Source organism: Phodopus roborovskii, unplaced genomic scaffold (genome assembly GCF_943737965.1).
Source record: "Phodopus roborovskii unplaced genomic scaffold, PHOROB, whole genome shotgun sequence".
Taxonomy (NCBI): Eukaryota; Metazoa; Chordata; class Mammalia; order Rodentia; family Cricetidae; genus Phodopus; species Phodopus roborovskii.
In genome coordinates this window covers 45,003-117,091 of record NW_026126144.1, presented here as the reverse complement: position 1 = coordinate 117,091, position 72,089 = coordinate 45,003, and the positions used below count along the sequence as shown (strand labels likewise).

The 72,089-nt window shown below is 38.5% G+C and overlaps 1 protein-coding gene across 2 annotated transcripts; it reads right to left on the bottom strand.

Annotated features, from left to right (window-relative positions):
- Positions 1-30,758: 30,758 nt before the first annotated feature.
- On the bottom strand, positions 30,759-71,453 carry Bclaf3 (BCLAF1 and THRAP3 family member 3). Of its 2 annotated transcripts, none has more exons than XM_051179543.1 (11): positions 71,377-71,453; positions 67,751-68,320; positions 66,144-66,785; positions 64,642-64,817; positions 62,818-62,932; positions 61,788-61,851; positions 60,430-60,545; positions 54,043-54,157; positions 52,672-52,767; positions 45,486-45,638; positions 30,759-30,931 (listed from the first exon to the last, which is right to left on the bottom strand). In XM_051179543.1, exons 1-11 carry the CDS (start codon positions 71,415-71,417, stop codon positions 30,791-30,793), a joined length of 2,229 nt encoding a protein of 742 aa, XP_051035500.1. In that variant the 5' UTR covers positions 71,418-71,453; the 3' UTR covers positions 30,759-30,790. The 2 variants fall into 2 exon arrangements, with proteins under 2 accessions (XP_051035500.1, XP_051035499.1); XM_051179542.1 differs by lacking the exon at positions 45,486-45,638 and adding an exon at positions 31,535-31,560.
- Positions 71,454-72,089: the final 636 nt, after the last annotated feature.

Genomic DNA, 72,089 nt, shown 5'->3' with positions numbered 1-72,089 from the left:
ACACAAATGGGGGCTGCAGGAAGAGCTCAGGACCTTGGGACAGCCAGCCCAACAGGCCCGGTACTGGGGCGTTTCCTAACCTCCCATCACAGCAGCCGGCAATCAGGGCAATCTAACCCTCCCCCAAAGACCCCGAGATTCTAGGTTCTTCTCAGCCTGGGCCAGACAGGCACCAAGAACCCCAAGAGCCCTGCACAGGGCCAGAACCCACCAAATCCAGGTACCCGCGTCCGCAGAGCAGAGGAGGGTACGCTTAGGTAAGAAAAATGGCAAAGACAAAACTCTCCCCGCCCACCCGAAAAAGCCAACCACACCCCCTACATCCCTCAACCCAAGCCGCCCCAAAGCCAGCCCCCGCTATTCTCTGCTCAGGCCCCCTCGAGTTCCTATCCGTGCGCGCGGGATCCGCAGGGACACTAAAGCAAGTGAGAGTGAATCGGGGTGAGCAAGGCAAAGGAAGGTGCCCAGCGCGATGTCACTCTGCCGGCCCTGCTCCCAGGCGCCCTCCCCGGGTCCGCGGTCCCGGGATGGGCGCGCCGACCCTACACAGGGGTGAGCGGCCCCTACACTCACCCATTGGCGCCAAGCCGGGCGGAGCCGCCGAAGCAGCGTGAAAGTTGGCGGAACCGGGCGTGGGGTTCGGAGCGCCGAGGTCGCGGCGCGGGGATCGAGGGCGCGGGCGTTGGGACGCGGCTGCAGCTGGGCCGGCTTCTTCCTCAGTAGCGGTGGTGGCAGCTCAGCGCTGCCCGCTGCTGCCTCTGCTGCCGCTGCCGCTGCTGCCCTGGGGCGACTCCTGCTGCTGCTGCTGCTGCATCGCGGCCCCGCTGCGCCCGGCTGCTCCGGGTTTCCTGCTCTCAGAGAGTGGAAATTGCGAAAAAGAAAGAAAAAAAAAAAAAAAAAAAAGCACCGCCCAGCCCAGCGCAAGGCAGCCGCCTTGGAGCCTGCTCTCCCCTCCTCCTCGCCGCTGCGAGGCTCTGCAGCTCCGCCTTCTAGAGAGGCGCGGCCGCCAGGCGGGGGCGGGGCCGAGGGGCGGGGCCCGAGCAGCTTGGGCCTGACTCCGGGGCGCGTCCTCGGAGGCGGGACTCGGCCGCCCCCCTCACTGGCCGCTCTGCCCCAGCCCGAGCTCCACCACTGTTTCCCCCACCTTCCAATGCTAGACTCACACCCCGGGAAATGCCGCGAGACTCCTCGAGGCCCGAGGAGATTTAGGGGGTCTTTGAGGGTGGGGGCGTCGGAGTTGAGGGGCACGTGGAAAAAGGTGGATCTGAAGGCGGAACCCAGGGAAGAGGGCTGGGGGAGGGGAAGAAGAGCCAGACACCTGCTTGGTTATTAACAACAGGTAACAGCATTGGGAACAAGGCTTCTAGCAAGGGGCCTTTCCCTGCAGCTCGGGGACGCTGGCAGGCCAGGTGCGAGTTTGGAGAGAGGCAGGTGGTGGGCTTGAGAAGCCCAAAGAGGGACGCAGCAAGACTGCTGGGCAGGTGTGCTGCTGGGCACCGCCTCTCACAGGATTGGACCCTCCTTACACCTGACCCAGTGTTGCCTGGACCAGGTGTGGGCTTCTACTGCCTAGGAATTTTTCGAGGTCCAGAGACAAAGCTTGGTTCGTTTTCCATCAGACATTTTGTGCCATTTTGACCTCAAACCTAGATAGCCAACTATTTATTGGACGCTAAAATGAAATAGGAAATTCACAGGAATTCCTGGGCAATCTCAAGCTCCTTTTGGGGAGGGGGAACATTCCCCCCCCACACCTTTCAGCCATAGAGACTTGCCTGCAACCACACTCATTTACTAACCTGTTATTTCCTTTCCACGTTCCACCATCTGGTGGTAGGAAGAGATAGTGAGCTAGACTAGAGACAAAATAGACGACAGAAAAATTAGATCATTGGCCCCTGCAAGTGGAGGCTGGGATCTAGTAAATCCCAAAGTGACAAATAAAAGTGGGACATCATTTGTACATTGGCTGTAGCCTAGCATTTCAGTGGAAACGTGTTCTGGGAGGAAAAAAAAAAAAAAACATCCATAAGGCTGAGGCTAAGATCATGAGTTTGACGAATTCTGACTTAAGGACTAGCCTGGGACACATAGCATGATCCTAGAGACGAAGAAGAAGGGATGATAACAGCACAATCCCTCTCTAGTTACTGTCCATGTGTGTCACAGCAACCTAGACTACTCAAGAGACAGAGGCTCATCCACACAGCTGTCCTGCTCATTAGATGCCTTGGTGTAATCAAGACAATGAAACCTTATGATCTTGTAGTTGACACTGAGTGAGACTGAGAGCCTGACTTAACTCACTGTTACTAAAACCATTCTCCCCTAAGCTCAACAAGAACTTGTAGGAGATCTGCCCAATTCCAAAAGTGGCTCTCTTGGCCATGCCCCAAATCATTAGGCCATCCTAATTCTCTCTCAAAGACATTCAGACTCCGGAAAATGGCTGGGCATGTGTTCAATATGGAAATAGCTGAGCTAGATTTGTGGTGGCTTGGCACCTGGGGTGCTGAAGATTTGTGGTTGCTGACCCATGCATTTTCAGAGTGATGAGCCAAAAATCATTAACAGCTCTCTTTGCTCTTCCAGAGAACCAGGGTTCAATGCCCAGTATACCCATGGTGGATCACAACCATTTGTAACTCCAGTTCCAGGGGATGTGATGTCTGTCTTCTTTTGGCCTCTATGGGCACTGCACACATGTGGTATGTAAAGAAGCAAAACACCCATACAAATAAAAATGTTAAAAGAAATATTGTCATTGAACAGTATTGATGAAACCTACCAGATTTACCTGAACATCACAGAGTCCGGTGCTCCTAAAGCAGCAACCAGCACAGGACTTCCGGGAGAAAGGGATTCTTTTAATCACTACTTAGTCTTAATCTTAGCCTTCTAATTGAAATGCTTTGCCAACCTCATAAGGATAAAGATAGGACCCTTGAAGTTTTGAGTCTTGGTCTGTGTTTTGTTTAGCCCGGAGAATGATCTGTGATAGCCATACCTTCAGTTTATAGAATGAGTTTAAGTATATAACAAGCCAAAATAAAAGAATTAATAGCAAGAGATAGCAAAACTATCATCAAATAAGTGCACACAACATTTACAGAAACTGACTGGAAAAGTGGAGAAAGTCACTGGAGTTTCTGGCTTCTCTTTCCCACAGTGGACACTTTTATATCATGGGATAAACAACAGTGACATCTGTAGGAAATGGTTCACCTTCTAGCTATTCTCAAGGACACAGTGGTTTTACTCTTGAGCTGTTTTTCTATAGTCTCCTTCCTAACAAAAACTTAGGAGAACCAGCCCATCTCCAGAAAAGGAGCCTTGGAGGACACTGAAACAAACATGTTTGAGTCTCAAATGGGGGTGGGGAAACCCCAGTTTCTGAGCTAGCTTCTCGGTAAGTTCAAACAGCCCAGGCCCATTTTGCCAATATAACGTACATTGCTGCAGTCTGTCTCAAGGATGCTTTATTTTTCTGGTGCTGAGACTTGAACCCAGCAAGTAGGCAAGTGCTGGACAACTGAGGTTCAACCCAGCCTGCCTACCTACCTTTCTTTCTTTCAGTTCTTTCTTTCTTTCTTCCTACTTTTCTTTCTTGATCTGAAGACCTGCATCCTTATTCCTCTGTCTGAGAGTACTTCCTGCAATGACAAACTTGGCATTTTATCACAAAAGAAAGACTGTTGGCATTTTATCACAAAAGAAAGACTGTTAGCAAGACTTAATTTTAAAAAAAGTTCTTGAGGTGTGCCCTGACTTTAATGTCTTAATTAAACCAACTGTGGAGTCTATTCAAAACTCAAGAACTTTTCAACTTCAGTTTCTCTAAATTACGAATGAACATTCCTTTTTCCCACTTATTGTTCTATCCTTCTGAATCATTTCTATTGTCCTTTCATTTTCCCTTGAGAAGCTTTTGCTGACCAGCACAAGAGAAGTGAACGTCAAGATTCCAGTCCAGCTGCTGACATGAATACAAGTATGATTCCACACCCTTCCTCCTTCCCACAAGTGGATCCTTTAAACAGAATAGCTAATACAAGATTTCAAATGTATTCCAAATTATGTTAATTCGTTTCTTGAGTATTTCTAAAGAAATACAATTGTATTTAATACCACTTCTTTGTGCCACTGAACTCCCATTTCTACCAGAATTGATAATAAGTTTGAAAATGCAAAGTATCTGACTTGTCACATTAAAATGGCATCACATGATTAAAAAGGCACCACTGTGTTGCTCAGTGGTAGCAACATTTGGGATAAAAATTGAAGGTACTTGAGCCTTTGCTTCTCCAGCACTTACAACCTGTCATATTTGCTCTTTCCCTGTGCTTGGGCTTGACATCTGTAATTTACAAGTAATGAATGATACTTTGCTTAGATAACCTTTAATATCATCTTTACATTATTATAAATTGCATGCTGAGTGCTTTTACAAAAGACAATCATTATATAGTACTCTTGGTGAGCTTTATAGAGTACAAATCTCCCAGTGCTGGAAAGTAAAGACATGCTTAAGGAAAAATAAAGAAAAAGAAAGGAAGGAAGGAAGGAAGGAAGGAAGGAAAAGAAAGAAAGAAAGAAAGAAAGAAAGAAAGAAAGAAAGAAAGAAAGAAAGATGCCCTAAAGGCCAAAGCTGGAACAGCTCAAACTACACAGAAAATATATTTAGGCACTGGAGAGATGGCTTGCCACTCTTCCAGAGGACCTGAGTTCAGTTCCTAGCACCCATACCATGTGAGTCTCAATCACTTGGAACTCTGGTTCCAGGGGATCTGATGTCCTCTGGCCTCCATGGGCACCTGCATGCACATGGTACACATACATACACTCAACTACACACACATATACATAATAAAATAACTAAATAATTAAATAAATCAACAAGAAGGGAATAAGCCATCCTTCCAAAGAGATTCCAATTAATAAATGAAAAAGAAATGAAGATGGGGGAGGAAAGCATTAGAATACCAGGACAGGACAGATGTGATAGTTCATATCTGTAATCCCAGCACTCTAGAGAGACTTAAGCAGAAGGCTTGCCATATGTTTGAGGCCAGTATAGACTACATAGTGAGTTCCAGACCATCCTGAGCCATAGTATGAGATACTGCCTCAAAAACAAAACAGGGGACTAGAGAGGTGATTCAGCAGTTAAGAGCTTTTGCTCCTTTCTCAAAGGACCCAGGTTCAGTTTACAGCACCCAGATAGTGACTCCCAATCATCTGTAAACAATTCTAGCTCCAGAGGCTCCAATGCCATCTTCTGCCTAACTCTGGCTCCTACAAGCAAGTGGTGTACAGGTTCACATATATGTACATAAATAAAAGAGAAAACCAAAGACTGCCGTAATAGTTGGAGTAAGCACAATCTGACTAAAATCCCCAAATTACTGGGTTTAAGTGGAAGGGCATTTGTATATCCTCAAATTATTTGCCCCTTCATGTATGTCTTCATACCCACAACATGGGAAACCAGAAACTTCACAATGGTGAATGCCAGTAAATAGCCACTTTATCAAGTGAGCAAGGTCTAGTGGCCATGAATTTGAGTCTTTTCTATTTTTCCTTCACATCATGTGTACACTGGGTTAAAGGTAATGCGTGTCACGGTCAAAAGCCATAGAATGAACATTTTCTCCATTGTGTTGAGCAGGCTTGAGACCCATCTTGGAAGGAGCCACTTTTGCTTTCTCATTGCCTGTGAATCCTTTCCAACGAATCCCAGAGAACAGAGTTTACCTGATCTGCAGAGAGGTAGAAACTATCAAATGAGAGCAGATTTTTGAAGGCATTGCTAAATCACAATTTCCTTCAGAAGTTTCCCTAGACCCCCCCCCACCTAAGGAAGCAGTGAAAAGATACCATATGCCCTTTTATACACCTATAAAACCACAACAGGCATTCTTGTTTTAAAATCTAAAGAATGGAGGCCAGTAAGATTAGTTTAATAGATAAGGGCCTATAAGCCTGATGGACTGTGTTTGATCCCCAGGACCCACATGATGGAAGGAGAAACCCCAACTCCCAAAATTTATCCTCTGATCTATATATGTATTGTCACACATGTGCACATGCATATTTCACACATGCACACACACAAATAAAAAAATTAATAAAAGTTCTAAAGATAGCTGAGTAATCAATTTCAAAAACTATTAGTTATAGCAATTTTTCTCTAGGGAGGACAAAAGAAGGAGCTGGGAAGATAGTCAGTAAAGCACTTGTTATGCATGCATGAAGACCTGTGTTCAATTCTTAGAACCGGCATAAAAAGCTGCGCATAGTGATACATACTCAAGCTACTGCCCATGCTAAGAAATGCTAACAAAGAATATTTTTGCAATGAAGATGCAAATCAAAGCATAACTAGAAGAAATTCTGGAAGCACCACACATTATGGTCTTTGGTGAAAAATGTTGATATTCAGCATGGGAACATGGGATTTTTTTTCTAGCGCGGTCTCACTATGTAGCCCTAGCTGATTTAGAACTCATTATATAGATCAAGCTGGCCTTTATCTTACAGAGATCCACTTGCCTCTGCCTCCGTGTGGGATGCAGTGGTTCTCAACCTTCCTACTGCTGTGACCCTTTAACATAGTTCCTCATGTTTGGTGACCCCTCCAGCCATAAAATTATTTCTCTGCTACTTCATAACTGTACTGCTACTATTATTTATCATAATGTAAATACCTGTGTTTTCCAATGGTGCTAGGAAACCCCTGTGAAAGTGTTGTGACCCACAGGTTGTAAACCACTTGATTAAAGGCTTGTGCAGGCAGCAGGCCAATTATTTTAGGTGGGCACTGCTAAACTGAAGGATTGTTTGATCTTAATGATCAGTATTGAAGATTGAAAGATAGAAATTGGCCTGCACAAATGGGTTATTTTCCCCTCTTGGACCTTAGTAGTTAAGTTTCGGAGCCCCATCACAGGCCAGGTTACATTGGAGCTATGTCTCTAGGCTGTGCAGTGTTCCACCATTCTAGGGAAGAAAGGGAAGAAAGAACACGGAAGAATGGCTGCTGTTAGGCGAGCAGATTGCCTTGTACAGAAGGGAGAGGAAGGCAGTCAGATGTCAGGTGTAAGCATTCTCTGTGCAAGCTGAGTGTGAACAAGACTCTGCAGGCAATGGACAGCAACAGAGGTCTCCAAGCACCTATTTGGCACCTGTGAACTCTGTGCTCTGTGGGGCACAGGACCAGAGGAGGGGAGTCTCCGGGAAAGTGAAAAGGTGGCAAGAGGACACAGAAATTAAAGGCCAGCATTGAGGTGGCATTCCACTGAGCAAACGGAGTGACCATTTGAAGGCCTTTTTATTATTCTTTTGAGACAGGATCTCACTATCACATGGGACCCAGGCTGGCTTGGAATTCATTATGCAAACCAGGCTGGCCTCCAACTCACAGGGATCTTCCTGCCTTTACCTCCCAAGTTCTGGAATCAAAGGTTGTGTGCCACCACTCCCAGTCCTTGAGGGCCATTTTTTAGGTACATCTGACACAGGTCATGTATATTCTGTCAATGCAAGAAGCCAAAATGGAGGATATTTTTTTATTTTTTAATAATTTATTTTTTACATTCCAATCCAGTTCCCCCTGCCTCCTCTCCTCCCACTCCCCTCCCATCTGTTCCTGGGGGAGGATTCTTTTTTCAGACTTATTTGTTTTTATGTGTAAGCATATTTTTCATATGTGTATGTATGTGCACTGTGTGCATGATGCTTATTATCTGTGGAGGCCAGAAGAGGGCTCTGAACCACTGGAACTGGAGTTAGAGGCTATTTTAAGCCACCACCATACCGAGGCTGGGAATGGAACCTGAGTCTTCTGGAACAGTAGCAAGTGCTCTTAACCACTAAGCCATCTCTCCAACTCCAAGATAGAGGATTCTAAAGAAATATCTTGTTCACTGGCTTGGAACCTGGGTGGATGGGTTGCTCAATCAAGTGGACATGGAAGTTTCTATTGGATGGGGATGTGGGGAAGATAATTCATATTTGAATCCTGCTAAAAGGGAATCAAATGTTGGTTCATACTATAATGCAGATGATCCTGGAAAATAGGATGGTAACCAACAGAAGCCAGTCACAAAAGGACATTTATTATATGACCTCCATCTCTGAAAAGTCCACAACAGGAAAATGCATAGAGACAGAAAGTAGGTTAGTAATCCCTATTGGCTGGTGGAGTTAGAGAGAGTGGACTAATGGGCACAGGATTTTGTTTTGGAGTGATAAAATGTTCTAAAGTTAACTGTGTGGATGGTTGCACAACTGTGAGAATACTAAAATGGGTGAATTGTACACTTTAAATAGACAATTTGTGCAACATGTGAATTACATCTCAGAAGCAGAAATATATGTAATAGTCATTATAAAATGTCAGTATGGGAATCATGGAAAAGTTTTAGACCTGGATTGTAGTGATTACAGTACTCTTAAGTGTTCTTAATGCCACTGAACTGTTAAGTACACTTAAAATGGTTAAGGGGATAGTCAGATGGCTCATAAGTTAACAGCCTGTAACTCCAGTTCCAGGGGATCTAGAGCCCCTTCTGGCTTCTGTAGGCACTACACACATGCATGCAAAACATTCATACACATAAAATAAACGCTTTACAAAATTTAATTGAATGTTCTATAATCTCACTATTACCAATATTTGCAGAGATAATTAACACATTACATAAAATAGTCCTTAAGAAATTAAATATGTGGTGCATATACATACATTCAGACAAAATACCTATACACTTAAAATAAAACCAGTACAGCTTTTAAAAATGGTTAAAAGGGCTGGGAGATGGTGGCACACACTTTAGTTCTAGTACCCAGGAGGAAGAAGCAGGTGGATCTCTATGAGTTCAAGGCCACTCTTGTCTACAGAGAGTGTTCCAGGACTGTCAGGGCTACACAGAGAAATCCTGTATTGAACATAAACTAACAAACAACAACAAAATAAAAAACAAACAACAATTGTTAAAAGGATACATGTTATGTGTCTTTTATCACCAGAAAAAAAAATGTGATTGATGGATTATGAGGCCAGGCAGGACGGTTTTCCCTAAGAGACTCTTCTACTAACACCCTCATGCCACTTCCCAGCAAGAAGTCACAACTACCCTCAATGCCATCACCTTAGGGTGTGCTGAGAATCCAAGTCTAGTGGTCACAGCCATCTCCCGAATTATGAAGCTCCCAGTGCAGAGAGCCTATCCAAGATTTGTCCTCCAGCTCCAGAGGACATGGGAGTTAATTGAAAACTCTCAGAACCAGGGACATACCTAATAAGATGTGGCACAACCCATATGTAGCACAAGTTCTTATTAAATAGAGTCAGTTAAATCAAGTTCACCACCTCAAAAATAACTACAGACTAGCCACAGGCAAAGTGGAACCAGTGAAGTCTGTCCTCCTCTTTTGATTGGCAGCCCTGAGCTTGGATTTCTATTCCCCTGCTAATAGTTTTGTTGTTGGAGTTTGGCTGGCTTGTGTTTTTTCTTTTCTTTTCTTTGTGCCACAGGGGAGCTCCAGGTATGGTGTCCAGTAGCAATATGTGGGAATTGACCAGCAGTGTGCATGGTAGATCCTATCCCAGACCTGCCCAATTAGAAACACACTGGTCCATGTTTTAACCAACTGTCTGGTGGATTCTGATGCAGCTAACATATGAAAACTACTGTTATGCTTATGCTCCTCGTAACCAAGAGGAACAACTGGGTCATCTGATAATTTGGTTGGTGCTGAACAATAAAAGTGGGTACAAGGGGTTATCAGGAAGGTTCAGTGGTTAAAGCTACTTACCACAAAGGCTGATGGCTTGAGTTCAATCCTGGGGCCCACACGGTGGAAGGAGAGAACTGACTCAAGTTATAATCTGACCTCTACATATGTGCTGTGGAGCACACACACATGCAAACATACACTCACATATATAGATAGACAAGAGAAAGATGATAGATAGGTAATTGAACTTGAAAAAAATAAAAGTAACAAACTCTGACCCACCAAAACTGATTTGATATTTTATGAAAGATACTTATATTATTATCATAAAAAATACCCAGTAAGCTTTAAAAACAAAGTATTAGGGACGTGTAGTATAAAATCAGAAATCTGAGACTGAATATATAGTTCAGTGGTTAAGAGCACTTGCAGACTGGGGTTTAGTTCCCAGGGCCTACAAGGTGGCTTACAAAATCCTATGCAACTCTAGTTCCATGGGATCCAGTGGCACCTTTTGGTCTCTCTAGGCATACTGGATTCAGAGCCAGAGACACAGGATACAGACCGAGAGAGAGGAGACAGAAGAGAGAGGGGGGAAGAAGAAAGAAAGGAGAGAGGGGAGAGAGGGGACAATGGAGACAGAGAGGAAGAGAGAGAAGACAGAGGAGAGAAGAAAGAGGAGAGCAAATGAGATGAGAGAGGGAGGAGACAGAGGAGAGAGAGGGGATAGAGATGAGATCTATAGGAGAGGAGGGAGAGAGAGAGAGAAGTGAAAGCAGAAATAGAAAGGAGAGGGAGGAGAGAGGAGAGAGTGAGAAAGAAAGAAGAGAGAGAAGAGAGGAGACACGGGAGATAGACTGAGAGGAGAGAGATGAGAGAGGAGTCAGGAGAGGAAAAGAGAGGAGAAAGAGGAGAGAAGGCCGAGTGAGAAGAGACAGAAGAGAGACATAGAAGGAAGAGAGTAAAGAGAGAGAAAACAGGAGGGGAGATGAGAGAGTGAGAGATGATGACAGAGGGAGAGAGAGAAAGCAAGAGGAAAGAAAGGAGAGAAAGAGAAGCTTGTGCTCAGGAGTTTTGCTTTTAATTCAGTATGGAATCCCATCCCATGGGGTGGGAGCACCTACATTCATGGAGGTTCTTCACCCCTTGGTGTCATCTGTGAAACACACTCACAGACTTGCCCAGACCTGTCTAAATCTAGTCAAACTAACAACAAAGATTAACCTTTTTCTTTCACATAAATTTGATTGGGAAAAATATTAACCCTGTGAGGAATAGATTTTTTGAAAATGTATTTCATAACCTTACTCTAAGAAGTAATTCAAATGTCTGACTTTAAGGCACTTACACAATTATCTGATCCTCTTAAATGAGGTGTTACATCGTTTTTTAAGGAGTCTGTTCTCAGCCCATGTACACTATGAGCTGACCTAAGTAGGACAGTTTTTTGCAACAAGACCTTACTAAGGAGCTGGTACTGGCCTGAAACTCACAAGTCTCCTGCCTCAGCCACCCAAATCCTGAGATCACAACACCCTTAGATAATGATGCTTAAACAGAGATTCCTTTTCCTTGTGTCCAGCTTGACTATGATCATCTAGCCATTTGCTCCCTGGAAAATATCCTGCGCAAGAAGAAATCTTTGTTGTTTGTTTTTGAGACAGAGTCTCTTGTAAACCAGGCTAACCCTCCAACTTTCTATAAGCTGAGTATGTCCTTGAACTCCTGATATTCCTGCCTCAGCTTCCCCACTGCTAGTATTACAGACATTCATCACTCTGAACTACAAGAGAAAATCTTGAAATCAAAATTTGTCTTATAAAGATTTAACTGTCGGGGCTGGAAGGATGGAAGGATGAAAGAATGAAAACCTGAGCAGCAATGAATGTTTGTACCCCCACTCATGGTGGGTAGGGTGGGGAGACAGATGAATACAGTCTTGGAGTTCTCTGTTCAGCCAGTCTAACCAAATGAGTGAACTTTAGGTTTAGTGAGACATGCTGTCTCAAAAAATTGTTTTAAAATATTTTTTAAAAATAATATTGACAAAGGATAGCAATTAAGGAAGACACCTATGTGGATAGCCTTCACACACATATTCCTCACATACATGCACATACATGAACACATATACACAAAAATAAGTAGTTGTTTTGGTTTGGTTTTCAAGACAGGGGTTCTCTGTGTAGTTCTAGCTGTCCTGCACTTGCTCTGTACACCAGGCTGGCCCTGAACTCAGAGATCTACCTGCCTGTCTCCCAAGTTCTGTAATTAAAGACATACACCACTATACCTGGCTCAATAGTTTCTTTTCAAAATAATTTTAAAATTTAGCAGTTTTGTATGTACCTCAGTCTTCCATAGCTGTAAGCAACACAGTTAAATTGTCATATAAGTCCTATACCTCCCCCTGGCCCCAAATTAAGAACTGCAAAGGTTCTACATGACAAAAATGGCAATGTTATATCTTTGGAACAGAGGCATGGCGTAAGTGGTACTATTCCTGTGTCTCTGAGCAGCAAGGATAATGATTTTGATGATCATCATCACTGCTAGACAAAAAGGGTCTGTGATACTCTCTCATCCTCTTCTGCTAACCTCTAACGTCAGTGTAAGTCAAGTGTTATTATTCCCATTTTAGCGACTGAGGGGACTGGAGTTCAAAGAAGCTAAATGTCATGCTCCATCAGTGTCCTTTCCCAGAAGACAGCACTCCAGGGGACAGAAAGCCAATTGTGTCTGATTGGATTAGAAATGATGGAATTGTCTGAAATCTGATTAAACAGCCTATTTGTTTTGTCATGGCTGAGAGTTCCTACTTAATGGTCTTAACACAGAATATCAGTGCTTGGCATGAGATCTGAATGCATTTGTGATCTGGATGCACATCAAATGTTCATGAGCCTAACACCTGGTGATAAGACACAGCATGCACACTTACCTATCACAGGCACTCACATAGCCTTTTAACTTAAAGGACAACCACTCCCAAAGGTTACCAGGCCAAGTTGTCCCAGAAACAATGTTTTCCTCCCGTCTGTCTCTCTATCTCTGGTGTATGAGGATGTGTGTGTGCCTGCTCATGTGAGTGCAAGCACAACATGCATGTAGAACTCAGAGGGTCAGCCCTTGCCTTGCTACCTTGCTTGAGACAGGGTGTCTCCCTGTCTCCCTGTAAGGCAGTGTTAGGATTGCAGATGTTTGTGCTGCTACATCTGTCTTTTAAAAGATGAATTAAAGTTTTAAGAGTTGTGTATGTGCCTTAGTTTTTCATATCCATAAACTATAGCCCTTTTCTGGCCACCCAAATAAATAAATGAAAAGGCTTACATGGCTACCAGGGATCTGATCTCAGGTCATGAGACTTTGGGAATGAGTGCATTTATTCACTGAGCTACTTCCATGGCCCTCCTTTTTATTTCTTGAGCCAGAGAGCATAACAGTGAAGCCAAAGCCCTGAGCATGTAATCTTGGGAGATTTCTTTCTATGGTTCAAGTTCATCATGTGTGAAATGGAAATACCATTACCTATCTCATAGGGCTCTAGTGAACTCTAATGAAGTCTAAAGCTAATAAAGTGCTTGGGATAGTGTCCGACATTGTTTTAGATTTTCCTCAATGAGCATAATTTTAATAAAGGAAAAGACTGATTTTTAAAGATTATCATCTCTTGGGACTATCGTCTCTAGAAATCTAGCTCAATTGGTAGAGTGCTTGCCTAGAATGAATGAAGACCTAGGTTCCATGGGTTCAATCACCAGTACAACATAATACCAGCTGTGGTGGCACATGCCTGTAATGACTTGGGAGCTTGAAGTAGGAGGATAAGAAGGGTCATCCTGGGCTACATAGAGAATTTGGGGCTATCTTGGACTACATGAGACCCTGTCTTAAAGAAACACACAAAAAGGGTATCATATGTTTATTATCTTATGTTTCCTTATTTTAATAGTTTAGAATAAATAATGGCTATGCAATTAAAGAAATAAATATCTAAGGTGATTATAGGGTTTAAAGTGAGCATCCAACTTAACAACTGTAACAAATGTCCAAAAAATACATGTTGTTAATCTTAGCACACTGGACTACTTGTGTTTGTCACTTTTACTCCCCAAATCTACTAAGATATAGTAAAGGAATAAGTGGGACTTCCCTGCCAATGACAGAAACAAGAATGGAACCATTAAGAGACTTGACGTGAACCCTGGAGAGGTGGCAACTTAGCAGAAAGCCATAAAACTGGAGTTTACGGTAGGTTCTGATAGGGACCCCTCAACCAACCAAACTTCTACAAAGTTCAAGGCTCAGATCAAGGATACAGTTTCATCTTTAGTATACTGAGTGGCTATACTGAGTGGCTGGACCCTCAGGCCCTTCCCTGACACTGCTCAACAAGTTGAGAAATGCAGGAAGAAGAGATCTTGTTACCAAGACATTTAACCCAGGACCATCAAGTTCCCAGCGTGCTAAAGACCAACACTTACTCATTCATTTTCCATGTCCTCTTGGGCATAATGAGATGAGGCACCTTCTTCAGAAACACCCAAGGGGGCCTAGAGAAAAGATCCCCAGATGTGGGCATGGGACAAACTCCACAGGTTCCTTGGCATACCAGAATCCAACATGTGGACATGTGAGATGAGTAGTGGCGTCCTTTAAAAACTGGAATCACTGGTGGGAATTTTCTGGCTAGCCTGTAGAATTGCTGCAGCTCCTGAGCAGGCACAGTCAACTTCTCTGACCTTTTGATAGTATCGCTGACATTTACTACACCTGGCTTTGTTGACCTCTGATGTAAGAGTCTAATTCTATTTATAACCTATAGACCCAAAACATCTAGCATGGATTCTGTTTTCTGGACTCAATATTGCCAGGTACAGCCTGGATTAGAGGCCTCTGTTCCCATTCTCAGTTCCCATACAATTCTCTGTTCCCATACAATTTTCCCTGGGTGCTATGAGTGTCAAACTCCTGCAGAGATGAATAGTGTAGTGTCAAGTCAGAAAATTTGAGCCCCGTATTCCCTCCCTGATGAATCACAGACCCATTATATCTGTTTTCTGAACACCATGGCTCCTGTCACCTGCCTCTTTTTGAATGGAGACCCAAACAGAGCTTCAAAGAAAATTCCCCACACCCTGCCCTTCAACCTTCAGGTGGTGAGTATCCCATTGGGATACTGACCTAGTTTTTTTGTCTCTCCTAAACACTGCCTATGCCTTCAAAAATGTCCTTTATTGAACCTTTCTCAATTGAACCCAATTCAATGGAACTGTGACAGCTATTTCTTATCAGATCTTGGCTGATATCTGGATCCATTACTCTTCGTGTAAGAGTCTCTGCCCAGGCTTACAGGATCTACCCAAAGGGTTTTAGATGCTTTTGTATTCAATATCAACAAAAGTGACTAGGTGGTTGAAGAATACTTCCAGTGTCAAGTGAAAAGACAAACAAACAGAATAAAAGAAACAAGGAAAAGAAACCAGTGAAAAGACAAACAAACAGAATAAAAGAAACCAGTGAAAAGACAAACAAACAGAATAAAAGAAACAAGGAAAAGAAACCAGTGAAAAGACAAACAGAATAAAAGAAACAAGGAAAAGAAACCAGTGAAAAGACAAACAGAATAAAAGAAACAAGGAAAAGAAACCAGTGAAAAGACAAACAGAATAAAAGAAACAAGGAAAAGAAACCAGTGAAAAGACAAACAAACAGAATAAAAGAAACAAGGAAAAGAAACCCATGGGAGATTAATGAAGACTTCAACATCAATAACCAAAAAAAAAAAAAAAAATGATGCTCACAATGTTAAGAGAAGTAACTGCATCTATCAAATAAAGACAGACTCTAAACAACGCTGAAAGGATGGGAGGAATTGAAAAGAGGGGATAGGATGTGGTAAGAATCAGATCAAAAAAAAAAGAATCAGATCATAAAAATTTGAATACAACAGATAAAATTTTTTAATAAAATTATGGTCATATTGTATTGTGTATATGAAATTCTCAAAGAATCAATAAAATATTATATATAAATATGCTCATGTCAAGGCAAAAAAATTCCCATGGAGACAATAAAAAGATGAAGAAATGGAAATTAAAATGGAAAGGACAGGACATATAGAAGACCATTTCAGATGATCCAATGTCCAAATCATAGGCAGCCCTTCAAAAAGTAAACAACTAGAGATAAATTTAACTCAAGAAAATATCCATAAATGGAAGGGCAAGTATCTCCACATGAGAAGAGGCAGCCAAGAGTCCAGGACAATGTGTGAACAATATGGGCAGTACTCAGTGAAGTTTACGATAAATGTTCAAATATATAATAGTCAAAATATAGTATAATAACATTAAAAACATCAGTGACAGATACTGGAAAACTTCAAGACAAAAAAGAAAGCTTCATAACAAAGAACTGGAAATCAGAATGACATTGGTTTTCTCAATGCCTCTTGAAATTAGACATTGGAAATTCTAAAAGTAAATGATCTTCAACTTAGAACCATATATTCAGCCAAATTCTCGGTGACATTTTCAGAATACACAGTGTTCCATGAACTTTTAATAAAACATCAGAAGGACATTCCAACAAAAGAAAAGAGATACCAAGAAAGCAAAAGATTGACATCCTAAAATTCACAGGCAAATGGACAGAACTAGAAAAAAAATCCTGAAGGACAAATATAGTTATGTACTCACTCATAAATGGTTTCCAGATATAAAGCAAAAGATACCCAGCCTACAATCTACATTTCCAGAGAAGCTTGAACCCTCCTCCAGATACAGATGGAAGCAGATGCAGAAATCCACAACTAACCATTGGGCCAAGCTCCTGGAGTACAATCAAAGTGAGGGAAGAGAATAAAATGAACAAAGGAGTCAAGACTATGATGGGGAAACCCAAAGAATCAGCTGACCTGAGCTAGTGAGAGATCACTGACTCAGGTCTGACAAATGGGGAATCTGCATAGGACCAAACTAGCCTCACTTAATATAAGTGACAATGATATGACTGGGACAGTGTATGCGGCCACTGGTCCGAGATCTAACACAACACACAAACTGACTTAGTGGAGCCCATTGTGTACGGAGAGATACCTTGCTCAGCCTAGACACAGGGGTGTGGAAGTAGAGAGGTGCCTTGGTCCTGCCTCAACTAGATGATGGGACAGACTTAGTAGACTTCCTATATGAGGCCTACCCTTCTCCAAGGAGCAGATGGGAGGTGGGGAGGAAAGTGGGGGGGAGCAGGAGGAGAGAAGAGAGGGAGAACTACTAGGATTAGAATGTAAAAATAAATGAATAAAAAAGCAAAACAAAAGAAAGCAAAATATATCAGACCTAGGAAACAATGGATCTCACATGAGGCAGTAGTGAGAGGAAAAAAAGAATCCCTGGCTAACACTGAGGACAATAATCCAGAGGACAATTAGTTTGAACAAAATAGACAGCTCTTGGAGTGAGGACTGATTTACCTGTGTATTTGCAACCTGGTATTAACAAGGTATAGCAAATTTGAAAAAGAAAGTATGCACCAAAGGTGCCCACCTAATCCATGAAACTTTCTGATCTTAGTGCAAACCTAAAGGGCAAGTTGAGGCAAGCTGAGTTAGAGAACAGTTTACTGAAGAGAAAATAAAGCTCCTGGAGATGGCTTAGTGGGTAAATAAATGTACTTGCTGCACCTGACCTGAATCTCACCCCAGGAACCCATATAAAATGCTGGATGTGGTGATTCACATATGGAATCCTAGCACTTCTAGGGTGCTATGGGAAGCAGAGACAGAATTGCCCAGAGCTCACACAGCACAGCAGCAGAGAAAGCCTGCCTTGACAAGGTAGAAGGGAAGAACCATGTTCCACCAGTTGCCCTATGACCTTCACATGCATGATGTGGTATGTGCACATTTGCACCTGCACTCCTACCCCCACCACACACAAAGAGCTAATTTTAAATTTAGTTTCGTGTATGAGGGTGGGTGGTTGTGCCAGAGTGCAGGTGAGGTGCCTGTGGAGGGTAGAAGAGGATGTCAGATCCCCTGGTGCTGGAGTTGCAGGAGGTTGTGAGCCACCCAACAGCTCTCTAGTACTACAAAATTAATTTTAAAGATGATTGACATATGAGAGAAACCAATAACAGAGGAGAAAGACTGCAAACTCCTAAGCCAAGACTACATGTAAAGAACAGAACATATGCAGGAAAAGCCAGAATCCACAAATGCAGAAGGCTGGTAGTATGTAATGACCCAAAAGGGGTCAGGACTCTCACAGCCCCAAGCCTTTGTGCTTCCAACCTTTCCCAGATCTCTGGCCCACTTCTACCTTCATAAAGTACTCTTAATAAATGCTATTTCTACTACTATGCATGCATCCCTACTCGGATTCTTTGTTCTGAGACACAAGAACCTGTACATTTCAGCAGTGCCTTCTGGACTCTGATCTATGCTTAGAACCTCCTCCAAATGGTGTCTGAGGTTACTTGCTTTTACATATAAGGAAGGGATTATAATTTCTCACTGCATTCTACATATTTATTTTTATGTCTACAGATAAGTGTATCTCTCACCCCTCATCAAAGAAGCTTTTTACAACAGAGAGAGACCATCACAGAAAGCCACAACTACTCAAATGCAGACAACAACTGACTATGAGGTGTCCTGACCCAGTTGATAACACCTACAACACACTCCCTACAGCTAAGACTCAGGGAATACTGTGGAAGAGGAAGCAGATAAAAATGCAAGAGTCAGAGGACCAGGAAGTCTGCTGTGAGACTGTGTCCTTGATATATGACAGAGAAGCTATACTGACAGCATCTCAAAATAGGGTTCTGGTGTCTGGGAGTCCAAGGTGGCTCCAGAAGACAGGCTAAAGGCAATGAGTTCAGTCTTAGCCTTCAGTCAAAGCAAAGGAGTCAAATGGACACAAAACGAAGCGGGGTGCCAGCTTTGGTCCTGTTGTAGTTATCTTACAGGTACAGGTGTGGAGTCAATGCTTTTTAGCAAAAACAGCTTCGACGTGCCTGTTTCATTCTGACCTCTAGGACTGCACAGAAGGAAATTGGTGCTATTTTAGCCACTGTTCATGCTAATTCACTCTAGCAGCAATAGGAGACTGATACACATGGCATTTAAGTGGTTCCTTTTTCTTTTGTGATAGGATTTCATGCCACCTAGCAATTCAAGTGTCATTCAGGAAAGTGGGCTGTTTTACTTTGTTTTCTGTTGTGATATACACCATGACCAGGAGCTGGTGAGATGGTTCAGTGTTGAGATGGCTTAAGTGCACTTGCTGCTCTTACAGAGAACTCAGGTTTGATTCCTAGAACCCACATACCAGCTAACAACCAGCTGTAACTCCAGTTCCAGGGGATCCAATGCTGTCTTCTGACCTCTGTGGGTAATAGGCATGCTTGTGGTGCACAGGCAAAACACCTCTACAAATCAAAATAAAGATAAATAAATCTTTAAAATGACCAAAAGCAATTTGGGGGAAAGTGTACCCCCCACATCATATACATACAATAGTAACAAAACTCAACTAAAAATAATATGCATAAGCTGAAGACAACCAACTTAGATGTATGCATGTACATTCCCACATATAAACACATACAAACACACAAAGTACTCTATACACACACAAAATCACAAATGCAATCAATCCTACTCATAATAGTCACAAAAAAGAAAATACATAGGCATAAGTTTAAGCAAGGAAGTAAAAGGCATCTACAAAAAACAAAACAAAAAACACCAGAACCAGACAAGGTGGTATATGCCTATTACCCTAGCACTTTGGAAGGAAGGGACAGGTGGATCTCTACCTTGATGTGTGATGTCTGTCCTCTAGTTGCTAAGAGGCATTTTAAAAAAGGCAGTCAGTTCACTTTTTGCCCATTAGGTGGAGCAAGAAAGCTCTAGATGACTCTACCAGCCAAAACAAGAGCAGGAGAGCAAATTGTTGATGAAGTTGGAAGACCCAGAAGTTATCCCAGTCCACTTGGTAAGATTCATGCTAACATTTATTTTTCTAGGCTAAGACAAAATCTGTTTCTATACAGAAACCCTGTTTGAAAAAACAAACCAAAAAGAACCTTCAAAAACCTGTTTTCAGAGAGCTGTATAGTGACAACTAAAATTGAAACACCTAAAACCAAGACATTATTCTAATTTTTTTTTAATTAAAGGTTCTCCGGTTGAGAGCTGGGGAGACGGTTTAACTGGTACGGTCCTTGCTCTGCAAACATCATGATTTCAGTTCAGACCACCAGAACCCATGGGAAAAGCTAGGTGCTATAGCAGTATTCATTCCTTAGCCTACCTCAGAATCCCCGATTCCTCCATTTTTTTTTTTTTTTTTTTTGAGACAGGGTTTCTCTGTGTAGCTTTGTAAACCAGGCTGATCTACAACTCAGAGATTTGCCTGCCTCTGCCTCCTGAGTGCTGGGATTAAAGGTGTGTGCCTCCGCCCAGCTGGAGTTTGCATTTTAATGCACCCAAAGGTTCATGTGTATGGTCTCAGGGAGATGCTCTTGGGAAGGTGTGGAAGCTTTAACTGGGATCTAAAGAGAGGCCTTTAAGATGTTTTGAAGTGTGACAAAGAAGGGGCTAGTAGGATACTAGTTCCTTCCTTTTCTCTCTACACCCGCCCCCAACCAATGTCCTATCAGTTTGTCGAGACAGTGTTTCTCTGTGTAGCCCTGTTTGACCTAGAAATTGCTTGTAGACCAGGCTGGCCTCAATCAACCTGGTTCTTCCTCACACGTGCTAGGATTAAAGGCTTGGGCCACCACAGCCAGGCCATGCTCCTTGGTGTAACCATTTTAAGAGACCATATGGCCCCAACACAACAAACCTGAACCAAATTAGACAGGGATATATTAGGATGGACTATACTGGAACCTCTAAAACCAAAGCGGTGGGAAAAATGATGAGCCATCCATCCTGTAAAACATTTTCTGTTTTTTTTTTTTCCTTTAAAAATAGATCACCTATCCACAGCTAAGCATTGGACAAACTCCTGGAGTCCAGTTGTAGAGAGGAAGAAGTAATGAGTAAAGGGGCTAAGACCATTCAGGGAAACCCACAGAAGCAGCTCACCTTCGAAAGTGGTAGCTCACAGACACCAGACTGCCAGGTACAAAACCATTATAAGAACCAGTACCCCTGAACACTGGTGTCAGTTGGGGGGCTTAGGCAGCTATGGGGTCTCTGGCAGTGGAATCAGTATTTATCTCTAGTGCATGAGTGGGCTTTGGGAGCCCATTCCCTATAGAGGGATACTCTCTCAGCCTAGATATATGGGGGAGGTCATCGGTGCTGGCCCAAATGCTGTGACAGACTTTGATGATCCCCCATGGATGGCCTCACTCTCCCTGAGCAGTGGATGAGGAATGGTATGGGGGAATGGTAGGGGGAATGGGAAGACAGGAGGGACAGGGAACTGAGAATTGTATCTAAAATATGATAGTTTTAGAAATAAAAAAGTAAAATAAAAAGTAGATCACCTAAGACTGTTGTTCTCAACCTTCCTAATACTTGAGCCCTTTAATACAGTTCCTCAGGTTGTGGTGATTCCCAACCATAAAACCATTTTAAATACTAGTTCATAACTGTAATTTTGGTACTGTTATGAATTGTGTCAAAGACAGAAGTAGGAGAATGATGAAATAAACTGACTGTGGTTCCTAGTTAGTGAGTGAGATCTTCAACAGAGGTATATTTAGGTGTACCTGGACAACTGGTCCAGTGAGCCATAGGGTCAGGAATTAGGCACTCAACAAGACAAATGGCAAAGGGTATTTGAGATGAAACTGGGCAAACGTGTACATGGATATGAAAGCATGAGTATGGGAGTGATGGCTCAGTGGTTAAAATGTTTGTTTTACAAGTCTAAGACCCAAGTTCAGATCCTCAGAAATCCATACAAATGCTGATTAGTCTTGCTGTCAGCCTAAATTCTGACCCCAGGGGGTAGAAATGGGGGAACCCCCAAAGCAAGCTGGTTAATAAGAATAGCCAAATTAGCAAACTCTGGGTTTAATCGAAAAACCTTGCCTTGAGATCTGGAGAGTACTGCTCTTGCTAAGGACCTGAGTTTGATTCCCAGCACCCACAAGGAGGCACAACCATCTGTAACTCCAATTCCAAGGGATCTGATGCCTTCTTCTGTCCTGTGTGGGCACTAGTCAGCCATGGGGTGCACATGCATTCAATTTCAGGCAAAACACTCAAACATATAAAAGAAATCTAAGAAAAAAAAAAGACAGAAAAAAATTTTAATTGCTACATGAATAGAGTGGGTGATCGAGGGTGGTTCCCAACATCAACTCAGGACTCCACAAATATGCACACATGTGCAGCCACACATATACAAAAACATCTATACTCACATGCACAACATGAAAGGCTAACAGGTCCAAAGATTACAAACATGGCACCAGTAGGTCTTGCTCTCTGCCCTTCCCTCTCCAGTACTAAACCATTAGATTACATTTCTAATGCTAGCCCCCCAAGGTCTATTCCTTTATTTGGCCACTTTCTTATACCTAACTAAAACACCAGGTCCAGCTATCAAAATTCATTATTTGGCTACATTAACATGTCCAATCAGGACTTGCCAAGTCATTCTATCATAGACATCCCCTTTTCTCCTCAAAGACCACTCCTGCTAACCAGACAGTGGTGGTACTTGCCCTTAATCCCAGCACTCAGGAGACAGAGGCAGGCAGATTTCTGTGAGTTCAAGGCCAGCCTGGTCTACAGATAAGTACCAGGACAGCTAGGACTGTTACACAGAGAAACCCTGTCTCAAAAAACAAAACAACAAAAACAAACAAAACAAAACAAAAAACCCACTCCTGAAGAGACACCAGCTGCTGTCTTTGCCCAAACTATCCCTACTTGTCCCTCCAGGGTATTAAAACTCGATTGTGCTGAGAACATAGTGTCTGGGTGTGTTCTTTGCCAACTCCAAGGCCCCCATTACAACAACAACAACAACAACAACAACAACACACACACACACACACACACACACACACACACACACGATAAATAAGCTGGAGTATGGCATGCTTGAATAGGTGTCAAGTCGCTTGATCCATTCTGCTGGGAGGGTGGTTGAACAGGGAAATGAGCACACAGAATATGTGCAAGATCATTCCTTTAAGAAAGTACTCCTGTTGGATTGCTTACAAGATACTGAAGCTACTCAGGAAAATAGCTTGACATTTTATTACAGAGTTGTCAATATGATCACATGATTTGACAATCCTACCCCTGAAAATTTATTTGCATGAAATAAATTTAGACTTAAGTGAAGATTTAGTTTGTTTGTGATTGCCAAAACATGGAAGCAACATGCTTATCAAGTATTGAGGAGACAATGAATCCAGAAAATAAAATACTACTTAGCACTAACAAAGAATGAATTTGGAGCAGTGCAGGGAGGGACTCTTTAATGATGCAAAGCTGTGAGATTCATGTAAGTTTTTTTTTTTTTTTTTTTTTTTTTTTTTTTTTTCTTTTCACTTTTTTCTTTTCCTGAGAAAGGGTTTCTCTGTAGACCTGTCTGTCCTGTAACTCACTCTGTAGACCAGGCTGGCATCCAACTAACAAAGATATGCCTGTCTCTGCCTCCCAAGTGCTAGCATATGCCACCATCAATTGGCATGCTTTTATTGTGTATATTAAGCATTCACAAGAATAAACAAGTACTTTCATAACCAAAGAATGAAATTTAAAGTACATGGATGAATCTTAAAAGCCAATCTTAAGATGTCAGATAACACCGACCATGTGCTGTATAAGTCTATGTATATGACATTCCAGAAAAGGCAGAACTATGGGTATAGAAAACACATTTGTTACCCAGGTGTGCTCACATCTTTCACCTTAGCACTTGGGAGGCAGAGGCAGGTAAATTTCTATGAGTTTCAGGACAGCCAGGGATATATAGTGAGACCCTTGCTGACTTCATTTCCTTTGCATGTATTTTTTTTTCTTTTTCTGTTAAAACTAAAAAAGTAGCTGGGTGGTGGTAGTGCATGCCTTTAATCCCAACACTTGGGAATCAGAGGCAGGTAGATCTCTGTGAGTTCGAGATTAGTCTGGTTTAAAGTGCTGATGATGACTGGATAGGCACTGATCTGTGAGTATAGCAGAATATCATTAGAAATCACTTCATTGACATTTTTTTTGCCAGTCACATTAGGTTCTCCCCTGAGTCTCTGAACCGTCCAGCTTCTGGTTCCTGGCCATCCAGGCAGTGTCATGAGTTTCAAGTTAGACCAGTCACTGGCTGGCCACTCCCAAAAGTTCTGTGCCAATTTTACCCCAGCACATCTTGCAGGCAGGACAAATTGTAGGTCAAAGGTTTTCTGACTGGGTTGTTGTCCCAGTCCCACTTCTGGAAGCCTTGTCTGGTTATAGAAGTCAGACAGTTTAGGCTCTGTATCCTCCATTACTAGTAGTCTTCACTGGAGTCACCCTTGTAGATTGCAGCGAGTTTCCACTGCCCTAGGGTTTCCACATTGCTCCCCAACCCCCACGATGCCCTCCAATACCACCGTCTCTCTCTGTACTCTCTTCCCCCTCCTAACATGATTACTCCTTTTCCCATCCACACCAACACCAATTCACCTGCAAAATTTATTCTCCTTCCTAGGGAGATCCATATGTCCCCCAACTAGAGCCCTCCTTGTTAGTTAGCCTCTCTGGGTCTGTGGATTACAGCATGATTACCTGGAAAACATCTTGGCAACTATTCTTTCCTCCACAATTGTTAAGAACCCATTACATGAAACACACTGTGTTTCTTGCAGTATCTTACACAAATCATCACCAGCAATCACCTCTCAACATTGAAGTCGCTTTCTTCTTTACAAAATATAAAGTATTATTACAAGGGATTAGAAACCAAGGTAAGAATTTCTACTACAAATTTATCAGCAGGACCAGTCATGGTAGCTCATGCCTGTAATTCCAGCATTTAAGGCACAGAAGCAAAAAATTACCTGCAAGGTTTAACTTGTTCTTTTTAAGTATTTTAAACAATATGTACAGCAAAAATAACTTCCAAAATTTTAACATTATAACTCAGGTTTTTGAAAGACATGTTTAGCTTTCTGGGAATAGGATTCTATGTCTTGTCCAATATAATATATGTAAGTGAATATCATACTAACTTAACATGTTTTATTCATGTTTATGACAATCTGCAAAAGCAAATAAACATTAAGTATAATCTCAACTACCAAGAAAAGCTCAGAGACTAATGAGAAACACAAAAATATTATACAAGTACTTAAGCAGTAGGTTTATAACTTTTCTTCCATTATCATACCATTTCAAGAAATGGAATAATAAAGATATAATTAACACTGTAATTAGCAATTATGAACCCAGGCATGCCTATAATCCCAGCACCTGGGAAGTGGCAACAGAAGCATCAAAGTTCAAGATCATTCTTGGCTATACAGCAAGTTGCATGTTGGCGTGGAACCTGTGAAGTCCTGTCTCAAAAACTAAAGAGAGACAGGGAAGGAAAGAGAATGAAGAGGGAGAGAGAAGGAGAGGGAGACACTGACTCCATAAACATCAAGAGCCAAAACCATAAATGTGCTCCAATGAACAAAATGAGGAGGTAGAAGCAAACAAGCCAGGCTCGAATTCCTTTAAGAATCTAAGTGAAACTGTGTTGGCTTAATGGGATTTGGCTATTGTCTCTCCTGATTTCTTTGAAGGTTATTACAAATAGATAGCACAGGTTTGGGTGTAATGACATGTAAAACTTCAACTCAATTTTGGGTCTACAGTCCTTAATGATTATTTTATTAATAGGGAAAGATGAAGGTTTCTGTCTTTAAAAGAAAATGTAGTCCAGGCTGTCCTTGACCTTGAACATGACCTTGTGAGGTCACCACAACTAGCTTGTCTTTCCTTTAAAAATAAAAACAGTGACATCAAGGTAACTTTTATATTACTGTTACACTTTGTATGTCAATAATTTATACTAAAATGTCAATATCAAACTTAAAACATTCACCACACCTTATAAGGTAGAAGAGGGAAGAGCAGGGAGTGAAACCACACTGGGCTATAATGAAGCAGACATCCTAATGAAGGTAATACTTGTTCACATGTTTCTAGTGACTGACATTCAGTGAAGGGTAGGATGAAATGTTCTTAATACTTTTAAGAAAATAACTTTCAAAATAGCACTAGGCATTTTGTTATGTGACAGAGGAAAAAAAACACAGACCCTCCAAATCCCACCAGTTACATAACTGAGTGTTAAGAATGATTAAGTGTGCTTCCAGCCTCTATGCAGTTATATGTATGCCCAGGAATAATAGCAACAGTTACTCACTATATTTATTATGATTTTAATTAAACCCAATAGAAAAAGAATCAGAAGTGAAATTGTAGAAGCTGCTGATGTAGGATGCTGTCAGGCATTAGGATCACACTAAGAACCACTGTGTGAAAGTCAAGAAGCTGTGAAAAACTTAACATTGGTTATTAGGGCCTATCTTAGTCACTGTTCTATTGCAGGGAGAAACCATGACTAAGGGAACTTGTAAAAGGAAACATTTAATTAGGACTTGCTTACAGTTTCAGAGGTTTAATCTACTCTCATCATGGCAGGGAACACGACAGCAGGCATGGTGTTGGAACAGTGGCTGAGAGCACAGTTTTGAAACCTCAAAAACCATCCCCATTAACATACTTTCTTTAACAAGTCCACACCTCCTACTCCTTCTCAAGTAATGCCCATAACTGATGACTAAGCCTAGGGTAGCCATTCTTATTCAACCAGTGTTACCCAATTGTTTCACCACTGGGCTGTATATTCATGCCTTCTGGACTACAACTTTAGAATATTATGACTTAACATGACAGGAGAGCATACAGGATGATTTTAATACTAATGTCATTTCCCTCCACATGCTTCCATTTGTCAAAATTTCTAACATTTACCTTCTATTCTACAACTATGATTCAATTTCAGTGTCTTGGTTCTATCTTCATGGGTTCCGAACTTGCAATCATCTGTTTGCTGGAACTCTGTAGGAGAATCTCCTATTCATTCCTTTTCCTCCTAAATATCTACATTCAGGATTGCTGGACCTGCCAAATATGTCCCTTCTGTGGCTTTGACTTCCCCAGACTGCTCTAGCACCTCAGGAATGCCTAGTCACTCTATGCTGGAGTCCCAAAGGCAGTACAGGGAGTTTACCTCTACATGGTTTGGTAATTGTGCCAGCCCTTTTATCATTTTGGAAGCCCTCTATTACCAAGACTTGCCACCTGTTTCTTTACTAGGTGATACTTGGGTGAAAGGGTTAGAATTGAAGCGATGCTCGTGTAAGATCAGAATGAAGGGAAATCTATAGGGAATTCTCTTAATTAGTGGTTGATGGGGGAGGACCCAACCCATGGTGGGTGGTGCCATCTGTTCCTATAGGAAAGCAAACTGAGGAGCAAGCCAGTAAGCAGCACTCCTCCATGGCCTCTGCATCAGTTCCTGCCTCCAGTATGAGTTCCTACCCTCACTGTTTTTGATGATAAACTGTTATATGGAACTCTGGATGAAATAAGCCCTTTCCTTGCCAGGCTACTTTGGGTCATGGTATTTCATCACAGCAATAGTAGCCTTAAGACATTAACTAAAACATGGTTGTTATTCAAAATGTTTTAATGAGATGGGCACTGGTGGCACACACCTTTAATCCCAGCACTCTGGAGGCAGAGGCAGGCAGATCTCTGAGAGTTCAAGGCCAGCCCGGTCTACAGAACTAGTTCCAGGACAGCCAGTGCTGTTACACAGAGAAACCCTGCCTTGTAAAAATAATAGTTTGAGAGTCTTTATAGCAGGAGTGATCTTACTACTGTCACCCTACTACCAATGACAAGTCTAGCACATGGGAAGAAATGGGAGGAGACAATGGTATAGGACTCAGCAAAAACCTTTCTGGGGTAGGGCAATGGCTCCATGAGTAAAAGCACCTGACACCCAAGCATGAGGATCTGAGTTGAGACACCCAGCACCCACATAGTCATGTAAAGCAGCACATGCTTGTAACCTGAACATTCCTACAGCAAGATGGGAGGCAGAGACAGGAGGTTCCTGGAAGCTTGCAGGCCAGCTAGCCTGGCATATGAAGCAACAAACAAGAAAACCTGTTCACACAAGGTGGAAGGCAAGTACCAACACCTGAGATTCATGTGTAATGACATATAAACCACTGCATTCACACATACAAAAGTAAACGGGAAATTCTCAGGTCTTAAGCAATTAAGCATTTAAGAATTCAGACTTTTTTCCAGGACATTGTTCAATTTCCATATAAAATTATATATGTAAATTCGACTCACTACTTACTGATTCCTCATTCAGTTAATATTTAATGAGTTTCTACTGTTAACTAGGATGTTGGGTGCTGAAGATTATGGTGAACAAGATAGACATGGTCCCTGTTCCTACTGTATGGTTTATATTATTTTAGTTTTTAATGTGTCCTGGATTATGTGTATATTTTATGAATTTTTGACATAGCTTCTCACAGTACTCAGGCTGGCCTGAATTCACTATGTAACTCAGGCAGATTTCAAACTCCTGTCTCAGACTCCCAAGTGCTGGGATTACAGGTATGAAGCACCATACCTAGTATGTACTTTATTTATAAAGCAAGTATTTCTTTTTAGACTATCATTCTTTCTTTTTCTTTAAATTTTATTTATTCATTTTACATACCAACCACAGTTCCCCTTCCCTCCCCTCCCATGGGGAGTCAATGAAGTCTGGCACATCAAGTTGATACAGAACCAAGCCTCTTACACCTGCAGCAAGGCATCCACTATAGGGAATAGGCTCCAAAAATAGGCTATCAATCTTTTATCAATAATGTTTTCTGAATACTATTTTGCCAGATAAAAAGCTTTGGATTTTTATACAATGCCAAAAGTTTATCCAAATATGCTAAATTGGGAATAGGTTGTAAAATGAAATACTAAAATAACAATCCTATCATTCGGTGCTACAATAAATAAATAAAAACATCTAGAGTCAAGCTGTTTATCAGGCTTCGTTTCTATATACATGACCATTTTCCTTCTGAGACTACAGAAACCACAACAGTAGACAGGGCCTATGTGTCTCATCCTTTTTCTTGTTCATTGTTATGTGAAACACACACGCACAAATGCATACATGCATGCACTCATGCACACAGATGAGCCAATCACATGAATAATTACTACAATTTTATAACCGTCTACTAGAATATGGGAACAAATGAAATCAATTCATTAGAAACTAGGGACTGGACAGATGGCTCAGCAGTTAAGAGTACCAGCTGCTCTATGAGGGGACCTTGGTTCAATTCACAGCATTCAGCGGCATCACATAACCAACCACCTGTAACTCTAGTTCCAGGAGCTACAACATTCTATTCTGGCCTCTGTGGACAATGTATGATACACATGCAGTCAAAACCACCTTTACACATAAAATAATAAAATAAAAAATTAAGTTCAATGGATTAAGGATGTAGTTCAGCTGGCAGTCTTGTCTAACATGCATGAAACACTTTATAAAAACCATGAATGGTGGCAACATGCCTGTAGTCCCCAGCACTCTAGAAGTCATCAATGTCATCCTCAGCTATATACTGAGTTCCATAGTAGCCTGGGCTACATTAGACCCTGCTTCAAAAAAATTAAGGTAGGTTTATTTTAAGCACCCAGACAATGTAAACTTGCCATACTACCGCACACATAATTTTCTTCCTTACGCTCTGTTTCATTTATAGGAGGGTTAGAAAATCTGACTTCTAGAAGGGCACATATTTAAAAAAAAAAAGGATCAGGCCATCCATGCATCATCCAGTTCTCACTAAATCAAGACTCCAACTTCCCCTATCACTGACCCATTTAAGGAAGAATGGCCCTTGTATTAAAAAGAAAAATTAAATAAAAATTTAAAAAGGAAAATATGGAAAAACATACATCATTATGTGTTTTTCCAGTACTCAATATCAACGGGTATTGTCCAGGGTTATCAGTCTGATGAAAAAATTAAAAGAATGTTCTCACCAACTGCCAGGTAACAGCTTCAAGCAGAAAAAGCAACAATATTTTATTTTCTTACAAATAAACATTTCACAAAAATTTGACTAGGAATGTGTATGTACTTTTAAGCAGAAGGAAAGAAAAAAAAGAAGTTTCTGGACCTACAGATTGCATTTAATATCCCATCAATCCTACTTTACATGTAGCAAGTATGCAACACCTAGCAACTGAACCAAAGATAAGCCCTCTGTAAGATGTGTCTGTAAAATGTGTAATACCATAGTAGTAAAGTACAATGTTCAAATATGTAATTTTGTCTGTCAGATTTTAAAAGCCTTTAAAAATATAATATGCACAAGCTTGCCCTGAGGGGGAAAAAGATGGAATAGTGATTATAAAATCCTTACATATTTTCCACAATAGCATTTGAAACTAGAAAAGAGCAAATAGTCATGGGAATACCCAAGACACACATTACTAATAATTCAGTGCACCTGCCATGACCCGATAGAGAAGACCTCTTCTCTTCTCTAGGCTTCTTATATTTGATTATGAAATGGATGATGTACATAGGCCTTGATCTTCAGAAACTTCAGAAAACTTCAAGTTAGGAGCCAAAATGTCATCAGAAAAAGAAAAACCAGTATAAAATCTGCTACTGTAAGGCCACTGTTTAAAGTTATTTCATGTACAGACACTATATAATTCTGATACTTGTTCTTATAACATAAAGCTTTCAACATATAAATGTTTAGATAAACTTGATTAAATTCTCTCAGTGAAGCCATACTCAGAAAAAGATGCATCAACAAATAATGCCCCTCAAATAATCCTGCTGAGTGTTTTTTGCAAAAGAGCTTGTAGTTAAATACAACTTTGAAACTGAATATCATGATTAACAGTGATTGTTAAGTGTAAAAAAGTTGCAGCATTCCACTACTGAAAAATAAAGATATTTTATCAAGAAAGTTACAGTATTAGTGTCTTAGTGTCAATTCCAATTCCTGACCAAATGAGATGCTCAGTTACATCCTTAGTTAAGTCCTCATGTAGGGTCAGTTCCATGTGCAACAATTCCAGGTTGGTTTTCTGTGGCAATATTGGGCATTCCTATCAAGAGAAAACAAGAGAAATGTGGGCTTCAATAGAAGAGTCAGTTACAACATGTGAGCTAGAATTTGGCCCACAGTGCAGTTCTCAAAATGCTTTAATCTGTATAGTGCTAACTTGAACCTCACAATTCACACAAAGGAATGTAGAACCTCAAAGTTAACTTCAGAGTTTTTCAGGGAAAGCACTCTGGCCTTACTCAAGACTCAAACTTTTCCTCTCTAGTCCCCAGCCTGACACAACGGAGGCACACATGTGCAAACTAGCATGTTATCCTTTCCACTACTTCTTATTCCAAAACCACATGGACTTTTGTAATGAGTGATAATTGCAAAGAAAGCTTTTTGAAAACTTTCAGATAGTCAATGTAAAGACATGAGGTTTCAACAAATATGAGGAAAAAAAAAAAACCAAAAACAACTCACAAGAACAGGAAGATTATGATAAAAGTAACAAGTGTGGATTTTATATTGTGGTATGATGCAAAAACACTAAATAACCACAAACTTGATATAAAACTATGCAAATAATAAAACTAAAAATGGTAAAATAATATGTATTCAAAGACATTGAAAATAAAAATTATTTCAAATATATACTTACCTTTTAACTAGGCTCATACATTAAAACTGAAAAAAATGCAAAGGTATGTTTATTTTTAACATTCATATTAGAATGGAAATGTTTAATTCCAAATAAAAACAACACTGGTAGAAAAATCTTATTATTCCTTCTATCTTAGTTAAGGAAATGTTCAAAACATATGTATATACATTCTTCAACATTACTCATCTAAAAGTTGTAGATGGCATTGAACTTTATGCTTTATTAATTACATAATATAAAACCATATAATTCCATATTGAAATAAAATGTCACCAACAGGTTTGAAAAGAAATCTTAAGTACAATAATTTTAAAGAAAATTTCAACTGAAAAATCTTATTTTTAAAAGCATGCAATTCTTTGAATTACTTTCATCTTGATATAGTTTCTTAACTCTCAAACTGATCTCCCACTCCTCCAATGATTTGAAAGTTATTTTTAAGGCTAATACTGAACTAGGTTTTCCTTTCTTCTTCTCTCTCTCTCTCTCTTTTTTTTTTTTTTTTTTTTTTTTTTTTGGTTTGGTTTTTCAAGACAGGATTTCTCTGTATAACAGTTCTGGCTGTCAGGGAACTTACTATGTAGATAGGCTGAACTTGAACTCAAAAGAGATTCACCTGTCTCTACCTCCTGAGTGCTGGTATTAAATTCTTGCACCACCACCACCCAGCTAGGTTTTCTTGACAGCAGAGGATCACTGCAAATGCTGTCTTGCTGGTTTTACTGTCACTCATCCTAATTCCCTGGAACCCTGCTCCCCACTACTATCCAAAAGGCTATCCTAAAGCACTACCTTCCCTTTTTACCACACACAAAGGTATCCTGATGATGCCATTTCAAGAAATAAATCATGAGTAATTTGAAGCCCTGGGTATATTGTGTACTTCTTTCTCCTTAATCCCAGATGCTACTGACAAACATGGACCAGAGGTGCTCTTTCTGTACCTAGGTCTTCCCCAAGCCTCAGCTTATAACCTACCTCCTCTGGGAAGACAAGTGCCAGTGAAAGTACTTAGTGCACATCTCACCATTCCTGTCATGGACATCTTTCCCTTTAGAGAAGTTAAGCTCTTCAAAAATATGACAGCTCAAAGAGTTGACATAACAGGAGTTACTGCTATCCTTGGAAATGCCTGCTTTCAGGGCTGGCCTGTAGCTGACATTTCAGGGGGAGTCTGACTATTAACTGGTGAAAGCTCAAAGTGTAAATAACATGGTTTATGCTATTTCCTTCTGAGAACCCAAAATATGGATGTGTGTCCACTAAGGGGTGCCCAGATGATAAGCTCGTTGTAACACTGGGCACTGAGTCTCCAGTGAGCTCAGGCTTGCAACACTGCATACACATTATTATAACCAACTGCTGAAGGAATTATTCATACCCAGAGTGGCTCCATCTGGGAAAGACTCTCACAAATTTGCATGGAGTTTCCCCTCAATTTTTCCCTGTGTGCTGAGTTTTGCTGTGTATCCTTCCACTGTAACAAACCAATCACATATCAGTACAGTTAGATACTGAGTTGCCTTTGCAGACTATCAAACCCAGAAAAACTTGTATCCTGTAGTTTCTGCTCACTAACCTTTTGGAGCATATGTATGGTCTACATTCAATTCCATTAAAAAACACATTTTCTAAAGCCTGAGAATGACAAAAGGTAAAACAGGAGGATAGACTGATGAGACATGTTCTAGCCTTAGAAGAGGATCATTCGTTTCACAAATGAATAAAATAGAAATAATTTAGAGATCAAATGAAAGAGAAGTTAAAGGGATAGGGGGAGGCTTGGAAAAGTTTTCTAGTAGCTCTCAAGAAGGGGGAGCGTTTTATATTAAAGAATGGAAGCCAAGTTTGGTGGCATATGTCTGAAACTCTAGCATTTGAGAGGTAAAGCAGGATTAAAGTATAAGGGCATCCTGAACTACATAGCAAGGCCCTACCTCCAAAAGGGTGGGTGGCAACACTAGGGCTATTTCTACCTAAGAAAACAGTAGGCACAATGGAAACACACTTAAAAATGCAGACAGCTGTGGTGAAATGTGCCTGGAAAGGTAGCTTAGGCCTAGACCTGGCTAACAAGTTTGGTTTCTTTGTGTGAATAACAAGACACTTGTAAAGTATTTGTATATATGTGATATGGTAGAGTATGTTCAAGGACACTAACTATGTTAGTAGCCAAGAGACATGGAAAGCTCCTAAATGAAGATCAGTGATATCTAAGAATCTATCTTAAAATAAAGGAGGCATTTTCTTCCTTTTCTTCTTTTCTTCCTTCTTTCCTTCTTTTGTTTTGTTTTTGAGAAAAGGTTTCTCTGTGTAACAGTCCTGGCTGTCCTGGAACTCACTCTGTAGATCAGGCTGGTCTCAAACTCAGAGATCCACCTACCTCTGCCTCCTGAATGCTGGGATTAAAGATGTGCACTACTATGCCTGGCTTGATGAGGGAATTTTCAATGGGCAAGGAAAGGACAAGGTATTCAATAAATGATGTTATAAAACCACTAGTAGGAAATCAGATCTTAGTTTCATATTTTATCATAAAAATGTAATGGACTAAGTATGTTAATTATAAAACCACTCAGAGGATACAATAAAGAATTTTCCTACACATAATTCTGATACAAAAACTAAAAGCCATACTGGACAACTATGACAGATTCATGTCAGTCTCCAAAAAATTATATGATACATGAGGTAAGCATACACAGGTATCAAACATAAAGTGAATATTAGCAAAATATTTGATAGGGTAAAACTTCAGTGAATCAAGAACACGAAGAAAAGCCAGGCCTGATGGCACACAACTTTAATCCCAGCACAAGGGGACAGAAGCAGAGGTGTGTGGATCTCTGGGAATTCCCAGCCTGATCTATAAAGCAATTTCAGGACAGTCAAGGGTATTAAAAAAAAAGAAAGAAAAGAAAAAAAGGAAACAGATACATAAATAAGCTAAAAGCAAGTCATAAAAATCACTTGCTGATATTAGGCTGAAAGCTGTTGACATTTCACACTAACTAGGGTATAGACTCTATACTATATACACTTTCATGTATTCTGGGTACTAGTACAAATGAATAAAAGGAGAATTACTGGCAAGATACCAAAATGTCCATGTGCCTAAATGTTGATTCTGAAAAAAAAATGAGTACCTCTATGCTACCCTCAAGTCATCAAAGGCTTGCAAACACAAGTTAGAATCTTAAAACTACACTACACATACCTTCAACAGTATACAATGACTTTCCAAGTAGCAGTGTGGTCTCCAGACACTTTGAGCAGATTCATTTGTAGATCTTTAAGTTTCTGATGTTCTCTTTCTAAAATTCTTCACTTTGGTAAGGCTGGTTCCATTCCTTCTACATTTAAAGGGTTAAACTCTCGCACTTTTACAACTGAATTTAAGTTTCAGTTCTCCAAAGACAACAGGTGTCTTTTCCAACAAAGGGCCATTTATCTACAAGGCCTCTAAAGAGGGCCTACGTTGGCCTCACAGTCTCTTAAGGATAATCCAAGCAGCCCCCTTCTGGGACACATCCAAGCTTGTGCAGATGTGTCCAAAAATGAGAAGACTAAAACTCAGCCAATTAAAAATATACTAATGTCACTACTGCTTGCTTAACCAATTAAGTTTATGATGACTAATTATACCTAAAATTCCTCTTAGCTATACTTAAAAGGAGCCTATACATTCCTCTCAGGGCTTGTCACCATTTTTTTCAGGTGAGCAAACCCACATACATATGGTATAATACATGCTCTTTGCTGCTATATACTATTTGAGTCAAGGGTTTTCATTCAGTGTTTCCTCAGACCCTATACATTCTCATTTTGAATCTATTTCTTGTCTTGAATCATGTATTATTCTTCCCCTCTCTTTCCTGCTTCCAAGCCCTCACATTTACTTTTGCCACACTCTTTCAAATTTATGTTTTTTTAAAAAGTTTTTGTTATTGGGGCTGGAGAGATGGCTCAGTGGTTAAGAGCACTGTCTGCACTTCCAATGGTTCTGAGTTCAATTCCCAGTGACCACATGGTGGCTCACAACCATCTATAATGAGATCTGGTACCCTCTTCTAGCCTGCAGGCATACATGCAGACAGAACACTTTATACATAATACATCTTTAAAAATATGTTTTAAAAATTATTGTTACAGATATATTTTTGTGTGTATATATACAAATTCTAAATATAAATATAATCTATTATATATATGTGAATACAGGTACCTATATAACATGGCACACATATGAAGGTCAAAGGACACATTCAGGTATTGGTTCTTCTTTTTCACCTTCTTTGAAGGTACTAGAAAAGCCAGTACCATACAGTGAGACCCTATCTCAAGATAAACAAAAAATTGGTTTTGCTAGGTGGTGATGGTACTCTCCTTTAATACCAACACTTAGGAAGCAGAGGCAGGCATATCTCTTGTGAATTTCAGGCTAGCCTGGTTTATATAGTGAGATTTTGTATCAAATAAACAAACAAATAAATACATAAATAAACAAACACAACTTTAACAACTAATAATAAAGTTTAATTTTTTTACTTTATATCAGGTATCTTTCCATTCTTTTTGCCTAGTAAAATTTAAAACGACAACAAAACCAAGCTTTCAGTGAGACAATACTCAAAATACTTTTGGTTATAGATCAGTGATATTTTTGGCCTATAATTTAGAGTGAGTCCAATGAACCAAATAACACTATTATTACTGATGTCCTTTTATTCCAACCTATAGAATTATAAAAGGTACCTCCATATTTATAAGAATAAATACAATTACATAGATACTTGAACACTTGTTCTATTACAAGTAATATGTATCTTCGGTTTCTTTGGGTTTTTGTTTTATTTTTGTTTTTTTGAGACAGGGTTTCTCTATATATTCCTGGATGTCCTGGAACTCACTTTGTAGAGCAGGCTGGCCTTGAACTCACAGAGATACAGCCACTGGCCTCTGCCTCCTAAGTGCTTAGATTAAAGGCATGCACCATCATTGCATGGCTTGTATCTGAATATATGAACTAGTTGAAAACATAAACACATCTGTAGCAAAACTTAATCAGCACTTCACAAAACTTGTAGTACATTTAGTACTTTATATATTTAGTTCAGAAAAAAACTTAATACCTAATAGTAACAGAAATGTAATATATTAAAAATTGTTTTAAAAATTAAGCTGTATGACAGAAGCATAAATAACCCAAATTTAAGGCAAAAGGGAAAGATATGAAATTGCTTAGTAGTAGAGGAGCTAACTTGATGAGAAATGTCATTCTGTAAATATGTTTCTCATATTGGTTAATGAATAAAGCACTGTTGGTCAATAGGAAAGCAAGATAGGCGGGACTAGGAGACAAGGAGGGGAGAAGAAGAAGTAGGAGGAAGATTCAACATGGAGGATGGAGAGAGCAGAACTCCAGACCCTTTCTCTGGTAAGCCAAGCCTACGTGGAAACATTTAGATTCATGGAAATGGGTTAAGACAGAGCTAGCCAATAAGAAATGCTAGTAACAGGCCAACAGCATAATATCTAATAGAGTGTCTATGTGTTATTTGTGGCTGGCACAGCTGTGGGACCAGGCAGACCTGAAAAATTACTCAAAACATTAACTTGTATATATTTAAAAAGATTTACTTCTATTTCATGTGCATGATTGTTTTGTCTATATGTATGTCTGTGTACCATGTGCATAAAGTACCCACAGAGGCCAGACGACAGAGCTGGATCCTCTAGAACTCGAGTTACAGTTAATTGATAGACACCATCTGGATACTGGAACCAAACCCAGATCCCCTGTAAGAACAAAACATGCGCTTAACCACTGAGCAATCTCTTCAGCCACACTTGGGTATTTTCTAACTGAAGATTAGTTATTGAGTATGTAAGTAAAAAGGCTTGGAAAACTGAAGTGATTAATATACTCATATAGTAGAATAATATGTATTTGTTAAAATGAATGAACTGGGGCTGGAGACATGGCTCAGCCTTTAAAGGCTAGGCTCACAACCAAAATATTAAAATGAATGAACTGAATGAAGTTGTAAGTGATCGAAATAAGACTTGAAATAGTAAAAGTTGTAAGGAGAATTAGGAGGATTGCCTATTAGGACAAGTTTTTAGGTTGGCTTGGCTGGCTGTAATAGCTATGGATGATGATGGAAGAGAGGAAAGTAGTCTGTGGAGGAGCGCATGTTTGGAACTATATTGACTTGGTTTTTGTTGTCAACTTGACACAAGCTAGACTCATCAGGGAAGAGGGAAGCTCAACTGAGAAAATGCCTCCACAAGACTGGCCCATAGACAAGACATTTTCTTCACTGACTGATGTGGGAGATCGCAGACCACTATGGACAGGGCCACCTCTGGTCAGGTGGTCCTGGATGGTATAAGAAAACAAACTGAACAAACCATGGGAAGAAAGCCAGTAAGCAGTGTTCTTCGGTTGCCTCTGCTTCAGTTCTTGACTCTATGTGCCTGCTTTGGCTTCCTTCAATGATGGACTGTGATAAGTACATGTAAGTCAAATAAACTCCTTCCTCAAGTTGCTGGTTTTTTGTCACTCCAACAGAAAAAAGGGGCATTTTTAACAACTTTACTAAGAAATAATTCCAATTCTATACAGTTTTCCTATTTAAAGTACATATTTCAATGACAGTGGGTAAAAACACTGGCTGTACTTCCAGAATTCCATTCTCACCACCAACATGGCTGCTCACAACTGTAACTCCAGGTCCAGGGGATCAGGCAACAGAAACACATGTAGTGTAAAGACATGCATATAGTCAAAAGAGCTATACATGCTATAAGGTTACACACACACACACACACACACACACACACACACACACACACACACTTAAATGTCTGTTAAGTATATTCACAGCACTGTGTAACCAATCATGATTATCAGTTTTAGAATAGTTTTCTCACTTTAAAAAGACACTACATACTCATTACCAATAATCTCAGGACCTCTCTCCTATATTCACCTGAACCTCTAGCTCCTAAATTCTACCTTCTGTCTCTGTGGCTGTTTTTGTCCAAAAGAAACCCTATTTTTTCAGGTTTATTTTCATTGATTGGCTTTTGCTTTTCCTCTGCAGGAATTTCTAAAGATCCCACCCTATCTCATCCAGTTAGGTCCCTGCTGTAATTTAAAGTGACACAGCCAACAGAAGAAAGTGCACCTTGCTCAGTCCAATTCAAGAAGAAAGCAGAGAACTTAGCCTTGTTATACATTGTGTGTGTGTGTTATTATATATAAAACCTAGACTCCCAAGAGGGCAGATGGTGCTCCAAGGTGCTCCAACTTTGCACCCTTCTCCTCGCAGAATGCTCTCTCTCTCTCTCTCTCTCTCTCTCTCTCTCTCTCTCTCTCTCTCTCTGTATGTGTGTGTGCGTGCGTACATGCGTGCATGCATTCATGCATGTATGTATGTATGTATGTACACTTGAAAGACTGCAAGCAGCCAATGGTTGTAAAGTGTCTGGAGTGCTAGAATGGAATTAGCACAAGCCTGTTACGAATATATGAGATTTTTGTGTTCTCTACTTTGCTATTTCTGCTTGGAAATTTTACCATTTTGTAGGCAGCTGAAGATCAAATGCAGTTTTAGGAAATCATTATTATGATGCTAGGCAACTGAAGAGGATGTATTAAGAGCATGTCTAGAATCAACCCTTACTACTTTTCAAGACTGTTTTGTAGTGGAAACAGAACAGGAAGTATGTATCTGAAGGCACAGAAACAAAACTGCACTGAAGATGGGAAACACAAAATTCCCCTGTCACATTTAACAGGCTTAGAAAAACAATTACAGAAAGTCATATGGAACCACAAAAGACTGCAGATAGCAAAGCAATCTTAAGAAGTAAGGACAATGCTGGAGGAAGTACAATACCAATCTGAAATTATACTACAGAGCTATAATAATACATATAGCTTGGTACTTGTATAAAAATAAGACAGAAAGACCAATGAAATAGAGAATCAAGAAATAAAATGGCAAAGCTATTTCTACTTAATTTTTTTGAATAGGAGGCAAAAATATACTAAGGAAAAAAAGAACCCATTCAACAATAGTGGCAGTGAATTTCTAGCCAGAGGAGAATGAAATTAGATTTATCTCTCACCTTGTACAAAAATCAATTAAAAATGAATCCAAGATCTATATTTAAAGCCTGAACACTGAAAGTTTTAGAAGAAAACAAAGGGGCTATTCTTCAAGACATTGGGATAGATAAGAACACAATAGAACATCAACAGCAAAGAACTAACCCTAAAAATCAACAAATGTGACTACATGAAAATAAAGTTTCTGTACAAGAAGGGAAACAACAAGCAAAGCAAAAAGAGCCCACAGAATGGGAGACAAGGGGCTAATATCCAGAATTCACAAGTTACAGTAATCCTACTTTAGCTTCCTTTTTCTTTAGAGATAAGTAGTATTTCATTTTTATATATACCAAACTTTCATTATCCATTCATCTGTTAACTGACAGCTAAGGTGACACCAATCATTTGCTACAGTGAATTATAACACAAATAATATAAACCCAGAGACAGATATTGGGGTTCAAGCTGAAGATCAGAAAAGCAAAGCAGCCAAATCATCAGAGTTCTTACCTCTACCAAGGTTAAGGTGAACCTATCTTCAACATGGCTAGAGACTAGTAGCACAGCTCTGAGACCCTGCTCCTACCTTATTTATATACCTCTGTAGTGCTGAGATTAAAGGTGTGAGCTTTGTCTCTCTTTTACACTGATTAACTTTAAAGTAGCCCTGAGTGGCCTTGAACTCACAGAGATCCATCTGCCTCTGTCTCATGAGTGCTAGGATTAAAGGTGTGTGCCACCAATGTCTGGCCTCTATGGCTGTGGCCAGCTTTGAATTCTGATCTCCAAACAAGCTTTATTAGATCATAAACAATATCCCACCATAGTGAATAAGGCAGCAATAAACATGGGAATGTGTATAAATATCTTAATGGTGAGTATTGGCCCAGGAGTGAGAAAGCTGGGGTACATGGTAATCTATTTTTAATTTTTTGAGAAATCTCCAAACTGAATTCCACAATGGCTCTATTAACCCACACTCCTACCAACAGTAAATATGGCTTTCCCTCTTTCTATATCCTCTCCAATTTCTGTTGTCAGATTTGTTGATGACAACCATCCCAATTAGGGTGAGGCAATTATCTTAAAGTAGTTTTAGTTTACAATTTCCCTGATGGCTAGACACATCGAACACTTTTTAAAAAAAAGTTGCTGATCATTTGCGTCTCTTTGTTTGCGTCTCTTCAGTTCTTTACCCACTTGTTGACTGGCAGTTCTATCCCCTTGGTATTTTATTTCTGAAATTCTTTGTGAATTCTAGATACCAGTCCCTTGTCTGAAGTACAAAGTTATACAATCTCAGAAATAAATAAAATCACATGCAGAATCTATCATATGCAGAATCTAGCCAATAATATGTGTATATAAGTATACACATGGACATGTAGGTGCAGTACAAACACAAAGAAAGAGGATAAGAAAGGCTAGGTATAAGGGAATGAGGATGGAGTAAATGCAGGTAATAAACACGGGTCATAAAAGAGAATATAAAACTAATTGTTTTCCTAGTTCTAACCCTGTCATGGATTTTTTTTTATTGGTTTTGGTGGTGGACTAATGCACAAAATACATTCAATACTAAAAGTGTAAAATTTAATGTGAAGTTTCAGAGCTTCCATTTTGAATGCCAATTCTAACTTTATGTAAGTTCATTAAGTTGTATAGACTTTGGGTATGATTAATACTGGTGTGGGTATTTCTACTTATTTGCAAGTTTTTCAAAAAAATAAAACGTTTTAAAATACTTCTGATAGATCAGGTATATGGGAATAAGTAGGTTCGGATCTAATTTCATAGTATCTAGACTACTTAATTAATGATGCATCAATTAATTAATCCAGGTGGTAGTTCAACTGCTAAAAGAATGGCTTCTCAAACACCACAGAAAGGTAAAATGTAAAACAATGCATCTTAGCTACTGTTCTATTGCTATGAACAGACACCATGACTGAAGCAACTCTTACAAAAGAATTGCCTTGAGGGCTTTTTAATTGGGAGATTGTTTTCAATTTTATTGTTTTTTGTTTGTTTGTTTGTTTGTTTGTTTGTTTGAGACAGGGTTTCTCAATTTAACAGTTCTAGCTATCCTGGAACTAGATCAGTTCATGCTGGACTTGAACTCACAGAAATTTGCCTACCTCTTCATCTCAAGTGCTGGAATTAAATGCCTAGCTGCTTTCAATTTTGAAGGGTTAGTCCCTGATCATCATGGTGGGAAACAGACAGTATTAGAGCAGTAACTGAGAGCTTTACATCCTGCTTAACAGGCAGGCAGCAGGCAGAAAGACGTTAGGCCCGGTATGGGCTTTCAAAACCTCAAAGCCCACCCACAGTGACTCATTTCCTTCAACAAAGCCATACATCCTAATCCTTCCCAAATAGTTCTACTAACTGGCGATCAAGCATTCAAGCATATAAGCCTATGGGGCTATTCTCTTTCAAATCACCACAAGATACTACACAGATTAAGGTATCTTTCTAGGGCAGAATTTTTAAATGTTCCCTCTGATGCCAAAACGTGGTAATTAAATGATTTAACTGTAGGCTGTAGACTGCTTAGCGTATGTAAGTCCCACAGCTTTACCTTCAATATCACATACACTCATACTTACACACCCATACAAAATGATGTAAATGGTACTTCACACGTGTAGTGAGATATCCACCCCACCTGCATCTGTTGCACTGACCACTCCCATTGGGGTGTGGGCATGATCTGGGGGAACTAGGTCTGGGGTTCCGGACCCCAGCACTCTCTCTTCCTTCCTGGTAGGACACAGAGAACATCTAGAGGCATCCTTGGGATGGGAACTTGCTGGCAGTCATCTATTTCTGGTAAATGATTTCTCCCTGAATAAACATCCATCAACTTATTTGTTCTCCCATATTCTTATTTATCTATGATATACACTCAGCAAACCCATTTGTGCAAAAGTGTCCTTAATTTAAAGAAAATGGGAGTCAGCATAAGCAAAAACCAGTAATTCTAGACTTCATTCTTTTTAGGGCATAAAGACTGAGGTAAAACAGACTGATGAGGCTGGTCATCAATTTCTCCACATAGGATATAGTTTTATAGTAGCACATGCTAGAGGGATATCAAAGGTCTAGTTAGCTGTTAATACCTTAGTTTGGATGGACCTGGCAGATACAATAGCTGCCATGTCTCATTCCTTTCCCCAAAGGTTAGGAAAATGGAGATCACCTGTTATGCAGCATGCTAATAGTAGGGTACCTAATTTCATTCTATACTCAAAGTTGGGCTTTGTTTACATAAAACTCTATATAAACCTATCTGAAGACTGCCTGCAGGCAGACATTGGTTAGATTGGAATAGGCCAAATCAACGCACATATAATACTAAGATATAAGAAATAGAGCCTAGCTTATGAAAAATAACATGGAAATCTATTATTTTGTAAGCCAATTAAAATGTTTTAAAAGCCGAGTGTTAGTGGCACAAACCTTTAATTCCACCACTCTGGAGGCAAAGGCAGGCAGAACTCTGTGAGTCTAGGACAGCCTGGTCTACAAAGCTAGTTCAGGACAGGCTCCAAAGCAATACAGAGAAACCCTGTCTCAAAAAAAAAAAAAAAAAAAAAAAAATAATTAAATGATTTAAAAAAGGAGATATTTTGCAAAGTTGTATAATACTCCTCCTAGAAGCCAATGCATATAAAACAAAAATCCCAGTGCCAGGTATGGGATACTTCCTTACTAATTGTTGGCCAGAGAGGCCCCAAAGTCTCCCACAACAATACAAGCTATTACCATTCCTCTTGGTTGCCTACCAGAATTAGATGATAGTCTTATTGCTAAAGACTATACACACCTTGGTTATAAGATATAGAGAAAGCAAGCTGTAACAGAGATGGATGCTTCCTCCCTGCTGGCTAGATTTCATAGTACAGGATGTTGCTATGAAGGTTGCTAGGAGAGTAAAAGCATCAATAGTCTTAGCAGCTGTGGATTCTTTATGCTATAATGCCAAACAGCCAGGTTAAGTTGTGCCCACTAACACAATAGTGGCACAACTATTATAGGATATAGTAAGCACTCTTGGACTGGATTTAAAACCCACTTCATAGGAGGGAATACAAAGGTAGGATAGTACTGTAAACCCTATCAAATACCTATGGCTGGGGAAGGTCAAGGGTGTAGAGGAAGGGTTTACTTCTGTTTAGCTAAATTTAACATGGCACCAAACTGAAGTCTAAATATTTATGTTTAAACTTATAGACAAATGATACTCGCAGCTTTAATAAGAGAAGCTTTTCTTTGTAGTGAATAATAGTAACGATGCTTCAAATAAATGATGGTTGAGTACTCAGAAACAGGATATTCATGTATGCCAACCCCTCTAAGGCACAGGAAACACTGCAAAAGAGAGTGTGGCTTAATGTAAGAAGATGATAATAGGGAGGATGACTGCAAATGCTATCTTTAGGACATGATAAAGCCATGTCAAAAATAATCTCAGCACAGCTTGATCACACTGAGCTTACACAAAACCAGGAGTGCAAATAGCCAATCATGGATCAGAGAAGGACTTATGGGACCCTACCCTCAGTTGTGGTTTGAATGAGAATGGCCCCCAAAAGCTCATACAAGTTATCTCTGAGTTGGTAAAACTGTGTAAGAAGCATTAAGAGGTGTGGCTTTGTTAGAAGAGTTTTGTTAGAAGTATGTCACTCACTGGGTATAGGCTTTGAGGTTTGAATCCACATCATTCCTAGTTTTCTATGCCTTGTACTTAACAGATCAAGATGTGAGACCTTAGCTATTGCTCCAGTGCCAAGCTTGCCTGATTGCTGCCATGTTCCCTGCCACAATGGCCATGTACTCTAACCATCTGAAACTTAAGGGCCTTGGTCATGGTACTTTGTCACAGCATCACAAAAAGTAACTAAGACACCCTCCCAGCTAAACTATTGACAACTGATGAATTCTGGGGAAGAGATAATCATTTCCTTCAGTTGTGTGCTAAATGGTGAACACATGATGCAAATCTGTGGCCACAGGGAAGGTCTTGGTTAAGAATCAATTATTACAATCAGAAAACAAAAACAAAAGCAAACAAACAAAAAAATACGTGAGAAATGGGCTAGAATGTAAAATGAAATTTAAAATAGTAATTAATTAATAAAAAAAGAGTGCCTCACAGATGGAAGAAGGCTGAGCTGCAAAGATGTCCTCTCAAATAGAAGTCAAGCTGCCAAGAAGACTCAGGCAAGTTCAAAAGAAGACTCTTAGTGAAAAAAATAGCTACTAAGAAGACTGAGAACTGACCAACTGGCTGGAAGAGGCAGAAACCAGCTGAGCTGCCTAGAGGTTAGACCAACTGAGGCACCTGGAAACCACTCTCCAACCTGTCGAGCTGCCTGCAGGCTGTGCAGTGTGTTCTAGGTTCCCATGCTGGGGTGGGTTTTGTTGAAGTGGCTGTCTTTGAGTCATTTCTGATCCTGTAAGTGATCCCAATAAAACTCACTGGCTCACCTAGTGGGACTCTGGTGGTATCTGTACTTTATCCTGTCATAGGTTCCCTATCTGGGGTGGGTAGATACATAAGTTACATCTCCCCAGGAAAAGTTTTGTCATACAACAAGCTATCATACTTAAATTGTTTCGTGTAGAATGGCTAAAAGCATTCTAAGTTTAAATACTTTCATATTTCTATCAGCACTAATATTGAAGTTTTCATCCAACTATCATGCAATATGATCATTTTAAAAATCTAGGTTGTTTCTTAAAGTAGATGAAACCTCCAATTATCTAACAAACATTTAAAGTGATTCAATATTTTTAAAAGGTTATTGTCGAACTAACCTTTTTTTTCCTCAGAAATCTGTTTCTGAATTTATTGGTAATAAATCCCCTTGGTCCAGCAAACCGTAAACGCTGGTATTTAGCCTGAATATACAAGCTCTTCTGTACCAGATGTGACTTAAAATGGGACTGGAATCTGCCACCCAAAAAGTTCTGTAAAGGATCCAAAGAGAATTAAATGTTAAAAATACAGTTCCCCAATCTATTCTATTAGTATAACAGACAGGAGAATAATAATAATTACAACAGTCCTTGATTCTAGGAACCACAGGTATAATTTCTTCAAACTAGTTTATTTCTGTATCTTTTTAAAGACTGTTCTATAGAAAATAGTTTTTAGAAACAGTAGTGAACCTAGGGAGATGGCTCCATCAGTAAAGTACCTGCGAAGCAAGCATGGGGACTTGAGTTCAGATCTCCAGTACCTGACTATAAATGCCAGTTGGTGATAGGGGGAGGAGTAGAGAGGTAGCGATGGGCAGATAGATCACTAGAGTTGACTGGCTAGTCAGCCTATCTGAATTGTTGTGTTCCTAGCTCCTTGTTCAATGAGACATTGTCTCAGAAAATAAGGTGGATCTAGTTTCATTCTTCTACATGTTGATGCTCAAGTTTCCCAATATCATTTGTTGTAAGATATTGTTTTTCTTCAGTGTCTATTTTTCATATATTTTAGCATGAACTTACATTAAGGTCCTCTAGTCCATCCATGTTTATTTATTTATTTTTTTTAGAAGTACCATGCTGTTATTACTACGGCTCTGTAGTATAGCCTGAAATTATATATGTTCATACCTCTTATACTATTTATTTGTTCAGAATTGTTTTGGTTATCATTGGGTCTTTTGTCCTATATGAATTTTAAGATTGTCTTTTCTATATTTATGAAGAATATCCCTAGAATCTACAGATTGTCTTTGGAAGGACAGCCATTTTTTTACAATATTGAATCTTTTGATCTGTAAGCATGTGAGCTCTTTCCATCTTCTAATGTCTTCATCAACTATTTTATCATTGTCTTAAAATTTCATTGTAGGCCAGAGAGTGGCGGCACACTCCTTTACCACTGTACTCAGGAGGCAGAGGCAAGCAGATCTCTGAGTTCGAGGCCAGCCTGGTCTACAAATCAAGTTCCAAGACAGGCTCCAAAACTACATAGAGAAAGCCTGTAGTCCTGTCTCGGGAAACCAAAAAACAAATTTTCATTGTAGAAGTCCTTTGTTCCTTGGTTAAGTTTATTCTCAGGTGTGTGTGTGTGTGTGTGTGTGTGTGTGTGTGTGTGTGTGTGTGTGTGTGTGTGTGTAAGCAAGTATGTGTGGTGTTCTGAATGAGATTTTACTGATTTTCTTCAGGATGATTGTCATTGGTATATAGGAAGGCTACTAACTTTAGCATATTAATTTTATATTATGCTACCTCAGTAAAGTATTTTCTCAGCTCTAAAAGGTTTATTTTGGTGGAGTATCTAGAGTCTCTAATCATATCATTTGCAAAAGGACACATTTTGACTTTTCTTATTTCTATCCCTTTTATTTCTTTTTGTCTTACTGCTCTAGTGGAGATTTCAAACATTATATAGAATGGCAGTGTAGAGTAGACATACTTGCCTTGTTCCTGATCTTTGTTGGAATGCTTTGGGTTTTTCTCCATTTAGGATGATACTGTCTCAATTTGTGAAATAATGCCTTTATCATGTTGAGGTATGTTCTATCCATCTGTAACCTCTTCACGACTTAAAATTTTTAGATTTATGGTTTGCCTGCATATGTATATGTGCACCACATGAATACAGTGCTGGCAGAGGCCAGAAAAGGGCACTGAATCCCCTGGAACTGAAGTTATAGATGGCTGTCAACTACCAGGTGCTGGAAATTAAACCTGAGTCGTCTCCAAGAGTAATGAGCGATCTTTGCTGAGTTATCTCTCTAGCAACACGATACCACCCCATAATTTTTATCTTGAATGGAGGTTAGATTTTGCCAAAGGCCTTTTCTACACTAGTCATGTGACTTTATCTTTGCATCCATTTATGCAGTGAATTACATTTATTGATTTCCACATGTTGAAGTATGCATATGCAACTCAGGAATGAAGGCAATGTGACTATGACAAATACACTTCCTTTCATCCTGAAAATATGCAACTATTGATATACTTTACTTCCATGTATATCAAGTAGATTGAGCCTTTTCTTCTTCTTTTTTTTTTTTTTTGTTGCTGTCTTTGTCTAGATTGGTATCAGGACAATGCTGGCTTTGTAAAACCTTTTAGTTTTCTATTTTGTAAAATAATTTGAATGTACTGGTGTTAATTTTTTCAAAATCTAACAGAATTATTCAATGAAATCATCTGGCACTAGAGGATTTTAGTTGAGAATTTTTATTACTGCATCTTTTTTGTTTGTTTGTTTGTTTGTTTATTTGTTTTTCAAGACAGGATTTCTCTGCATAGTTTTGGCTGTGCTGGAACTCACTCTGTTACCAGGCTGGCCTTGAATTCAGAGATCTGACTGCCTCTGCCTCCTGAGTGCTGGGATTAAAGGAGCGTGCCACCACTGCCTGGCTGGTTTGTCCTTTTAACTTATTTCACCTTCATCTAATTTTGGTAAGTAATATGCACCTAGAAATTAATCCATTCTTTTTAGTACTATAATAGGTTTAGTACAATTATGGTTTTCTTTTCATCGGTATTTATTTTCATACCCCACTTTTTTGTTTATTTGTTTCTTTTTGTTTTTCCAGACAAGGTTTTTATTTTTTTGTGTAGCTTTGGAGCCTGTCCTGGTACTCTGTAGACCAGGCTGGCCTCAAACTCACAAAGATCCACCTGCCTCTGCCTCACAAGTGCTGGGATAAATGGCGTGTGCCACCACTGCCCCAGTGAACACACTTCACTTTTCAAAACTATTCTGTATGTTCTCTTCATTTGAGTTAATCTGGCTAAGGTTTTAACAATCTTCCTGAACAAAAGTCAACTCCAATGATCAAAGACCTCAATATAAGATCTAGTACCCTGAATCTGCTAAATGAAAAAGTAAAGATTATACTTCAAATATAGGTATAATGGTTTTCAACATATAGGCATAAAGATTTTGTGAAGAGTACTCTAATAACACAGGAAATAAAGCCAATGACTGATAAATGTGATCTCATGAAACTTAAAAAAATAAATAAAACTGTGCAGCATAGAAACCATTGACTGAATGAAGCAGCCCACAGAATGAGAGAAAATATCTGTCAACTTTATATCTGATAATAATTATTAACTAAAATATATAAACTCCATAAAAACAAACAACCCAAATGAGCTAAGGAACTCACAAGAGAGGGATCTCAAAAGAAGAAATATAGATGGCTAGAAATCACTTTTAAAAGGGTTTAATACACTTAGTCATCAGGGAAATGTATTTTAAAACTATTTTAAGGGCTGGAAATATGGTTTAGCAGTTAAAGCTTTCCAAGGACCAGACTTCAATTCCCAACATGCACACAACACCTCACAACTGCCTGCAACTCCAGCTCCAGGGAATTTGGCCCCCAATTTTGGCCTCTGCAAGCACTATATAAACATGGTATACAGACATACATGCAGGGGAAGCATCCATACACATAAAATTAAAAAAAAAATAAAGCTAGACTGGAGAGATGGTTCAGTAGTTAAAAGCACTGACTGTTCTTCCAGAGCACCCACATGGCAGCTAAGAATTGTCTCTAATTCCAAGATCTGACACCATCACACAGACATACATGCAGGCAAAACACCGATGCACATAAATTATAAGAAAATAATAAAGGTACTTTATGATTTTATCTCACCCCACTCTGACTGGCTATCATCAAAGATACAAAGGACAACAAACACTGGCCTGGTTGTAGGTAAAGAGGACCATTTATACAACACCAGTGGAAGTGGAAACCAGTATATCCACTTTAGATGCCAGTCTGGATTTACCTCAAAAAAATTTGAAATAGACTACCATAAGACCAGGTATACCATTCCAAAGAAATTTATATTCTAATACAGAGACATGTGCACATCCACAATCATGGTATCTCTATTTACAAAGTTAGGAAACAGAATCACCCTAGAAATCCACTAACTGAAGAATCTGTGGTATGCACACACAATGACATTTTATTCAGTTATGAAGAAAACTAAAAATAAGGAATGTGCAAGGAAATGGATGAAACTAGAAAAATGTATGAAAGCTAATCCAGGCCCAGAAAGACAATGCATGGCCTCTCTAATTGCAGATCCTGACCTCAACATTTTATTTTGTGTTTAACTTGGAATACCTATGGAATGAGTCTAGGAAACCAGAAAGTGTACAGTGTTGTCTTAAGGGTATGAGGATAGACTCATATAAGCAAGATGAATGTGGATGTGGAAATACTAGGAACAAAACTGTTCAAACAGGGACTTTGTGTTGTATTTCACATTGTGCTCTTAACATGAGATCTTAAGGATAAGCAAGAAAAAAACATTACAATTTAATAGTGACTGATGGTGAGTTGATAAAGTTATACTAGTGGTTTTTTATGTCAACCTGATACAGACTCTGGTCATCCAGAAGGATGGAACCTCAGTTGAAGAACTATATCCATCAGATGAGACTGTGGCATGTCTGTGGGGAATTTTCTTAATTAATAGGAGAATCCATCTCACTGTGCAGTGCAACCCCTGGGCAGGTGGTCCTGGACTGTGTAAGAAAGCTAAGCAATCCATGGAAAGCAAAGAAGTAAGTAACATTCCTCCATGATCTCTGCTTCAGTTACTGTCTCCATGTTCCTATCTTAGCTTCCCTTGATGATGATTGTAACCTGTAAGCCAAATAAACCCTTTCTTCCCCAAAGATGATTTTTGTCAGTGCTTTTTCACAACAACAGAAAAGCAAGCTAGGTCAGGCTGACTTAAAAAAACAAACAAACAAACAAATAAACAGTGTCATATGTGGGATACTTTCATAGGAGTTGTTGATTAAGGAGGTTCTATAGAACCCCCCCCAAACAATACAGGATATTACCATTCATCTTGGTTGCCTATAGAAATCGCTGATAAAACCACATTGCTGAAGACTACATGTACTTTGGTAGCAAGATACATAGAAAGCAAGCTTGAACTGAGCTGGATGCTTCCTGATGGATAGTTCTCACAGTACTAGATAGTGCTGTTCAGGCTGCTGGGGGAATAAGGAAACAATGGTCTTACTCCGCTATGAACTCTGAACTACACTACCAACCTGCCAGGCAAGATGTGCCCACTGGTACAATAGTGACATGACTGTTACAAGGATAACTCCTTCATTGGATTTGAAGCCCAGTCCACAAAACGAAATCCATGCCAAGTACTATAAACTGGATTAGAAAAATAAAACATATAAAACATAACTATGACTAAGGAGGTCTTAGTCCTACTACCATTGATTAGCAGCTAAATTAACAGTGTCAAACTGTCTTCTAAATATTTATGTTTATTCCAAAAGACAAAAGTTTCTCTTAAGATTAATCAGAGAAGTTTCTCTTTGCAGTGACTGGATGTGAATGCAGGCACCCATGCAAGCACAAGATATTGTGAATAAAGGGTGTTTGAGGGCTCAACCATAATAAAGACTTTTTGGATCACCCACTTAAGACTTAGGGAACATTATGAAAATGGGTGGGGGAGAAAGAATGTAAGAACTGTAAGATGATGAGAAGGGCTAGGGAATACCATTTTCCAAGCTTGATACAACCGAGGCAATAATAAATTAGCACATCTAATAGTCAGCTACAATTGGGAAAGAGGCCCTATTGCACACTATAGAAAAGTAACACACAATACTGATACTAACAGATTCTGGGAAAAGGGGAGGCAGATTATCTAGTTATGCTGCCACTGATGAACCCACCAGAGTCTAATGGATAGTTTCAAACCCAAGGTCATACATACAACCCTAAACTCTGTAGGACACAAGACAATAACATCATGAATATAGCAAAGACATATATAAGAAAGTAGGAGGCAGACAGATGGGAGAAAAAGAAGAGAGTTGGGCAAAAGTAACCAGAATGTACCATATATACATATAAAGTTGTCAAAGAAAAATGCATCAATAAAAGAAAAATAAGGTGGAGAACAACTAATGATGTCATCCAGCATCTATGTCTGGTCTCCAAATGCGTATACACAGCATCTGCATGTGCAAACACATATACACATGAAGGGAAAAGATAAAAGAACTTGAAATGAATTGGTATTCAACATACTGAAAAATATAATCTTTGTAAGTTCTAATTAGCTAAATTTATTTTTCTGATTTATAGGGACTATGTCAAGTACAAGTGAGGGGGGAAAGATACTAAGTAAAAATACCTGTGGATCAAAACTTTTAAACTTTATTCCTGGGACTGGAAAGACGGGATATGCCACTCTTCCAGAGGACCCTTGTTCAGTTCCCAGCATCCACATTGGATAACCCACAACTGACAGCAACTCCAGTTCCAGGGTATCTAACACTTTCATCTGGCCTCTACGCGTACCTACACATATGTGCATATACTCACAGACACTTAAATAACATAACATTTATTTTTGCCAATACCTTTACTATAAAAATAGGAAATATTAACAGCATGAATGATGAAAACTAAATTCTGTCCTATATATTGTCCAATATTGTAGACGTAGAAGACTACAAATATTTGTGTTATTGATCTTGTCATTTTGTGCTGGAGGTGAGGAGGAATCTTCAGACATAAACCAATCTTATGCAAACCTTCCAAAAAGTCTACAAATTTCCTTCTCTCACTACTCCCATATGCTTCTTGTGACAAGCTGCCATTTCCAAGCAACTTTCTAGAACAGTTTGAGAAGCAACTCAGTCAACATTTTTACACATGGAATCTACCCTACCCTACTAAGTCTTAAATCTTTGGCAATTTCTAGAAACAGCTACATTACTATTTGAAAAAAGTGTTCCATTACTAAAATTGAAATTCAGAGTCAAATCCTGATTAAACATCATTATTAAACTGGTAACTATTAAGTATAAGTTCTAGAAATATTCACAGAAACCAAAACACTAGTTTATAGTTATTGTTTAAAAGAATACCACAAAATAGCTTTTAATTTACTAATGCAACAACATTACTTGCAATATATAATCCCAGTCATACATAAATGAAAAACAACCTTGAAAAAAAAATACCTTGAAAGATCTTTTAGATCCTCTTCTGTTTTGATGATTTTCCTCAACTCTAAATCTCTTCTGAGTAATGGCATCTTTTCTCTGCATAGTATAGTTCTGGACAAAAAGTATTAACAAGGGTTAATACAGCTTAAGGGTTACTTTAAAAACTATTCTCACCAATCAAGACATATGTTTGAATATAAGACCTCAAATCAGGGAGCATGGAGCTTACATACTTCTTCTCTCATATGACCCATGCTACTTTGTGAGGGGTCAGTTTCATTCATGCCTGTGAAAAGTGTAAAAAAAAAACACTCTATATAACACAATGGTTAATGTTTAGATGTGGACTATAAATCTACCATTTACTTATATACGCATCTTGGAAGGAAAGAAAACCATTACCAGCAGGACTTGGTAAACGTTGTCTACTGTCCCAGAAACCACAAACTCCCCATACTGCTAGTAGGAAAGTTAGCCTAAAGTCTATGGACTTAATCACTTGAAAGTGCTATTCTTGCAATAGCTTGGGAAGGCCCAGAAATAAGAGAAAATACTACATTATTAATCTAACTACAAAGAACCAAAATCCTCTATTAAGACGGTATCCATTCTCCAGTTTCCTATTTCTAAAATCAATAGTCTTATTACCTTCTACTTAATCCGTTTCTGTGGAGTCTGGCCAGAGGGAGAATTGTACTAGGCAGCTGCTGACATGCTTCCTAATTATCTCCATCAGTGATCCTTTTCTTTGTGGGCATGATTCTTATAATAGCCATATGGTAAAGTAATGGGATATTACTTTTAAAATTAGGTTACAAAGTAACTGCCTTCCATCATTCAGTCCTCACAGAATCCCATATCTATTCATCTATTCTATAAGCAAATCTTTAAAACAGGAATATTAGTGGATTTGTGGGGGTGGAAACATGAAATAATTAAACAGGCATGAGAGCTCTTACTGGGTAATGACAATATCCTATTCAGGTATGGTGGCATATGCCTGTAATCCCAGCACTTAGGAAGTGAAGGCAGGAGGGTTACAAACTTAAGGCTACCCTGGGGTTTATATTGAGTTCCAATGCTTAGCCTGAGCAACAAGGTAAAATCCTGTCTTAAGCCCAACAACTAAACTGTGGTGATGATTACAAACACATCTTAAAGAATTACTAAAAGTCACCAAATTATACACCTGAAATGAATGAACATCTTAAGAAAATTGGTACTACAATAAATGAAGCTTCTACTAAATCAAGAGATGAGCTTTCTTCTGTCATAAAATCTTTTAAGCCTCAACACTATTACAGCATAATGAAGTTACAAGCACTTTGAAAAGTACAGATATATTTATAATGTACAAAAATGAAAAACTTGAAACTCCAATCTTACTATGTAAGGTTTCTGAATAAATTTTCTAAAATTTGACTTTATAAAATGTGGAGGCTTTTGAAATCCATCAGCACGAATAGTCTTCACCTTTGAAAAACTGGAACATTGATGATTCCTAATAAAGGGAAAGAAAAGAATCTTGTTACTTTAATCAGTTAAAGAGAAAAAAATCTGAGAAACAATAGAATTTCAATGATCTGTCACTACTAAAATTATAAATGATAGTCATTAAGACTAATGTTTTCAACAAACATTTAACTAATCTGGAAGTTAGCAATAGAGGAAAAACAACATTTCTTGCACTAGGGGTTTCAATCTAAGGTCAAAGGCTGGGATCCCTGGAGGCTGTAGCTGATTTTTAGAAAGTTTTTCCCTCCTCAGGAAAAAGCATCACTGCCTCCCCTGCCGCCCCCCCCCCCAATTCCTGAGATTCTTGGCAGAAGTATCACTGGCTTATGACCCAACACTTTTACCAGAGGTAAGGTAGAAGACTACAACATGGTCACCTCACTGGCAAAGCAGTGGGCTCTCATACTGCAAAGGACAAGCTCCCAGCTCCTGACAATGTGAGATCTTGAGGTCACAATGGGCTCTCCCATGTCTGCTTGGTAAGATCCTGGAAGCCTCAATGTGACAGCTGATGGCAATTCCTTTCCTTGTTATATCTCATGTCTCCCCACAACACTCTTAAAACCTTTCCTATGTCTTCTTCAAGCCCTGTTCCCTAGGGAGCCAACTGCCCTACATCAGTCCTATGAACTTTGTATGGGATAAAATTCACAGTCCTCGTGGTTTTTGCTCTGGCTCTTTATGTTCTTACTACTTGCTTTCCTCCAATCTCCCCACCACATATATTGAACTTTAAATAATTGTGTATATATAGTTCCCAGCACATACCATGATCTTTCCTGATTCCATAACTTTGTACCTGCAATTCCTTCTGTGATCATTTCCTTCCATTTAAATTAACTTCCAAGTTCAGCTCCATGCGTACCTTGTCCAAAAATTTTCCTAAACTCCTCTGAAGTAGAATAGATAACCCTACTGTGACACATACATCATTTAGATATTCTAATACCTATTTCTTATCTGTAGGTACTACTTATACCTATGTGTTTAATGGAATAAGGTTTGAGTACCACCATGGATGGCTTATTTGTAGTTTCACCGTTAACCTCCAAACCAGACACAAAATGATTTCAGGGTCCATGGAATGTTCAGAAACTTGCTATTCTGATAAAATTTTTGTGATGTAATATAAGTCAAAACAGCAGAGTGTAACCATAATAACTATACATTGAGGATAAAAAAGATAAGTGTAAAAAATAGACTAAATATTGAAATTGCTCATTTCTATTTGGCAAAGTTACAAATGCCTGGTATTTTTAAAACCTTCTTTGCAAAACATAGTCGATAATCTAAAATGCTCCAAAATCTGAAGCTTTCTGAGCACTAACATGAAAAATTCTACACCTGACTATATAAGATGAATCACAGTCAAAACACAGGCACATTAAAATGTTGTATAAAAATCTCCTTCTGTATATGAATGAAAGAACATAAATAAATTACATCTTTAATTATGGCACCCCCCAACAATAGCTTATTGCATATATGCAGGTATTCCAAATAATTTAAATTTAAATCATTTCTGGTCACAAGCAGTGACCAGTAAGTAACACTCAAACTGTTAATATTTAGAATAAAGAACTCTTAATGTGTTATCATATTTTATTATTATGTGTGAGCCAAAACGCACATGTGGAGGTCAGGGAAAAATGTTACATCTCAGATTGTCATGTTTAGTACAGGTGCCTTTATCCACTGAAACATCTCACTGGCCTGGAGAACAATAAGAACTTTTTTTATCCAGGTGTGGTACCTAATGCCCTTAATACCAATACTTAAGAGGCAGAGTAGATAGATCTCTATGAATTTGAAGCCAGCATGAGCTACATAGTCAACTCTAGGCCAGTCAGGGCTGCATATTGAGACCCTGTCTCAAAATAAACACAACTATAATACCTCAGCAATAAAGACTTTAATTTTATTATAAAATGGGCCAAGGATTTGGACAAAAATTTCTACATGTAAGACATATAAATGGTCAAAAAGCATATAAAAATGAGATGCTATCTTATACTCACCAGAATAGAAAGCCTACAATAAGAAACGGCATACTTGAATGTGCCTAACAGCACTACTTTTAAAAGGCAAAAGGTAGAAAACACACAAATATCTATAAAAAAACAATCAGCTAAATATAATATAGTATACCCAAACACTATTCCAGCCTTAAAATGAAGGTTTTAAGGGATGAAACATAGACATATGACACGTGGCTGAAACTTAAAAAGCATTATGAAAGTGAAATAAGCCATAAAATGAAGTGATTTTTTCTATAATTATTACAATCCACTTTCTACCATGCAGCTATAGTAATCCTTTTTAAATTTAGAGATTCTTTTTTTTTTTCATTAGAACCTCAAATGTTTCTAATTTCATTCACTGTAAAATAGTCTTCTTGTCCTTCAAAGTCCTTCATGATCTGGCCTCATCTACTAACTTTTAATCTTTTATATGCATTATATACTTTCACATATCTCTTGAGTTTATAATATAGATGCAGGCATACATGTGCTACAGGGCATATATGAAAGTCATATCACCTAGGATGTTATTCTTCACCTTCCACCTTGTTGGAGACTGAGCCTGTTTGTTCATTCTTGCTCTTTCAGGCTAATCCACAAGCCTCCAGTTGTTATCTTGTCTCTGCCTCCCATCTCACAGTAGGAGCACAACAGGATTATTGTAGGGACCTAAATCTAGGTCAGGCCTGTTCAGCAAGTGTTTTGCCCACTAAACCATCTCCCCAGTCTTCCTCTCGCCTTTCTACCATACTGTAACCTCACTAGACCTAATTCGGGGCCTTAACCTTAAGAAGAAACATGGTTTTGCCTTAACACCTTTGCATTTGGTTCCCTGTTTTGAAATATTATACTCTCTAGTATGATGTAGCTGGCTGACTTGTTTCAATCAATTCATATGCCCACTAAAATTGTAAAACTTTTACCTTAGTTTTTAACCTACCATTCCACTGACATTTTCTGTCTCATACCATTAAGTTCCAAGTGCCAAGAAGTCAAGAGCTTTGTGTAGTTTTCATTGCATCCTCAACACATAGAAATGTCACTTTACAACAAGGAAATTATGTATCACTTGTATGTGGTAAAGATCTCTATGAAATTTACCCTAGTTTAGTATGAATCATCTCTCCCCATAAGTTCCCTATTGAAAAATAAAGTTTTGGTAGTTTCATGTCCTTTTGAAGTTCACTGATACAATTTTAAGCTTCTTATTTACACATAGCCCATGCCTATGTAATATATCTCAATTACATTGTAGAGGACTTAGTAACTCTGGCTAGAAGGAGGAGGAAGCATGTGTCAGAAGACTTGGAGACATCAAGGTAAGATATTAGTCATAATGACGAGCCAATAAGTAACAGCAGGGTCTTATACATTATATAGAATGTCAAAGAATTAAGCTTGCTGGCAAAGGATTCCAAGTCATTAAGGAATAGTAGTCCAGATAGAAATGCCTTTCAGCCAAAGTATCATTGGCCCCATCTACTACTCTGTAAATTCTTTACACACCTTCAACAAATATGGACTGAGCTCAAGGCAATGGAATATAGTGTTGAACAAACACAAAGAGCCTTCATATAACATACATTAATGGAAATCCCATAGGAGGAAATCATTAACTCTGATTTATGACATGCTTTATCTGAATTTCTCTAGAAACTACACATTGAAATTTACTTAAGTAAAACTGAGTCCAAACTTTGGCAACTTCATTTGGCAAAATTCATTTCTAAATAAAAGGGTAAATTTTACTTTAATAAGGAAATTGAACTGAGTCAACGATGAACAATTCTACATCATTTAAAAATTTTAAATATCATGTTTATTTAGGGTATGTTTGTATAGGTGTGTACATTCACTTGTATGTCTGTGCATGTCCCTACTATGATGCACACATGCAGGTCAGACAACTACATGTTGGATTCAGCTCTCTTCTTCCACATATGTTCCAGAAATGGAACTCAAGCTGTCAGGTTTGGTAGCAGGCACCTTGACCATTGAGCAATCTCCCCAGATTTGGTATCATTTTAAAAAGAAAAAGAAAAAAAGAATCCCACAGGTGTTGATAAAGACACGAACAACTTCAACTTCTCACACATTGTTGGTAGAATGTAAAATGATGCAGTCATTTTGGAAAGCAGTTTGATAATACCACCTAACTCAATTCTATATGTCGGTATATACTTAATAAAAATGAAGACATGACCACAAAAACTTGCACACAAAATGTTCACAACACTATTTATTCACAATAACCAAAAAGTGGAAACAAATCAAAATCCATCAACTGATAAATGGATAAACAACATATGACACATCCATACAATGGAGTATAATTTAGCTATAAAAGAAATCTTTGTGCTATAGCATGGACAAATTTTTAATACATGCTACATAAAGTAAGAAGTCACGAAAAGCCAAACATCATATTACTGCATTTATATGAAATGCTGAGAATAGGCAATCCATACAATGTATAACAGTGGTTGCCAGAGAAAGGAAAAAGAAAAAAATGGGTGAGGGAGTTGTTCCGTAGTTGAGTACACTGTTTTCTTCTGGAGTGACAAAATATTTTTGAGCTAAGTGGTTCTTATACAACTCTGTGAATATAATAAAAAAAACTCAATCGCTTACTTACAAACAGTGAATTTTATGGCACAGAATACTGAAATTTTTTCAAATTCTTGTTTCATGCTACAACACTGTCCTCAAAGCTAACATTAACAAGCTTAATGCTAACCAGCTACATTTTACTTAATCCTGATCACCATTTTAGACAAGCATTCCTATTTCACAGATGAGGAAACAGGCTAGGTAACCTACCCCAAGTCATTACCATAGCTAGGATTCTTAGAGCTGGTCATTAAACCCAAGTAGAATGCCAGCATTCAAGCTCTAATCATCTCAAAGGGTAAAGATATGCCCTGGAGCATTTATGATGTAGTTATCATCGTAAATGTTTAATAAATCCTATTTCTTGGTACATTGTGTTTGTACTTTCTCAGCCAAGAAAAGCACAGTAGTTTGTCACTAGAAACATGGTAGTACCATGTGTTAAGCATATCATATTAGGAAATTGGTGACTTATGCCCAGCAAAGGACAAGATTTTTACATATTCCAATTGTTTTACATGCCAAAACACATAGTTTCACTATCTTTTAATCAGTCCCAAACTTAATATCAAAATCAAGTCCAGTTAAAATAAGCTTCATGTATTTTCATTAAGGCTAGTTAGGTTTGGAGTTTATTTAAAAAAATCTAGTCAAATACTTAAATGTTTTGAGTTGATACTAAGAATTATGGAAAAACAATTAGCACTATCTCTTCCTATTCATATTCCTTTGATTAAGGACTCTTGCCCAAGCTAGAAATCGTCTCATTCAATTATGCCACATAATCATATGGGGGTAACATAGTTGCCATAGGTTCCAGTAGTTCTCAGAACTAGAGGTAGGCTAGGGCCAATTTAGATGACTAAAGACCCTTGCAAAGAGGTGGGAGGTTGAATAAAAAAAATGTGATATGATAATGATCTCTTTGCTGTACATGGCATAACTTCTAAGATGCCAGTGACTTAACAATATAGCTGCCCCTGCATAGTAAGCTGATCTTATTATAGTATAGAGAGATTCTTAAAGATTCACAAATTTTGTTGACAGTTTGTAAATGGGCAGAGTCAATGAGATTCAAATTGAGGTCTCCTTCTGCTGTTTCTTTTCTTTCTCGTCTTATTTTGTTTTTGAGACAGGATCTCATTATAGATCGACTCTGCCTCTGGAGTGCTAGTATTAAAGGTGTATGCCACCATTTCTCGCTTCTTCCTCCATTCTACCATACCTGCCTACTTCATAGACCCAAGAAGAGTTCACTAAAAGAACTGTACTGACCTCAAATTTTTGTAGTCATTCAAACTAAGTCATAATCTAAGGATCCAAACATATTTAAGTTTCAATCTGCTTGAGCTCAACAGTCTATAAAGTTGCTGGTCCTGGATCCTGCTAATACTCCTCCAGCTATTATACTCTTCTTCTCTAGAATTAGAAAGACCTCAAATATTCACCCACTCCATTGTTTTTGTTGTTTAAATCAAACTTCATGTGATAATCAATGAGTAACTGAAATAAACAAAGTGATGTGAAGACTCAAATCCCTAGACTAAAATTAATCACACAAAAATAAAAAAAAAATGCTGAAACCAAAACCTCCCTGATAGTAGGATATTTTTCATTTACTGATTACCTCTCTGTAGGACTAGCCATATGAAAAATGTTCTCATCTTCATTCTGTAACCTCTCTTTTCTCCTCCTTTCAATGTCATGTCGTAGATCATTTGGATCTATTACTCTGACCATAGTCTGAGGAATTTTGACAAAAGACAAACCATTTACATTACTGTTAGTTGCACAAAGACCATTTCTAACAAGAACATTATTTTAAAGTCCTTAATTATTTTAAACTCATCCTGTTAATGGTAGTATAAGTTGATACAAATATTTTGAGACACAACTGACATTAGTCAGAGAAGTTCTTAATATTGACCCAGGAATTCTACTCTGTGATTCTATCCCAAAGAAAAAGTTTCTTCTTTAAAAATGTTTAATAACAAAAATGAAACAACTTAAATGTAAAAATAATTAAAAGGGAAGAATACAATGATGTAGCAAGTTATGGAAATAAACAAAACCGTGTAGCCATTAAAATTAATAGATGATATATGGAAAAACATTTACTGAAAATATTTGAAACTTAAAAACCCCAATTGTAAAAGGCTATGAGGGGAATGTATTACTTTTATATAAAAGAGATATGATGGATTATGAAAAAAGCATACTGAATTGCATTTGGTAGACTATTAAAATGTGCCATGTTATACAACAAGAATTAAGGAATTTTAGTCTTCAAATTTCCTGTAAGTGGGCTACAAAGATAATAAGAAATTTTCTCAAAGAATCATTCAATAAACTAAACTATCTATATTAATAAAAACTTTGTAAGTAAAAAACTACAGTCTATCAAAAATAGCTTAAAATCTCTTCACTACAGAAACATTCTCAAAGGAATAATTAACAATTAATTTAGAATTTGACACGCTTTTAAAGATTTGTCTTCCAACCTGGCTAGTCATGACAGTCTTTCTAATCAATAAAGTAAGGAAGGGTCTGAAGGAGGTTATTAGGTAGCAGCCACATACATGATAATAAAGAAATATAGTATTATTTTCATTATTTTACTAGTTTATATTCCATAAAATCGTTCTTAAATTCTACAGCAAACAGAAAGCAGCACCAAATATCATGTGCCAGATGTGGAAAAACAGCTATCAATCATATTTTCTATAAGTTTTAAACTGAGGAGTCTGGGGATGAGAATTAAATACAATTTTTAAATCAACTTTCCAAAGTTGTTATCCTTAGTAATCTCAAAGAATAATTTTATCTTTTTTCAATATCATCTCCATCCTGGACTGTAATCAGCCAGTTGGAGAACTTTTTCAATTTTAGATTTCTAGATTTACTCATACACCTTTAACTCCTTTCTGGACCCCAATCACAAACCCTTTTCCCACTACTATATCAGTAATAATTGTATTCACTTACATTGTCTGGTTCATATACCATAGTCTGTTTATTCTGAAGATCAGCCAAAGACATGTCTATTCTCCTAAAATAATAAAGGCATATAATTAAACAATTATGTTAATTATCTAATGCATGACACCTTGATTGTTTTACTATCAAATAGAATTTAGAATAAAACCAGTAGGTCTTGGAGAAAGCAGAAGAAACCTGCTGACAGGTAGGTTTTCATTTATTTATTTATTATTCACTTCATTTTTATTTTAAAGACAGAGAATTTCTACCTTTTTCTTTCTTAATGATATATTTCTATTATGTATAGTGTTCTCTCTACTTGTCAGAGGAGGGTGCCAGATCTCACAGATGGTTGTGAGCCACCATATGGTTGCTGGGAAATGAACTCATGACCTCAGGAAGAGCAGACAGTGCTCTTAACCTCAAAGCCATCTCTCCAGCTGCTGGGTCTTTCTAATATACCCTGGCTGTCCAGAAACTCACTACCTTAAACTCAGATACCTGCTTGCCTCTGTCTCTCAAATGTTGGAAATAAAGTCATACACAACCATGTTCCGTTAGGTTTTCACCCATATGGCAAACTACTAGGCAATATATAGCCTATGGACCACATTACAGGGAAGTTTTGATCATTCTCTAATCACTAGTAACTATGACCTCAAACTGTATTTTGGTGATACACAACATTATAAAATCAATTCAACTTAGCACTCCAAACAGGGTACATGATATGCTCAGACAAGTGCTAGCAGAAAGCATCATTCTCAGACCTCAAAACAATCATTTGGGACACTTAAAGTAACCTGATTTCTTAACATCTTCTAGCATTAACTTCAGTAGGCAACTAACATTAACGAAACCTACCTCATCAATGTCCAGTAACTGCTTAGTCTTTTTTTTTTTTTTTAATGTACAACGTGATGCCCTTAAGTCTACGAAAAGCCCAGGAAAGTAAGCTTTGAAAACTGGACCTTCCCCAATCTATTCTGAGGTTTATTCTCATGAGGTAAATGGAAAGAGAGTAATTAATCATTACCTGTGAAATTCTGGATCTGAACTCAATGCCATTTGATAGCAATCTGGATCATGTCTATTTTGTATTCTTGAGAAACGCTCATGTAAAGTAACATCAGGTGCTGCAAAACAACTTGCTGGAAAAGGAAACAAAGAGTCCCATGTCAGTGTGAAATTGCCATTAAATATATTATATAAAGCTCAAGATCAAGAATGGGTTATTAAAATAATCAAAATTGTTTTCCTTTGAAAAGAAACAGGACCCAAACTTCATTTGCATACTAACTTGTAACACTCACATGCTTTTCTAAACCCAAACAAGAGTTTTTAAAAACTTGACTTATGAACTGAAGGATTTTATTCCTATCTGGTACATTTGCTTTCTTGTCCAGAACAATAACACCGTCAAAGTGAGAATCATTCTTCTCAATGGTAAGATCACACTCTATCCAGAATGTAAGAAAGATACTCTATACAGTTCAACAACAATGAAAATTACATCAACCAAAAATTCAATCAAACTAATCTTTGAATAAATGCTGAATGTTCTGTTTAAAAACCAGAATGAAAATAAAATAAAAACCATAGAGTACCTTCCAATACCACTTCACTTTTATATTAACTTTAGTTCATAAAGACATTCTAAAATTTCCTATATTGCAAGCTCTTAATAGTACAATGCTATGCAAGTAATCTCTCCTAATTCACTAGTCCTGTTCTGAAACACTCTGTTTTTTTTTTTTTTTTTTTTGTAAAACACTACCATACTTTCTGAAAAGTGTATTTTCTTTAGGTAAAAAGGATAAGAGCTGGAAGGTAAACTGTTCCCAACAAACTGTATACTTTATTTTTTATTCCTATTTTCTCAAGTTTGAGGGGCTCAAACTCAGGGCCTTGAACAGTATCAGAAAACCGCTTTAATACTGAGCTAAACACTTAGCCCCAAACTTCTTGGTTCAAAACAATACATACCTTCACTTAAGGGATAGCAGATAAAATAATGGTTTTCTTTGAAAGGCATTATTTATATGCATTGAATAATTTGCCTATATGTATGTATGCCTATGTGACCTATGGCCAAACAGTGTAAAAGAGGACTAGAACTGAAGTTAGGGAAATCTATAAACAGCCATGTGAGTGCTGGGAACCCAAGGCCTCTTCAAGAGTAGCCAGTACTCTTAACTGTTGAGCTGACTCTTCAGCCCCAATTATTATTTGTAAAAAAAAAAAGTTTCATGAAGGTAGATTAAAGCAAATAAAATTTTGACATTTTTGAAAATCTGTTTAGCTTATCTATAATTTATGTAGCACTACTAAGGAAAATTGTTTCTATATCACTTCTTTTCCAATTAGTGAAAATTTATCAAAAGCAAAACTTTAATGCAAATCTTTAAAACCTTAATGAACTCTTGGATGTCACAGAGAACAAAATCTTCCACTGATCACAGCAACAAGCTTATTGTACAAAGTTCTAAGAAGGCCCTGGGGGAAGGTTGATAATATCATAATCTAACCTAACTTCTGGATTATCTGGGATTTATACCTGTTTCTGTTGCTTCTTCCTCTTTTGAAAGGCTCTCAATATGCCTGCTATTTGGAGCAGGCTGATCTTTTTCAAACTAATTTGTAATTCACTAGCATTTGAAACACAATGTTATTGAAAATACATAAAAAGAACAACTAGGCTTGAATGAGTGTCTGGTACCCTTTCCAGCAGATATCCTAACTTATGACCTACTTAAAATGGAACATTAATTACAGTTAAACAACATCAGAGGTATTTGTACCTTAATAAAAGTTGGTACACTTTTATGCTATACATAATGTTTGGGTAAGCTATACCAACCTTTAACTTCATGGATTATTGTTATGATTTCCTGAGCAAATTCTTCAGTGGGTTTGTTTTCAGGATTCTGAGGTGAGTCAAGATGTTGAAATACTGGATGAAAATTGTCATTTTTTCTGCCAACTGCAACCAAATCATGTGATACCTGTCTCTCTGCAGAATATCTAGAAGTAGACCTGAAATAATTTGAGATGTTTAATTAAACTGGAGGCTTTTAGCTAAGAATAGAATTTGTTAAAATTAAGATAGCAAACCACTAAAAATATATTTATTTATTCTGTAATAATTTAGGCACAAAATTACATGCTATAAAACTAATAAGCCACAAGTATTTGTGAGGATAATTATAGATGAAATTCCAAGTGAATTTTTCCTTCAAACACATGGCATTAAAGCCACCTAGTTAATTAACTTTTTCTATTTCAATATTGCCAAAACATTGTAATCAGCCACTTTGACCACTACCATACTTTCCATACTTTAAAAGCTGTTATGAAACCTAAAAACCTGACTTTATAAAAATCTCTCAGTATAAGTAATAAGCTTAGAATAGTGTTTTGAAACTAAATCTATTAAAAAATTAACTGAGGGGCATCAAAATGGCTCAGGAGGTAAAAGAACCTGCCATGTAAGCCTGATGACCGACCTGAGTTTGGCCCCTAGAACTGAGGGTGGAAGGAAGGAAAGAAACAACTCCCCAAAATTGTCCACTACTTGCCATGTCCATACCTGCCATGTCCATACCTGCCATGGCACATTTGTGTCAGGATTCACATATCATGAATACACACACACACAAGCACAATATTTATAGCCTCATTCCCTCTATCTTAGAGAACAATCTAGTCAGTTAAATTCTGTCATATTGAAACCACAGTAGGAATCACATCAAGTAATCTGTCTCCTGGGATCCCAAAAAAGACGTAAGGATTTAAGCTCTATTTATTTCATCTTTCAAAACCTAACTTTTATCCTTTATAAAATAAGGACCTAATAAGATCCTGTCCTGCTAAAAATTTTTATGAATATCAAAAACAATAAGGCACAGCTTGACAAACACCTTTAATCCCACCAATTTGGAGGCAGAGGAGAACTGATCGCTTGAGTTTGAGGTCAGCCTGGTCTACAAAGAGTGTTCTGGGACAGAAAGGGTTACACAGTGAGACCTTGTCTTAAAAAAAAAAACAAACAAGCAAACAAAAAGAATAGTCAACCTATCCCTGAGTTTAAAAGAAACTTGGCAGTATAAAAATGCCTAACTTCATAAAGAGAAACAAGTCCTTGAAATGTCCTAAACCCAAGAATTATATGGAAACCAGAAAACACAAAATCACAACCTATTGTTAACTTCAGAATTTGTCTTCATTATAGGACCTTGGAGGAAAAATCTTGGTAACCTCCTGAACCCTTAATTTACTCAAACCTACAGTACAAATCCCATCTTGGAAACTGCAAATTAAGGTGGGAAAAAAACTATTAATAAATAATAAAAAAGTTAATACCTAAATGTGTCTATCTTGTCTACTTTAACAGTAAGTGATTTCTTCTTGACAAATGAATAGCGTTTCTCTTCAGGTTTTGGGCTTACACCATGTTGTTTACTAGAAGAGGCACTCTCTTTTCTGCAATCTTTATTTAGTTTTTTCTTCCATTTGTCGTTACAAGGCCCCAAATTGGCTTCCTTTATATTTGCATTGGCATAGGAAACACAGTCATTCTTGTGGAGTTGAAAGAGCCCATTGGCCTGCTCATTCTCATTCTCTCTTCCTCTTGCAGCACTGAAACAATCTGACTCTCTATTTCCAGGAACTTTTAGAGAACTATATTTTCTTTCTTCTTCCTTCAAGTACTTCTGAAACCTCCCATCAGGAAAGTCCTGCTCGCTGTCTGAGAGATTATGATGTTTGTGACGGTAGTCGTAAGATACTTTGGTTGCTGAACTTGTCTCTGGGTATTCTCTCTCAGTGTATCTGTGGCTTTGTGATCCAAAGCTCCACTCTTCATTTTTCTCTTGGAAAGGTACAAAAGAATGCTCAGGCTTCCACTTTTGGATTCTGGCTGCTTCTCTATTTTCATATCTTGTGGCATCTGTAGGTCTTTTTGATGTGTAATCATACTTTCTGAAATCATAATCCTCAGGATACCTGTGTTGACATAGAGAAGTTAACATTTGCAATGCACAAAAAGTAAAAATTTCAATGTGTAGAATATTGAGCAGTCTGGTCTTAAAATGCAGCAAGCAATGGCAAGATAACTCACAGGACCTCATGCCAACCCATAAAGTTACAAGGTAACATCTTTTGTTTGTTTTGAGACAAGGTTTTCTCTGTGTAACAGTCCTGGCTGTCCTCGAACTCACTTGTAGACCAGGCTGGCTTAGACTAACTGAGCTCTAACTGCCTCTGCCTCCTAAGTGCTGGGATTAAAGATATGCACCATCACCACCCTGCTTTTAAAAGCATTCTCTCTCCTAGTGGTGGTGGCACATGCCTTTAATCACAGCACTTGGGAGGCAGAAGCAGGCGGATCTTTGTGAGTTTGAGACAAGACTGGTCTACAAGAGCTAGTTCCAGGACAGGCTCCAAAGCTACACAAAGAAACCCTGTCTCAAAAACAAAAAAAGCAAAAAACGAAGAAAATAATTTTTGATTAAACATGATGGCACTTAACTTTAATTCCAGAACCTTGGCAGTAAAGACATATCTCAAGACTAGCCTGGTCTTCAGAGAATTCTAAGACTGCCAGGGCTACACAGACAAACTGTCTCGAAACGCCAAGGGGGGGGGGAACTCATTCTAGCTATCAATACAAACTACCTAAAAAAGAAATATATTTTTAAAGATTTATTTTCTTTATTATGTATAGTGTTCTATCTACATGTTTGCCTGCATACCAGAAGTGGGCATCATATCTCATTATAGATGGCTGCAAGCCACCATGTGGTTACTGGGAATTGAAATCAGGACCTAACCTCTGAGCAATCTCTCCAGCACCCCCCCCCAAAAGAAATATTCTTACTTTTGAGACAAAAATGTGATCATAGTCAACATAAAACACTGTTTACTTGAGGCCTTATTCAAGACTCCCCAAGCTTAGTGATATCCTGTACCTCATCTGAAAAAGGTTCCTGGCATCAAAGTCTTCTGAGCCTCTTCTGGGTGACTGAGGGTAGCTTTCTTCTTGTACCCTCTGGTGTCTTGATTCATCTTCATGCCATGTCTCTTCAAATCTAAAGGAATCTTCCAGTGACATCTCAGGTGGTTTCCCTCCTCTCCCGCTTCCTCTACCTCTGTGCTCATCAGGAATATACCTTCCTTGCATTTTGGGGGGATAACAATCCCTTTCGTGCTCTGTGTAGGTTGTTGCACTTTCTGAGTATGTGGGCATATACTGAGATCTTCTGTCATCATCCCCTCTTCCAGGGAAATATTCTTGGTGAGGCTTGTATGTGTCAAACTTTTCTACAGACTTTACATTAGGGGAAGGTGATCTATTTTCGTAAGACCGATAATATGGATTCACACGAGGGGGAATCCTTGGTTTACTCTGTCCATGTTTCTCATCATCCATTCTCCAAGTAAAGGATCTTTTTGGATCATTTCTATATTCAGGGTCATAATGCTCATGGAAATGTCTTTCCTCATAGTATTCAAAATTTCTAGACTGTGGTGATAATGACCTATATAAACAAGCATAGAGAAGTTTAGTTCAAGTTGAGACATTTATCTGTTTGTTTTAGTGTGACCTACCTAAAACATTGACATTTTCTAGAATTCCAATACTAACCCACTCAAGGTAAATCTAGGAATTTATAAATTTGAGTGAGGAGGTCTAATAACTGTTTTGTTCTACCTGACAACCACACTCTCATGTATTCAATGAATATACCCAACTGGGTTAAACATACCTGTCATATTGGAGGGGGAATAGACCAGGTATATAACACAATCTTTTTTGAGATACTACTGATAGCAAGGTTCTAACAGGAGATGTAGCAACCCCAAAAGGCTAATCAGGAAATGCTTACATCAGGTTCAACAGCCAAGTGAGAAACAAGAATGAGCAAAGTAAGAACAAATATTTCAAAGAGTGTTAAGAAAACTAAGCATGACCTCTAAAATTGCATTTTAAGACAATGATGCTACAATCCAAACTCACACACAGAAATGTTTCCAGTTTTTCCAACTGACTGTTCTTTCACTCAAGGCTGTACCAAAGTAAGAAGCTTATCAGGCAGCATGGGAAGGAAAGAGAAGAGAGACATAAGACATCAATCTCTACTTTTCCTCCACATATTATGTTTCTTTTTCTTTTCTTTCTTTTTTTTATTTTGTTTGTTTAAGAAAAAAAAATCCATTCTATAACCCAAGCTGGCCTAACTAGTACTGTCTCTGCTGACAAAGCTGACCTTACACTTAAAGCAATCTTGCTGCCTCTACCTTCAGTAAGCTGGAAATACTAAAGTGGACTTCTATGCCTATCTCCCCATAAATACTTGTAGCATAAACTAATTTTCTTTGCAAATCATATTAACTAAAAGATGTGTTATTCAAATACCTTATAACTCTAGTCAAAGTATGTTGTAATACTCTCCATGTTATGGTGCTAGTTTCTCTTTATCTATCTTTTCTATTACCTTGACACTGCCAGCCTGTAGACTTGTATTCCCACTGAGAAGACTCCCGTATTCATGGAAAACACTGTAGGTTACTCAGCCTTAATGATAAGGAAGGTAAATGGTGTCTCACACAGGAAGACAGATCTCTGAGTTTAAAGCCAGCGTAGCCTATATACTAAGTACTATGTCAGTCAATCAGACCCTGTCTCAAAAACAATCAAGCCAAAAAAAAATAATAATAAAAAATAAAAAAACAAGGAAAGAAAGGAAACGATAAAGCTTACCTTTGCATCTGAAAACCGTTCCCTTACGTGACCTGTACAATTTCTCATTTAGAGCTTAATGTCTCCAAATCAGTGAGAAAGGTGTGCCCAGGCAATTTATTTACCAGCTCTAAGAAGCTTCTAAATAATTGGGGCAATCACAAATGAGTATCTTTTCGATGAAAAACCTGTCTTTACACAAGAAAGGAAGTACACCTATCTTCTTCAGTACCACTAGGACATTTACAATCAATTTGGCAATACTTTCTTCCAGAGTCAAAGCTAGACACACTGGCAAATACTACTTAACAGAAGCAGAAACTCCTGATGGCTATACCTCATCATAGGAGAAGAAGCAACTAGAGCCTCTGAGGAATTCTTGGGAGATTTCATACATTTTCACTGCTAAGGAGAGAACCTGGTAGTCAAAGGCAGACATCTTCCAGACAGGAAGATTTAATTCACATTTAAATCTACTCTGACATCATATTTTATGTCTTACTGTATAATATTCACTTGCTCTAGAAAAAGTTGTTATAATGGCTAACTTTTCTAGTTCTAAGAGACCCAAAGAGTCTGTTAGAAGACAATTGTCCAGTCTCTAGAGTTTTACATGCCTTATGAGTAGACACTGACAACTTGGTCTCCCCAGGAAATAGCCTTGGAAATAGAGATAAGGTCTCCCTCAGGGAAAGTAGTTTATTTGTTTGCTGCTCATGATAATAAGATAATATTTAGTATAAGTGACTCAAGTTCCTCAGTTATGTCATAAGCCCAGAACCTGTGATTGTTTTGCATCATCTACCTAGCCAGCCACTCTAAAGTGCTGAGCTTCAGGGTATCTTTGAAGTTAGAGAGAAAGTCTCTGATATGGGAGTGCCTTGTTGGAAACTAGTATGTAGGCTTAGAAAGGACCAAAATGTCAAACCCTTTATAGGTCTTAACAAAAAACCCTGGTGAAGGAATTAGAAAATCAGGCACTAAGCTTGGCAGAGTCTTTGTGCCCATTACCAGAGCCTCACTAAAAGAAGAATAAATAAAATGTACTCTGTGCTATCTTCCATGCTATAATTTCTGTCTTTACATGCTCTTTCCTGTTTGAAACTTCTCCCAAATACAACATGATTTTGTGACAGTTATAAAATGAAAACTAAATGACTGATGATTCACTGTATTATTGGAACAAGCACAATAGCCAAGTTATATTAACATAAAAATCATGGTTCATCTTTAATGTATGTAATAATGGTCATTTATGGCAGTCTGACTTGCTGGCTGCTAAGCAGAATTATTCTGTCCCTGCAAATGCAGATTGCTTTACCCAAGTCAGAAACATAGCACTTTCCCCACTGTATCAGAATTGCCTATTCTATTACTCTCCCCAGCCAATCTGTATGCTTACTGAGGCCACGGAAGACAGTTTTGTAGTCCCAAAACTTGACTGTTAAGTGATGTACAATACTATTGAAAAATCACTATTCTGCCAAGATAGGAAAGTTGTTTTTTTTTTTTTTTTTGTTTTGTTTTGTTTTTTGTTTTCTGACTAAATTTCTTGAAACATATTTTGAAAATTTAAACTATATATACACTGAAGAGTTATAAAACCTTCTTAGCCTAAAAAAATGTACCCCTCTAAAATTCATTTCTCATTCTGGTTGTGGTCACTGCATTCCTTTTCATTATAAATTAGTTCTAGCTGCCAGCCCCAATTAAACAAATTCAACAGCTCGCTGAATCTACAAATACTTATCAATTGCCTATTGTAAACAGCCAGATCCAGTGAGCTTATTAAAATGGAAGCCTGAATAGAAATGGTAATTTCCAAATCTAACTGTAAACCATGGAACTCCTCACCTTTGTTTCCACCTGGGGGATCTGGATCTTGACCGTGCCATCCTTTAGCACGTGAGCCACCTGATCCACTTTTTACACTGCAAAGAAATACAAAAAAGTTAATATATTAGAAAGCTTTTTTTTTAAAGTCGGCAGTATGCACTGGTGAAAGCAAAAAGAACACTGATTATTTCTTCCATGTGTCCATTTCCTGATCTGCAAAATAGGGATAAGAGCATCCGCCTTACTAAAATACTGTCAAGATAAAATTAATTCAATCACGGATCAGCAAGTGTTTTCTATAAAGGACTACACACTGAAACTATTGTAGACTTTGTACAACACAAGGTCTGAATCAAGTCTATTAAATCTGTCTTAGTAAAACATTTCCTTAACCTGTAAGGATGGAAAAATACAGCTTAACTCTCCAATGATCCCAGAAAGCTAAAAGTTTAAAAATACTATCTAAAAAGCCCCAAAAACCTCAAATTCCAGCCCCTGTCCTCTGCCAGAAAATAGGCACAGTCACACTCCTTGCTGCTTAGGACAGGCCCTTGAGTGTGTAATCCTGGCCTGGTAAGATAACAGAAAATGAGTTGACTAACTGCTTATCTGACTTTGTAAACTGCTTGTGAAGCCCCCGCCCCAGTGACCTATGTGTGGGCTTTGTTATAAACCCTATAAAAGTTGTCTCCATTCTGCTCTCAAGGTCTTCAGTCCTCTACTCCTGTGTG

Coding starts and splice junctions, on each gene's coding strand:
- Bclaf3 (XM_051179543.1), bottom strand. CDS start 71,417: ATGGCACGGTCAAGATCCAGATCCCCCAGGTGGAAACAAAG. Junction 60,546..61,787: donor TGGTATATGAACCAGACAAT/GTAAGTGAATAC, acceptor AAAATTCCTCAG/ACTATGGTCAGAGTAATAGA. Junction 45,639..52,671: donor GATCTAAAAGATCTTTCAAG/GTATTTTTTTTT, acceptor GATCCTTTACAG/AACTTTTTGGGTGGCAGATT.